Here is a 71,754-nt window from a genome sequence, read left to right on the forward strand (position 1 = left end):
AAAAGATTTTCATTGGTCCCGATGCACTAGGTATGACACCTAGATCGGATATGAATTCCTTCATCCAGACTCCTTCATTTGCTGCTTCCGAAGCAGCTATGTACTCCGCTTCACACGTAGATCCCGCCACGACACTTTGCTTAGAACTGCACCAACTGACAGCTCCACCGTTCAATGTAAATACGTATCCAATTTGCGATTTAGAATCGTCCGGATCAGTGTCAAAGCTTGCATCAACGTAACCACTTACGATGAGCTCTTTGTCACCTCCATAAACGAGAAACATATCCTTAGTCCTTTTCAGGTATTTCAGGATGTTCTTGACCGCTGTCCAGTGATCCACTCCTGGATTACTTTGGTACCTCCCTGCTAAACTTATAGCAAGGCACACATCAGGTCTGGTACACAGCATTGCATACATGATAGAGCCTATGGCTGAAGCATAGGGAACATCTTTCATCTTCTCTCTATCTTCTGCAGTGGTCGGGCATTGAGTCTTACTCAATCTCACACCTTGTAGTACAGGCAAGACCCCTTTCTTTGCTTGATCCATTTTGAACTTCTTCAAAACTTTGTCAAGGTATGTGCTTTGTGAAAGTCCAATTAAGCGTCTTGATCTATCTCTATAGATCTTAATGCCTAATATATATGCAGCTTCACCAAGGTCTTTCATTGAAAAACTCTTATTCAAGTATCCCTTTATGCTATCCAGAAATTCTATATCATTTCCAATCAGCAATATGTGATCCACATATAATATCAGAAATGCTACTGAGCTCCCACTCACTTTCTTGTAAATACAGGCTTCTCCAAAAGTCTATATAAAACCAAATGCTTTGATCACACTATCAAAGCGTTTATTCCAACTCCGAGAGGCTTGCACCAGTCCATAAATGGATCGCTGGAGCTTGCACACTTTGTTAGCACCCTTTGGATCGACAAAACCTTCTGGTTGCATCATATACAACTCTTCTTCCAGAAATCCATTCAGGAATGCAGTTTTGACATCCATTTGCCAAATTTCATAATCATAAAATACGGCAATTGCTAACATGATTCGGACAGACTTAAGCATCGCTACGGGTGAGAAGGTCTCATCGTAGTCAATCCCTTGAACTTGTCGAAAACCTTTTGCAACAAGTCGAGCTTTATAGACAGTAACATTACCGTCAGCGTCAGTCTTCTTCTTAAAGATCCATTTATTTTCAGTGGCTTGCCGACCATCGGGCAAGTCAACCAAAGTCCATACTTTGTTCTCATACATGGATCCCATCTCGGATTTCATGGCCTCAAGCCATTTTGCGGAATCTGGGCTCACCATCGCTTCTTCATAGTTCGTAGGTTCGTCATGGTCTAGTAACATAACCTCCAGAACAGGATTACCGTACCACTCTGGTGCGGATCTTAATCTGGTTGACCTACGAGGTTCAGTAATAACTTCTGAAGTTTCATGATCATTATCATTAACTTCCCCACTAATTGGTGTAGGTGTCGCAGAAACTGGTTTATGTGATGATCTACTTTCCAATAAGGGAGCAGGTACAGTTACCTCATCAAGTTCTACTTTCCTCCCACTCACTTCTTTTGAGAGAAACTCCTTCTCTAGAAAGGATCCATTCTTAGCAACGAATGTCTTGCCTTCGGATCTGTGATAGAAGGTGTACCCAACAGTCTCCTTTGGGTATCCTATGAAGACACATTTCTCTGATTTAGGTTCGAGCTTATCAGGTTGAAGTTTCTTCACATAAGCATCGCAACCCAAAACTTTAAGATATGACAACTTTGGTTTCTTGCCAAACCATAATTCATAAGGTGTCGTTTCAACGGATTTTGATGGTGCCCTATTTAGAGTGAATGCAACCGTCTCTAAAGCATAACCCCAAAACGATAGCGGTAAATCAGTAAGAGACATCATAGATTGCACCATATCTAGTAAAGTACGATTACGACGTTCGGACACACCATTACGCTGTGGTGTTCCGGGTGGCGTGAGTTGCGAAACTATTCCGCATTGTTTCAAATGAAGACCAAACTCATAACTCAAATATTCTCCTCCACGATCAGATCGTAGAAATTTTATTTTCTTGTTACGATGATTTTCAACTTCATTCTGAAATTCTTTGAACTTTTTAAATGTTTCAGACTTATGTTTCATTAAGTAGATATACCCATATATGCTCAAATCATCTGTAAAGGTGAGAAAATAACGATATCCGCCACGAGCCTCAATATTCATCGGACCACATACATCTGTATGTTTGATTTCCAATAAATCTGTTGCTCTCTCCATAGTTCCGGAGAACGGTGTTTTAGTCATCTGGCCCATGAGGCACGGTTCGCAAGTACCAAGTGATTCATAATCAAGTGATTCCAAAAGTCCATCAGTATGGAGTTTCTTCATGCGCTTTACACCAATATGACCTAAACGGCAGTGCCACAAATAAGTTGCACTGTCATTATCAACTCTGCATCTTTTGGCTTCGACATTATGAATATGTGTGTCACTACTATCGAGATTCATTAAAAATAGACCACTCTTCAAGGGTGCATGACCATAAAATATATTATTCATATAAATATAACAACCATTATTCTCTGATTTAAATGAATAACCGTCTCGCATTAAACAAGATCCAGATATAATGTTCATGCTCAACGCTGGCACCAAATAACAATTATTTAGGTCTAAAACTAATCCCGAAGGTAGATGTAGAGGTAGCGTGCCGACCGCGATCACATCGACTTTGGAACCATTTCCCACGCGCATCGTCACCTCGTCCTTAGCCAATCTTCGCTTAATCCGTAGCCCCTGTTTCGAATTGCAAATATTAGCAACAGAACCAGTATCAAATACCCAGGTGCTACTGCGAGCATTAGTAAGGTACACATCAATAACATGTATATCACATATACCTTTGTTAACCTTGCCATCCTTCTTATCCGCCCAATACTTGGGGCAGTTCCGCTTCCAGTGAACAGTCTGCTTGTAGTAGAAGCACTCAGTTTCAGGCTTAGGTCCAGACTTGGGTTTCTTCTCCTGAACAGCAACTTGCTTGCTGTTCTTCTTGAAGTTCCCCTTCTTCTTCCCTTTGCCCTTTTTCTTAAAACTAGTGGTCTTACTGACCATCAACACTTGATGCTCCTTTTTGATTTCTACCTCCGCTGCCTTTAGCATTGCGAAGAGCTCGGGAATTGTCTTATTCATCCCTTGCATGTTATAGTTCATCACGAATCTCTTGTAGCTTGGTGGCAGTGATTGAAGAATTTTGTCAATGACGCTATCATCCGGAAGATTAACTCCCAGTTGAATCAAGTGATTATTATACCCAGACATTTTGAGTATATGCTCACTGACAGAACTATTCTCTTCCATCTTGCAGCTGTAGAACTTATTGGAGACTTCATATCTCTCAATCCGGGCATTTTCTTGAAATATTAACTTCAACTCCTGGAACATCTCATATGCTCCATGACGTTCATAACGTCGTTGAAGACCCGGTTCTAAGCCGTAAAGCATGGCACACTGAACTATCGAGTAGTCATCAGCTTTGCTCTGCCAGACGTTCATAACTTCTGGTGTTGCTCTTGCAGGAGGCCTGGCACCTAGCGGTGCTTCCAGGACGTAATTCTTCTGTGCAGCAATGAGGATAATCCTCAAGTTATGGACCCAGTCCGTGTAATTGCTACCATCATCTTTCAACTTTGCTTTCTCAAGGAACGCATTAAAATTCAACGGAACAACAGCACGGGCCATTTATCTACAATTAACATAGACAAGCAAGATACTATCAGGTACTAAGTTCATGATAAATTTAAGTTCAATTAATCATATTACTTAAGAACTCCCACTTAGATAGACATCCCTCTAATCATCTAAGTGATTACGTGATCCAAATCAACTAAACCATGTCCGATCATCACGTGAGATGGAGTAGTTTCAATGGTGAACATCACTATGTTGATCATATCTACTATATGATTCACGCTCGACCTTTCGGTCTCCGTGTTCCGAGGCCATATCTGCATATGCTAGGCTCGTCAAGTTTAACCTGAGTATTCCGCGTGTGCAACTGTTTTGCACCCGTTGTATTTGAACGTAGAGCCTATCACACCCGATCATCACGTGGTGTCTCAGCACGAAGAACTTTCGCAACGGTGCATACTCAGGGAGAACACTTTTATCTTGAAATTTTAGTGAGAGATCATCTTATAATGCTACCGTCAATCAAAGCAAGATAAGATGCATAAAAGATTAACATCACATGCAATCAATATAAGTGATATGATATGGCCATCATCATCTTGTGCTTGTGATCTCCATCTCCGAAGCACCGTCATGATCACCATCGTCACCGGCGCGACACCTTGATCTCCATCGTAGTATCGTTGTCGTCTCGCCAACTTATTGCTTTTACGACTATCGCTACCGCTTAGTGATAAAGTAAAACAATTACATGATGATTGCATTGCATACAATAAAGCGACAACCATATGGCTCCTGCCAGTTGCCGATAACTCGGTTACAAAACATGATCATCTCATACAATAAAATATAGCATCATGTCTTGACCATATCACATCACAACATGCCCTGCAAAAACAAGTTAGACGTCCTCTACTTTGTTGTTGCAAGTTTTACGTGGCTGCTACGGGCTTAACAAGAACCGTTCTTACCTACGCATCAAAACCACAACGATAGTTTGTCAAGTTGGTGCTGTTTTAACCTTCGCAAGGACCGAGCGTAGCCACACTCGGTTCAACTAAAGTGAGAGAGACAGACACCCACCAGTCACCTTTAAGCAACGAGTGCTCGCAACGGTGAAACCAGTCTCGCGTAAGCGTACGCGTAATGTCGGTCCGGGCCGCTTCATCTCACAATACCGCCGAACCACAATATGACATGCTGGTAAGCAGTATGATTTATATCGCCCACAACTCACTTGTGTTCTACTCGTGCATAGCATCAACGCATAAAACCAGGCTTGGATGCCACTGTTGGGGAACGTAGTAATTTCAACAAATTTCCTACGCACACGCAAGATCATGGTGATGCATAGCAACGAGAGGGGAGAGTGTTGTCCACGTACCCTCGTAGACCGAAAGCGGAAGCGTTAACACAACGCGGTTGATGTAGTCGTACGTGTTCATGATCCGACCGATCAAGTACCAAACACACAGCACCTCCGAGTTCAGCACACTACGCGCCGCCCGATCCATCCGCCGCCGCGGGGTTTCTTCTCCGCCGCCGCGCCGCCGCGATGTCGTCCGCCGCCCTTTCGCTCTCCAACAGCGTCGGCACCATCACCTCGCCCGCGGCTGCCACCGTTCCCGCCGCCCTCGCCGTTCCGGCGATCTGCGTTAGCCTTGGCCGCCACAACTTCATGCTGTGGGGAGGCATCGCTGGCACCGTCTTAGCCGTCGCCAACCTCCATGGCTACCCAGACGGCACCACGGGGGCACCCGACAAGACCATCACCGTCGGGACTGGCGACGCCGCGACGACCGCCGCTAATCCGGCATACCATCATTGGTGGAATCAGGATCAGAAGGTCAAGGGCCTCCTTCTTACCTCCATGGAGGAGGACATCGCCTGTCAGCTCATCAGCTGCGAGACGGTGCAGGCAGTATGGACGGCCGTCGGTGCCATGTACGGCACCCAGAGTCGCGCCAACGTCCGTCACATCCGGCGTCAACTCCAGACGCTGCGGAAGGAGGAGATGTTCGCGGATGAGTACATGCACAAGATGAAGGCCCTCGCTGTTGGGGAACTTAGTAATTTCAAAAAATTTCCTACGCACACGCAAGATCATGGTGATGCATAGCAACGAGAGGGGAGAGTGTTGTCCACGTACCCTCGTAGACCGAAAGCGGAAGCGTTAACACGACGCGGTTGATGTAGTCATACGTCTTCACGATCCGACCGATCAAGTACCGAACGCACGGCACCTCCGAGTTCAGCACACGTTCAGCTCGATGACGTCCCTCGAACTCCGATCCAGCCGAGTGTTGAGGGAGAGTTTCGTCAGCACGACGGCGTGGTGACGATGATGATGTTCTACCAACGCAGGGCTTCACCTAAGCTCCGCTACGATATTATCGAGGTGTAATATGGTGGAGGGGGGCACCGCACACGGCTAAAATATCGTATATCAATTGTGTGTCGAGAGGTGCCCCCCTGCCCCCGTATATAAAGGTGCAAGGGGGAGGCCGCGCCGCCTAGGAGGTGTGGCGCGCCAGGAGGAGTCCTACTCCTACCGGGAGTAGGACTCCCCCCCTTTCCATGTTGGACTAGGAGTGGAAGAGGGGAAGAGGTGGAGGGGAGGAAGGAAGGGGGGGCGACGTCCCCCTCTCCTTGTCCTATTCGGACTGGGGGGAAGGGGGGCGCGGCCCTGCCCTAGCCTCCTCTCCCCTCTTCCACCTAGGCCCACTAAGGCCCATTAAGTTACCGGGGGGGTTCCGGTAACCTCCCGGTACTTCGGAAAAATCCCGATTTCACCCGGAACACTTCCGATGTCCAAACATAGGCTTCCAATATATCAATCTTTACGTCTCGACCATTTCGAGACTCCTCGTCATGTCCGTGATCACATCTGGGACTCTGAACAACCTTCGGTACATCAAAACATATAAACTCATAATATAATTGTCATCGTAACTTTAAGCGTGCGGACCCTACGGGTTCGAGAACTATGTAGACATGACCGAGACACCTCTCCGGTCAATAATCAATAGCGGAACCTGGATGCTCATATTGGTTCCCACATATTCTACGAAGATCTTTATCGGTCAGACCGCACAACAACATACGTTGTTCCCTTTGTCATCGGTATGTTACTTGCTCGAGATTCGATCGTCGGTATCTCGATACCTAGTTCAATCTCGTTACTGGCAAGTCTCTTTACTCGTTTCGTAATACATCATCCCGCAACTAACTCATTAGTTACAATGCTTGCAAGGCTTATAGTGATGTGCATTACCGAGTGGGCCCAGAGATACCTCTCCGACAATCGGAGTGACAAATCCTAATCTCGAAATACGCCAACCCAACAAGTACCTTTGGAGACACCTGTAGAGCACCTTTATAATCACCCAGTTACGTTGTGACATTTGGTAGCACACAAAGTGTTCCTCCGGTAAACGGGAGTTGCATAATCTCATAGTCATAGAACATGTATAAGTCATGAAGAAAGCAATATCAACATACTAAACGATCGAGTGCTAAGCTAACGGAATGGGTCAAGTCAATCACATCTTAGCACTCGATCGTTTAGTATGTTGATATTGCTTTCTTCATGACTTATACATGTTCCTATGACTATGAGATTATGCAACTCCCGAATACCAGAGGAACACTTTGTATGCCCGACCACTGCAGAAGATAGAGAGAAAATGAAAGTTGTTCCATATGCTTCAGCCATAGGCTTTATCATGTATGCAATGCTGTGTACCAGACCTGATGTGTGCCTTGTTATTAGTTTAGCAGGGAGGTACCAAAGTAATCTAGGAGTGGATCACTGGACAGTGGTCAAGAACATCCTGAAATACCTGAAAAGGACTAAGGACATGTTTCTCGTTTATGGAGGTGACAAAGAGCTCGTCGTAAATGGTTACGTCGATGCAAGCTTTGACACTGATCCGGATGACTCTAAGTCACAAACCGGATACGTATTTATATTGAACGATGGAGCTGTCAGTTGGTGCAGTTCTAAGCAAAGCGTCGTGGCGGGATCTAAGTGTGAAGCGGAGTACATAGCTGCTTCGGAAGCAGCAAATGAAGGAGACTGGATGAAGGAGTTCATATCCGATCTAGGTGTCATACCTAGTGCATCGGGTCCAATGAAAATCTTTTGTGACAATACTGGTGCAATTGCCTTGGCAAAGGAATCCAGATTTCGCAAGAGAACCAAGCACATCAAGAGACGCTTCAATTCCATCCATGATCAAGTCAAGCAGGGAGACATAGAGATTTGCAACATACGTACAGATCTGAATGTTGCAGACCCGTTGACTAAGCCTCTCTCACGAGCAAAACATGATCAGCACCAACACTACAAAAAAATACACTTCCGTGATGATACGTGTTTGTCATAGTAGGTCGCGTTTTTTGTCATGCATGTACATCCATGACAAATTTATGACAGAATCAAGATAGTCATACCTGTGCTGTCGTAGAAGTGTTTCATGACATTACCAAAATTATCATCACGGAAGTGTCCACTTCCATGACGATAAATCGCGCGTCACAGAAGTGCTTTCATCAAGGGTGACCGACACATGGCATCCACCGTAACGGAAAGCCGTTAAGCTATCGGGTCCGGTTTTGGATCCGATAACCCGTTAACAACCACGACCAATGGGGATTTTCCACGTGTAAAATCATCATTGGCTGGAGGAAACACGTGTCGGCTCACCTTTGGGACAGATGTCATCCACTCAGTGGACCCAAAGCGCCTATGATACGTCGACACGTGGCACGGCCCAACAGAGGCCCATTCCTGTGAAAAGGCCGGCCCGTTTGACTTGGTCAAAAGGTGGCGGGCCGGCCCACGACAAGCCTGTTAACGGCCTGTTCGCATATAGCCCATTTACAGCCCGCTAACCCAGGGCCCGTTTACGGCCTAACCGAATTAGGCCCAGTAGCGTCATCTGGGCCGTCCAATATAATTCCAGCCCGTTTTAACTTCCGGCCCATGTATGGCCCATGACGTCTTTCGGCCCATATGAGGCCCTTATTACTCTCGGCCCATTAACGGCCCGTGGTAAACTGGCCCGTAATGAATAGTGTATCACTTTATACCCATTAACGACCCGTGGTGAAACTGGCCCGTAATGAACAGTGTATCACTTTATACCCATTAACGGCCCATTATTCCGTTGGGCCGTTTCCAGCCCATGTTATCTTTTGGCCTTCTCAGGGCCCATTTATTCTTGGGCTCATTTCCAACATTCGGTTACTTACGGCCCATTACTGTCATTTTATGTTTGTCGGCCAAATTTAGCCCGTGCTTACAGTCGGCCCGTTTGTGGCCCGGGAGGGGACGGGAGGCGGCGGGGAGGCCCGGGCAGGAGGGAGGTGGCGGTGGCCTCCGGGCAGGAGGGAAGGGGAGGCGGCGGGGGCGCGGGTTGGGCGCGGGTCGGGCAGGTGCCCGGGCAGGAGGGAGGCGGGGAGAGGAGGTGGCCCGGGTGCGGTGATGATTTAACACAATCACCAGCAATTGTTTTTTTATCATTGAAATTCAGCTTTGATTACTCAATTTACAAAACTGGATTTTTTGTTATGTTTCAGCATTGAATACTGCCTCTCAAGAGCCACATGATGAGCATGGGCATCACTGTCACCATGATCATGACCACAAACATGGTTAGCATAGTATGATGAACAATGCATAAATGTGGTTACCATCAAATTATGAAGCATTGAAACTCATGTAAAATAGTTTCATGTCTCAATATAGAAGCACTTCTCTTTCTGTTATCACGTGGATACCCGGATGGTCATTGAAAAAGGAAAATATCTATCCATTCTCAAATACATTTTATTTTGTAACCTACTCTTCTTTGTGGCAGCATAAAGTTATACTTAATGACAACCTACTGTTTGTGAAAAATTGCTTATGCCCATGTAGATTATGTGTTACAATAATTACCTTGTACAAAGGGCGCCCATGGCATGATTTTGCCAAACACATGACTAAATCTTTCTGCATGGCTCTGGATTCATGAGTTCAGGGATCTCTATTGTTGATAGAGGGAGCCTGGAAACATAGGAAAAACTTCATAGTTACTTGGAATCAAAATCCTGAATTAAGAAATGTACTTTGCCAATCTGCTTGGAGCCTTGGATGCTGTTCAGAAAGGAGAGATGGGACAGTTTTGATGTTTCACTGAAATGCAGTACTTAATATGCTATATCTTAGTCATGGTAATGCTGTCATAATAAGAAGTGAACTCAATGTTTTTTCTTCTTGTAGACCATCATGAGCATGATCACACCCATGACCCTGGTGTTTCCTCTGTTAAGCATTGTTTGCGAAGGGGAGATGGATCTCTAAAAGTAAAAGGTCAGACTTAAAATTTTCTCGCATGCATTTATATATTTTCTAAAGATAGCTAAGATGAATTTCTAGGTTTTTTTATGGCCCTGCATATGATGGGGTTGTGTACATCGGGGTAAACATCTCACATTTGATTCTCCTAATGAACGTAGTGCTGACACTGACATATGCCAGATGAAGGGACTGCTCCCTATCAATGGAATGCCTAAACGCTTTGCCTTTCAGGTTTGTGCTACTCTAACCTATAATTTATACCGGTGAAAACAATGTCGTAATTTCTTTTAGTGACATGTTAAAAGGGATACAGTGGGTCCAAACAGTCATATAAATTTATTTGTTGGTAGGAAAGACATCTCTCGTCTATAAAGAAAGCAGCCTAGCTATCTTTCCTTTCATTTTCTTATTATTCGCAATTTCAATCTTGGGTCTCCATGCCCAAGCACAAGCTGTTACCTGAATAATCAATTTATTTTTACTTCTAATCTAGATCAAGGATTATGCTCTTGATTCCAGAGTGCCGCCGGACAATTGCTTGGCCTGTTTGAAGATTCGTTGTACATATAAGCTTATGCAAGTTTTTCTTTCAGATTTGCACAAATGGGAGAACAAAATTCTACGTGTTCTGCTGCCCTCTCGTTATGGACTGCTTCCATGTTATCCATCTACAAGGAGTGTGTATGGCACTTTACATGGATCTCCCAACAGATCGAATGTGCCGGGCTTCCAGGATTGCCTACTGAAGGAATAGGCCAGAGACACCAAGTTTCTCCGTTTCCTCGTTTCTTCTTTTTGGCGGCCGGGGTGGATCTCCAGCTCCATGATTTTGAGCTTTGCGGCTGCATCCAGAACTTGTTCTGCAAATGCTGAGGCTCAACTGTACTTGAACTGACATGAAGCGTGAAACGCGAGGTGTATGTATATCGACCTGACCGTTTCATTGTTTGAACCTGGCCGTCGAGCCGTCCACTGCTGTTCTCATACTATGAGTCAACAACTTGATCAACCTGGCATACAATACCGTCGCCCCATTGGCATTTGGCAAGCTCAAGCACCTTGAACAAATGGCAAGACCTTCACAGCTATTCACATGGCACGTAATAGTGGTGGCGGACTCTCAGAATACCGTAGCTGGGTGTAATTACCAAGCGCACATAATTAATGATAAACCCAAGGGATAAATCAGTTGCAAACCGCACGTACGTACGGACACGGTATATGATTCCATTGCATGGTCGGAGTCGGACACGGAGACCGAATCCCGTACGTGTGGTGATCGATGGTGTCCGTCACCGATTCGTATCGACTGAGTAGAGTACTCCGCGCAGATAACCTACCTACCTACCTAGCTGCAAAACAAGGCCAGACGTTCGCTGGAAGATCAGAAAGCTAGCTTGTGTTTTCTCCATCGTCCAGCCAAGAGGAGGCTATGAAGATCCGGCATGTGCTCACCCGATCCATCACCTCCCTCGGTAAGTACATATATATGCCTCTTTTTTCTGTGTTCTTCAGCGTTGATAATGTGTCTATCTGTTCTTCTCTTTTTGGAGAATTCTTAAATAAATTTGGAATGCAGTTATGGTCCTTGTGTTGTTGGTGTTGGTGCCCGAGGGAATGATGCTAGTGACGGGTGTCAAGTCACCGGCGATGGCGGTTTTGTCGGAAAGTATGGAGCCTGCAATTAAAAAGGTACGGGATACAATTTATTTAGTTTAAATGTGTGCTTCAGTTTGTCGCCCCCTTTGATTTCGACCGATATATTAATAGATGCATGCATGGGATATGTGCTTATTTTGCAGGGCGATATGGTGTTTGTGCACAACATGAGCAATGAACCTTTCCGCGAAGGAGAGGTCGTTCTTTTCAAAGTTGATGGCTTTGAACATCCAATTGTCCATCGTGTGATCAAGGTAACGGCAAGCCGGCCTCTAGTATCTCTTGCTACACACCAATCAAATCATTAAAAGTTCATATGTTATATTTTGTTTGCATTGAAAATGATCTTCTCAAATTATTCTAGGTTTACGAGCATCGAGATACTGGAGAAATCCGAATACTCACCAAAGGAGACAACGATTCAGTGGATGACCGATTTCTCTATGCGAGCGGGCAGCTTTGGCTTCAACCGCATGACATTATTGGACGGGTTGCAGGGTACGTGGCGGGTTGTCATCTCTTATCATGCGTCTACTATCGAATTTGGACGTGTATTAATATGGCTTTATAAATACCTTGCTCTACCGTTTCAATTCATTAATGTCTTTGCATGGTTAATTTTTGTGTTTTGTCCAATACTAACAGCTATCTGCCATATGCTGGATGGCCTAGTGTCTTCATCAGTGAAGCTTATAAGGTACGCAAGCACACATTATATTCTGGTTAATTTCTGTATATACATTGTTTATTTAATTAAATACTCACACAAGGTCTCTCTTTTTCTTCTTATGAAAGATGTTGCTGAATGGTGGAAGCACTACAACTCCAGAAGTACTATGGGTAACAATGTAACCGCGGCAGATTTATGTGGGTTGCCTCCATAGTGTCTTGTTCGAGGTTAAAGTATGCATCAAGCGAATGAAGAGTATGTAAAAGACACACCATTATCATAGTCTCCGCAACAGAGTTAATCGAGCTCCATCCGTCTTGTTGAAGTCATTTCTATAGCACGGGCGACATGATTCCTTTTTTGAGAACACACAAAAGTCTTACATTTATTTGCACGGTCGACATGACTCTAACACCTTCTTTGAAAGGTAGATTTTGGTGAAACATGTAGTTAGATGTATTCTTCTTCTTCTTCTTTGATAAAGAGTGGATTTATTGACTAAAAATGAAGTATCAGGTGGATACAAACACAATGAGCACACATTCAGCCTCTGCATTGGCAACGACGAGTTTGATTAGCCATTAAAGGGTCAGCACACGCTGGCAGAGAGCAGATGACAACTGCGGGACGTTGGATCTAAGGTACGAGTTGGAGGCGCCAAGGTGAGGCACACACGTCCTCACCTCCGCCGTCCGCCGTGGAGCTTAGCCCGGCAGCCTCCTTCGACAGCGGGAGGGAGGGAATAGCGGTGGTGAAGGCCTTTAGGGGCGGCGGCCTCTTCGCCTGTGACTTTGAGTGATCCGGGAGGTAGTTGGAGTCGCGTATCATGTGGCAAGATGCCGATTCGGTGTTCACATGTAGAGGAGAGAGAAGCAATTGTTTGCTATGTGCTATGGACTCGGTCTTATACGATTTTTTAGCTTAAGGCCCACTTCTTTTTAATGTATATAAAACTTGCTAAGGTTGATTTTAGAAGCCTTAAGACAAATCTTATGTCCACTTTAAAAATGTCTATATCAAATCAATATTGTGTACGAGAGGTAAGAATATATAATAGATCCGTGAGCTTATGGATGCCAAGGTGAATTTAATGAAATAGGAAAATCTCACTATTGAACAACCATCGATGGAAAAACAACATTTGGATCCAAATAGAGCTACAGAAATAATGATAACTTTAGAAGAAGAAAAGAATCGAAAAGTAAATATTTAGTGAGAAGGTTGCCATGCTTAAAATCGGAACGTCGGATTTATCATTCCCGTATTTATATGGTGAAACAAACTTGTTTACTCATCAGACCAGGTGACATCCTGCAAACCGATGCTCTGGTCGAGGCCTAGGGCGTCCCACACCACCGGCGAGGCGTCCACGACGTTGTAGGCGCATGGCTCCTCGTAGTTGTGCTCGGCGTCGCAACCGTGGACGGAGTCGCACTCGTCCACCACCTTGGCGTGCATGGAGCTGCCGCCCTTCGCCGTGATCTTGATGCTGCGGCCGCAGCGGGACATGCCGCTGAACCAGCCGGTGAAGAGCGCGACGGCCATCTCCGAGTCGTCGTGGTACGCGCCGTCGCACTCGGACGGGAGGCCACCGTCCTTGCCCTTGCCGAAGCCGTTGACCGTGAGGACGGCCCAGGTGGCGGAGGAGACGGGCGGCGTGCAGAGGAACTGCAAGTACTGCTTGTCGTCGACGCAGCAGTCCGGGCTGTTGCTCGTCTCGTAGTGCCCGGACCTGCCCGGGAGGTACCCGCTGGGCTAGCAGCCGACGACATCGTGCGACCGAACCAGGCATGACGCGGGGTGGGAGGCCGAGAGCGTGGCGAGGAGGACGATGGCTATGGCTATGGTGGGTCAAGCTCTCGCAGTCGCCATCTTATTGGCACCTAACTGAAAGAACGCTTGAGCAGATCAGCATATATGAGAGGGCCTGAAGGCCGCAACGCTGGAAGAGAGCCTGGAGAGCTCCGTGGGCATAAGCAGCGACTCGATCACAACGGAGGCATAAATCGATACACCGGAGGAAGAAGAAGAGCATGGGGAGCTTAGAAACCTCCGCTGACCGTCGACCCCAATCCCGCCAGCCAGGTGAAGGCACAAGTGACGTAGCGTTTCACAATCACAACAGCCCAAATGGCACTTCACACAAGGCGTGTGATAATTTCCTCCCTCTAGTCTATGGTACCAGTACTCAAATATGTAAAATAGGGTCTAGCATATTGTACATGTACATGTATTAGTATACGTATGTAATTGTATTATGATCATCTATATAAAGAGACGTAAGACTGGATGTTAGTCACCCACGCAAAACCCTAAACCTACCTCTTCAACTTGGTATCAGCCAGGTTGGGCCTCCGCCGCACGTCCCTCGCGCCGCTGCCCGGTCCCATCATCCGCGTCCCCGCCGCTGCTTGCTAGCTAGCTTCCGCATAGCCGCCGCTGCTTGCTAGCTAGCTACGCACATCCAGCTGCTTGCTAGCTAGCCATAGGGCCGCCGCGCGCACACTACGCGCCGCCCGATCCATCCGCCGCCGCGAGTTTCTGCTCTGCCGCCGCGCGCTGTCCTCCTCCGCGCCGCCGCGATGTCGTCCGCCGCCCTTTCGCTCTCCAACAGCGTCGGCACCATCACCTCGCCTGCGGCTGCCACCGTTCCCGCCGCCCTCGCCGTTCCGGCGATCTGCGTTCGCCTTGGCCGCCACAACTTCATGCTGTGGGGAGGCATCGCCGGCACCGTCTTAGCCGGCGCCAACCTCCATGGCTACCTAGACGGCACCACGGGGGCACCCGACAAGACCATCACCGTCGGGACTGGCGACGCCGCGACGACCGCCGCTAATCCGGCATACCATCATTGGTGGACTCAGGATCAGAAGGTCAAGGGCCTCCTTCTTACCTCCATGGAGGAGGACATCGCCTGTCAGCTCATCAGCTGCGAGACGGTGCAGGCAGTATGGACAGCCGTCGGTGCCATGTATGGCGCGCAGAGTCGCGCCAACGTCCGTCACATCCGGCGTCAACTCCAGACGCTGCGGAAGGAGGAGATGTTCGCGGCTGAGTACATGCACAAGATGAAGGCCCTCGTCGACACCATGGCTGCCGCCGGCTCTCCGATTCGTGATGACGAGCTCATTGATCACATCCTCACCGGACTCGGCTCCGCCTACAACTCCATCGCCGCCTCCCTGGGTGTGAGTAATGCACCAATGCCCTACTCCAGCTTCTACTCGCTCGTCTTGTCGTTCGAAGCATTGCAGGCTCAGCAGAGTGCGTCGGTGGGGTGGACTCCCTCCGCCAACGCCGTGGCTCGCTCGGGCCCCTACGGCCAGGGCGGGTGTGCTCCCTACTCGGAGCCCTACCCCTCCCAGGGTGGGGGTCGCTCGGCCGATGGCAACGGCCAACCCGGGCACGGCCGCCAAGGCGGCAACGGCGGCCCCAACGGTGGCCGCGACCGCAACCCCTCCTACGCTGGCAATGGTCGGCAAAGTGGTGGGGTAACGGCGGCAACAACGGAGGTGGTGGCCGTCGCAACAATCGGTGGCGCCCTCGGTGTCAAATTTGCAAAAACTGGGGGCATGAGGCCGATGAGTGTCGCAAGCGCTATGACCAGGACCACAACACTCGCTCCGCCAACTCGGCCTCCACCAACACCGTCGACTATCCTTGGGTACTGGACACGGGGGCTACAGATCACCTGGCGAGTGATCTGGAACGCCTTCAGGTTCACGAGCGCTATGGTGGCAAGGACCAGGTTCAGGTGGCCAATGGTGCAGGTTTGTCTATTTCACATATTGGTCATTCCCGTTTACCCGGTTCATCTCTTAAACTGCGCAACATCCTTCATGTTCCACACATCAGAGAGCATCTCCTTTCTGTCTACCATCTTGTTTGTGATAATGACGTGTTTGTTGTGAAGGAAATACGCCCTAGAGGCAATAATAAAGTTGTTATTTATATTTCCTTATATCATGAAAAATGTTTATTATTCATGCTAGAATTGTATTAACCGGAAACTTAGTACATGTGTGAATACATAGACAAACGGAGTGTCACTAGTATGCCTCTACTTAACTAGCTCGTTAATCAAAGATGGTTAAGTTTCCTACCAATGGTCATGAGTTGTCATTTGATGAACGGGATCACATCATTAGAGAATGATGTGATTGACTTGACCCATTCCGTTAGCTTAGCACTTGATCGTTTAGTATGTTGCTATTGCTTTCTTCATGACTTATACATGTTCCTATGACTATGAGATTATGCAACTCCCGAAAAGCAGAGGAACACTTTGTATGCCCGACCACTGCAGAAGATAGAGAGAAAATGAAACTTGTTCCCTATGCTTCAGCCATAGGCTTTATCATGTATGCAATGCTGTGTACCAGACCTGATATGTGCCTTGTTATTAGTTTAGCAGGGAGGTATCAAAGTAATCTAGAAGTGGATCACTGGACAGTGGTCAAGAACATCCTGAAATACCTGAAAAGGACTAAGGACATGTTTCTCGTTTATGGAGGTGACAAAGAGCTCATCGTAAATGGTTACGTCGATGCAAGCTTTGACACTGATCCGGATGACTCTAAGTTACAAATCGGATACGTATTTATATTGAACGATGGAGCTGTCAGTTGGTGCAGTTCTAAGCAAAGCGTCGTGGCGGGATCTACGTGTGAAGCGGAGTACATAGCTGCTTCGGAAGCAGCAAATGAAGGAGTCTGGATGAAGGAGTTCATATCCGATCTAGGTGTCATACCTAGTGCATCGGGTCCAATGAAAATCTTTTGTGACAATACTGGTGCAATTGCCTTGGCAAAGGAATCCAGATTTCGCAAGAGAACCAAGCACATCAAGAGACGCTTCAATTCCATGCGCGATCAAGTCAAGGAGGGAGACATAGAGATTTGCAAGATACGTACAGATCTGAATGTTGCAGACCCGTTGACTAAGCTTCTCTCACAAGCAAAACATGAACAGCACCAACACTACAAAAAAATACACTTCCGTGATGATACGTGTTTGTCATAGTAGGTCGCGTTTTTTTGTCATGCATGTACATCCATGACAAATTTATGACAGAATCAAGATAGTCATACCTGTGCTGTCGTAGAAGTGTTCCATGACATTACCAAAATTATCATCACGGAAGTGTCCACTTCCATGACGATAAATATCGCGTCACAGAAGTGCTTTCATCAAGGGTGACCGACACGTGGCATCCACTGTAACGGAACGCCGTTAAGCTATCGGGTCCGGTTTTGGATCCGATAACCCGTTAACAACCACGACCAATGGGGATTTTCCACGTGTAAAATCATCATTGGCTGGAGGAAACACGTGTCGGCTCACCTTTGGGACAGATGTCATCCATTCATTGGACCCAAAGCGCCTATGATACGTCGACACGTGGCACGGCCCAACAGAGGCCCATTCCTGTGAAAAGGCCGGCCCGTTTGACTTGGTCAAAAGGTGGCGGGCCAGCCCACGGCAAGCCTGTTAACGGCCTGTTCGCATATAGCCCATTTACAGCCCGCTAACCCAGGGCCCGTTTACGGCCTAACCGAATTAGGCCCAGTAGCGTCATCTGGGCCGTCCAATATAATTCCAGCCCGTTTTAACTTCCGGCCCATGTATGGCCCATGACGTCTTTCGGCCCATATGAGGCCCTTATTACTCTCGGCCCATTAACGGCCCGTGGTAAAAATGGCCCGTAATGAACAGTGTATCACTTTATACCCATTAACGGCCCGTGGTGAAACTGGCCCGTAATGAACAGTGTATCACTTTATACCCATTAACGGCCCATTATTCCGTTGGGCCGTTTCCAGCCCATGTTATCTTTTGGCCTTCTCAGGGCCCATTTATTCTTGGGCTCATTTCCAGCATTCGGTTACTTACGACCCATTACTGTCATTTTCTGTTTGTCGGCCAAATTCAGCTCGTGCTTACAGTCGGCCCGTTTGTGGCTTGGGAGGGGAGGGGAGGCGGCGGGGAGGCCCGGGCAGGAGGGGAGGGGAGGCGCTGGCCCGGGCAGGAGGGAGGCGGCGGAGGCCTCCTGGCAGGAGGGGAGGGGAGGCGGCGGGGGCGCGGGTTGGGCGCGGGTCGGGCAGGTGCCCGGGCAGGAGGGAGGCGGGGAGAGGAGGCGGCCCGGGTGCTGTGATGATTTAACACAATCACCAGCAATTGTTTTTTTATCATTGAAATACAGCTTTGATTACTCAATTTACAAAAATGGATTTTTGTTATGTTTCAGCATTGAATACTGCCTCTCAAGAGCCACATGATGAGCATGGGCATCACCGTCACCATGATCATGACCACAAACATGGTTAGCATAGTATGATGAACAATGCATAAATGTGGTTACCATCAAATTATGAAGCATTGAAACTCATGTAAAATAGTTTCATGTCTCAATATAGAAGCACTTCTCTTTCTATTATCACATGGACACCCGGATGGTCATTGAAAAAGGAAACTATCTATCCATTCTCAAATACATTTTATTTTGTACCCTACTCTTCTTTATGGCAGCATAAAGTTATACTTAATGACAACCTACTGTTTGTGAAAAATTGCTTATGCTCATGTAGATTATGTGTTACAATAATTACCTTGTACAAAGGGCGCCGATGGCATGATTTTGCCAAACACATGACTAAATCTTTCTGCATGGCTCTGGATTCATGAGTTCAGGGATCTCTATTGTTGATAGAGGGAGCCTGGAAACATAGGAAAAACTTCATAGTTACTTGGAATCAAAATCCTGAATTAAGAAATGTACTTTGCAAATCTGCTTGGAGCCTTGGATGCTGTTCAGAAAGGAGAGATGGGACAGTTTTGATGTTTCACTGAAATGCAGTACTTAATATGCCATATCTTAGTCATGGTAATGTTGGCATAATAAGAAGTGAACTCAATGTTTTTTCTTCTTGCAGACCATCATGAGCATGATCACACCCATGACCCTGGTGTTTCCTCTATTAAGCATTGTTTGCGAAGGGGAGATGGATCTCTAAAAGTAAAAGGTCAGACTTAAAATTGTCTCGCATGCATTTATATATTTTCTAAAGATAGCTAAGATGAATTTCTAGGTTTTTTTATGGCCCTGCATATGATGGGGTTGTGTACATCGGGGTAAACATCTCACAATTGATTCTCCTAATGAACGTAGTGCTGACACTGACATATGCCAGATGAAGGGACTGCTCTCTATCAGTGGAATGCCTAAACGCTTTGCCTTTCAGGTTTGTGCTACTCTAACCTATAATTTATACCGGTGAAAACAATGTCGTAATTTCTTTTAGTGACATGTTAAAAGGGATACAGTGGGTCCAAACAGTCATATAAATTTATTTGTTGGTAGGAAAGACATCTCTCGTCTATAAAGAAAGCAGCCTAGCTATCTTTCCTTTCATTTTCTTATTATTCGCCATTTCAATCTTGGGTCTCCATGCCCAAGCACAAGCTGTTACCTGAATAATCAATTTATTTTTACTTCTAATCTAGATCAAGGATTATGCTCTTGATTCTAGAGTGCCATCGGACAATTGCTTGGCCTGTTTGAAGATTCGTTGTACATATAAGCTTATGCAAGTTTTTCTTTCAGATTTGCACAAATGGGAGAACAAATTGCTACGTGTTCTGCTGCCCTCTCGTTATGGACTGCTTCCATGTTATCCATCTGCAAGGAGTGTGTATGACACTTTACATGGATCTCCCAACAGATCGAATGTGCCGGGCTTCCAGGATTGCCTACTGAAGGAATAGGCCAGAGACACCAAGTTTCTCCGTTTCTCCGTTTCTTCTTTTTGGCGGCCGGGGTGGATCTCCAGCTCCATGATCTTGAGCTTTGCGGCTGCATCCAGAACTTGTTCTGCAAATGCTGAGGCTCAACTGTGCTTGAACTGACATGAAGCGTGAAACGCGAGGTGTATGTATATCGACCTGACCGTTTCATTGTTGGAACCTGGCCGTCGTGCCGTCCACTGCTGTTCTCATACTATGAGTCAACAACTTGATCAACCTGGCATACAATACCGTCGCCCCATTGGCATTTGGCAAGCTCAAGCACCTTGAACAAATGGCAAGACCTTCACAGCTATTCGCATGGCACGTAATAGTGGTGGCGGACTCTCAGAATACCGTAGCTGGGTGTAATTACCAAGCGCACGTAATTAATGATAAACCCAAGGGATAAATCAGTTGCAAACCCCACGTACGTACGGACACGGTATATGATTCCATTGCACGGTCGGAGTCGGACACGGAGACCGAATCCCGTACGTGTGGTGATCGATGGTGTCCGTCACCGATTCGTATCGACTGAGTAGAGTACTCCGCGCAGCTTTGCCTATATATTCATAACCTACCTACCTACCTAGCTGCAAAACAAGGCCAGACGTTCGCTGGAAGATCAGAAAGCTAGCTTGTGTTTTCTCCATCGTCCAGCCGAGAGGAGGCTATGAAGATCCGGCATGTGCTCACCCAATCCATCACCTTCCTCGGTAAGTACATATATAGGCCTCTTTTTTCTGTGTTCTTCAACGTTGATAATGTGTCTATCTGTTCTTCTCTTTTTGGAGAATTCTTAACTAAATTTGGATTGCAGTTATGGTCCTTGTGTTGTTGGTGTTGGTGCCCGAGGGAATGATGCTAGTGACGGGTGTCAAGTCACCGGCGATGGCAGTTTTGTCGGAAAGTATGGAGCCTGCAATTAAAAAGGTACGTGATACAATTTATTTAGTTTAAATGTGTGCTTCAGTTTGTCGCCCCCTTTGATTTCGACCGATATATTGATAGATGCATGCATGGGATATGTGCTTATTTTGCAGGGCGATATGGTGTTTGTGCACAACATGAGCAATGAACCTTTCCGCGAAGGAGAGGTCGTTCTTTTCAAAGTTGATGGCTTTGAACATCCAATTGTCCATCGTGTGATCAAGGTAACGGCAAGCCCGGCCTCTAGTATCTCTTGCTACACACCAATCAAATCATTAAAAGTTCATATGTTATATTTTGTTTGCCTTGAAAATGATCTTCTCAAATTATTCTAGGTTTACGAGCATCGAGACACTGGAGAAATCCGAATACTCACCAAAGGAGACAACAATTCAGTGGATGACCGATTTCTCTATGCGAGCGGGCAGCTTTGGCTTCAACCGCATGACATTATTGGACGGGTTGCAGGGTACGTGGCGGGTTGTTATCTCTTATCATGCGTCTACTATCGAATTTGGACGTGTATTAATATCGCTTTATATATACCTTGCTCTACCGTTTCAATTCATTAATGTCTTTGCATGGTTAATTTTTGTGTTTTGTCCAATGCTAACAGCTATCTGCCATATGCTGGATGGCCTAGTGTCTTCATCAGTGAAGCTTATAAGGTACGCAAGCACACATTATATTCTGGTCAATTTCTGCATATACCATTGTTTATTTAATTAAATACTCACACAAGGTCTCTCTTTTTCTTCTTATGAAAGATGTTGCTGAATGGTGGAAGCACTACAACTCCAGAAGTGCTATGGGTGTAAAACGTAGGTTTTGAGGGAACTGGCTCAATCCTCAAAGGGGTGGCTTATCACATATATATAAGGATGACATACAAGTCCAATACCAATAAGGTATGGTGTACACAGTAGGGCTACAATACGAAGTCTAACACCCTCCCTCAATCTAAACTCACTCCTGAAGTATCTAGGAGGTTGAGATTGCGCCTATAGACCTCAAACATGAGGCTTGGTGAAGATGTCCGCAAGTTGATCTTTTGAAGAGATAAACCTGTCTTGTAGTAGCTTCTGTGCAACACGTTCCCTCACAAAATGATAGTCAATCTCAATGTGTTTAGTCCGTGCATGGAACACCGGGTTTGACGGCAGAAACGTAGCACCGATGTTGTCACACCAAAGGACCGAAGGATGTGGCTGAGCAACTCCTAGCTCTCGAAGTAGGGACTCAATCCATATATGTTCAGCAGTTGCATTGGCAACCGACTTGTACTCAGCTTCTGTGCTGCTGCGGGAAACAATGGCTTGCTTGCGTGCACTCCAGCCAATCAGATTAGGACCCAAGAACACAGCATGTCCCCCCATGGATCGCCTGTCATCTGGACACCCAGCCCAATCAGCATCAGAGAATGCAGAAAGAACTCCAGAGGAACCGGGGCGCAGGTGAAGACCAAAGGAGACAGTGAGACGCACGTAACGTAGTATGCGCTTCACAGCAGACTAGTGTACATCAGTGGGAGCATGAAGATACTGGCACACCCTGTTAACCGCAAAGGAGAGATCAGGATGCGTGATCGTCAGATACTGCAGGCCACCAACAATACTCCTGTACTCAGTAGCATCCTCAGGAGAGAGAAGAGCACCATCAGCAGCAGAAAGGGTGTCAATGGAGGACATGGGCGTAGGCGATGGCTTGCACTTGAGCATATCAGCACGACACAAGAGATCAAGAGAGTACTTCTTCTGGGTGAGAGCCAAACTGCCACGAGACTGATGAGCGACCTCAATACCCAGGAAGAAATGAAGCTGTCCCAAATCCTTAACTGTAAAATCACGACCAAGTGCAGTCACAAGAGCATCAGCAGCCGTCGGGGATGAGCTCACCAGAACAATATCATCCACATACACAAGGAGGTACATGGTCACACTCGGTCGCTGAAACAAGAACAGTGAAGTATCAGCCGTCGAAGGAATGAACCCATGAGTGCGTAGAGCTGAAGCCAGGCGAGCATGCCAGGCACGGGGAGCCTACTTCAGTCCATATATGGCCTTCGTCAGATGACAGAGATGATGAGGCTGAGTGTGATCAACAAATCCAGGTGGTTGCCGCATGTAAACCTCTTCTTCAAGCAATCCATGAAGAAAAGCGTTCTGCACATCAAGCTGGCGGAGAGACCATCCACGAGAAACTGCCAGAGACAGAAGAAGTCGAATAGTGGTAGGCTTGACAACTGGGCTGAATGTATCCTGATAGTCCAGGCCCTGACGCTGTTTAAAGCCCTTAGCCACGAGGCGTGCTTTGTAGCGCTCAATGGAACCATATGCATGTTTCTTCACCTTGAACACCCACTTTGAATCAATGATGTTGACGCGAGACGGAGGGGGAACAAGTGTCCAGGTCTTATTCTTTATAAGAGCATGATATTCTTGTTCCATAGCAGCCCTCCAGTGTGGAATACTCATAGCGGCTTGATAACTGCGTGGTTCGGCGGTTGGATCATCCACAGCATGAGCCAGGCAAGCAGCAAGATAGGTGACCGTGCCATCGGTGCGCTCCTTGGGACGAACAATGCCACTGCGGCTGCGAGTGCGTGGACGCCGCGGGGGAGCAAACACCGGGGCCGGCGGGATGTCCGGAGCAGGTGAGGCTGGTCTAGGGGACTCCGGCGAAGAAGAACCGGGTGACGTCGAGCCGGGCGACGGCGGACCAGGCGACAGCAGGCCAGGCGACGTAGGCCCCGACGGCGTGTGAGCTGCTGCAGACCCGGGCGAAGTAGGCACCAAGGACGCCCGCGCGGATGCGAGGGCGACGATGGAGGGGAGTCCGGGCGAGGAGGCGGCGACGGAGACTGCTCAGAGGAGGCCGTCGCAGGCTCTGGCCCGGTCGCAGTAGCCAGCATGGGCTCCGGCCCAGGCGCTGTTGGAGACGGGGTGCCCGGTGCGGGGTCGAGGGCGGGAGGCGGTGCATGCACCGGTCGATTGACGTGCACCACAGGCGACGTAGCGGGTCCGTCAGGGAGGAGTTCCAGGCGAGCTCCACGTCCAATTCCTGCACCATGATTAGGTAACAACATAGGCGAATATGCATCATCTTCAAATTGGCCAGGTATAAGAGGAGATGAATGCATAAAAGGTGTTGTGGTGGATGACTGAGGCATGGCAGAAAAGGGGAAGACGGTCTCATCAAAAACAACATCCCGAGATATGTAGACTCGATTGGTTGGGACATGGAGACACTTGTAGCCTTTATGGAGAGAACTATACCCTAAGAACACACACTTTTTGGAGCGAAACTCAAGTTTGCGATCATTATAAGGACGAAGATGAGGCCAGCAGGCACACCCGAACACCTTAAAAAAGGTATAGTCAGGAGTTTCACCTAAGAGAAGCTCAATCGGAGCTTTCATATTAAGAACACGCGTAGGTAATCTGTTAATGAGAAAACACGCGGTAGCAAAAGCATCACTCCAAAAACGAAAGGGTACAGAAGCATGAGCAAGAAGTGTGAGGCCCGTCTCAACTATATGGCGATGTTTGCGCTCAACAGCGCCATTCTGCTGATGTGTATGCGGGCATGATAAACGATGACAGATCCCAAGCTTATTAAAGAAGGTGTTGAGGTTGCGATATTCGCCCCCCAATCTGATTGAACATGGATAATTTTATGCTTGAGTAGACGTTCAACATGCAATTGAAACTGTATGAATATATCAAACACATCAGATTTGTGCTTAAGAAGATAAAGCCAAGTGAAGCGACTGTAGGCATCAACAAAACTGACATAATAGTTGTGACCATTAACAGATGTTTGTGCCGGACCCCACACATCAGAAAACACAATTTCAAGAGGGTTCTTTACTTCTCTGGTAGATGAAAGAAAAGGTAGCTGATGACTCTTGCCTTGCTGACAGGCATCACACACGGAAATATTTTTATTGCTAGAAACTAATGGCAGCTCATGACGGTGGATTATGTGGCGAACGATGGGTGTGGCGGGGTGACCAAAGCGAGAGTGCCACTGGGAAGGCGACACACGAACACCGCTGAAGACGCACGGGGCGGATGGATCCTCCAAACGGTACAAGCCTTGGCTCGACCGGCCACTAAGCAGAATGTCCCGGGTTGCTCGATCCTTAACAAATAGATTAAAAGGGTGAAATTCACATAGGACATGATTATCAAGGGTGAGCTTAGGGACAGATAAAAGATTACGAGTTACCGAGGGTACCCGTAAAACATTACGAAGATGGAGCTGCCTAGAGGGATGACTAGTTAAAAGAGATGCTTGGCCAATATGAGAGATGGGCATACCTACATCATTGGCGGTGTGAACCTGATCGTGCCCGTAGTAGGGCTGGTAGGTGGAGAGTTTGTTGAGCTCGTTCGTCATGTGATCCGTGGCGCCGGTGTCCATGTACCAGGCTAGATCAGCAGGGTAGGATGGTGTGTATCCCTGCTCGACGCGCGGGTCCTTGCCCTTGGCGGCGATGTGGGCAGACGGGGCGGCAGCGGGAGGACCAAAGTCTGCCATGGCAAACTGGCGCTCGTTGCCCTTGCCGTCGTTGCTGATGCCAAGGAAGCTCCTCTGAAAGCGGCGGTGACACTTGGAGGTGACATGGCGTTCACGACCACATAGCTGGCACACCACCCTAGTGTTAGGGCCCCCACCCAGGGTCGATGCAGGGGGCGGGGCTGCCTTGCCAGGTGACGGGGCAGGTGGGCGCTGGCCACGAGAGGCGTGAGTAGAGCTCGTGAGGAGGCATCGCTGGCTTGGCGTTCTGGACGGCCTCGGCGAGATTGTCGTAGTCGGCATCGAGGCCTTTGATGACGAAGCCGGCGAACTCCTTGTCGCTAAGCGGCCGACCAATAGAGGTGAGTGTGTCCGCCAGCACCTTCATCTTGTTGAAGTAGGTCATAGCGGAGGAGTCCGGCTTCTTGATGTCGGCGGGTTCGCTGCGAAGGGCCATCGAGCGGCAGGTAGAGACCTGGGCAAAGGCGTGTGCTCCAGGGTCATCCAGGCGTCCATGGAGGTGGCGGCGAAGAGACAAAGGCCAGCGACCCCGTCGCCGAGGGAACCCTGGATGGCAGAGAGGATCGCCTGGTCCTGCTGCACCCACATACGGTGTTCCAGGTTGATGGCCGGGCCGTGGACGGTAGGGATGACCTGCGGAGGACACGGTAGCGAACCATCAACAAACCTGAGGAGAGACCGGCTGCGTAGCAGCGGTAGGACCTTGGTGCGCCAGAACAAGTAGTTGTCCGGCGTGAGTCGGATGGCGATCAAGTTGTCGAAGTGGAACGGCCCGGTGGGCGTGATTGCGCCAGCAGCAGGGACGATTGGCGGCGGAGCCGCGACAGGATCCACGGCCGCGGGTGGTGCCGTGAGCGAGGCCGCGGGTGGCTCCGCGGGCAGCGTCTCCCACGAGGTCGCCGGGATGATGGCGAGTGTCGAGGAGGATCCAGAGGAGGCCATCGCGGGCGGCGGCGGCGCGACTGGTGCTGAGGCCGTCGCGGGCAGTGACGGTGGGATCGGCGCTGAAAACAGGGAGCCGACGGCGGTGGTGCCAAAGAACTGAGGCACTGACGGAGCCAGGGGCGAGGTGGGAGGTTGAGGAAGGCGGCAAGCGTCGCGGGGATAGACCCGGAGCTGGCGGCGCCCGAAGCGGAAGCGGTCATGGCGCCGGCGGCGGCAGCCCTAGGGTTTAGGGTTTTGGTGCGGCGGCGGCGGCGGGTGGGGTGGAGGTGGAGGACCTAGGTTAGACTCGATACCATGTAAAACGTAGGTTTTGGGGGAACTGGCTCAACCCTCAAAGGGGTGGCTTATCACATATATATAATGATGACATACAAGTCCAATACCAATAAGGCATGGTTTACACAGTAGGGCTACAATACAAAGTCTAACAATGGGTAGCAATATAGTCGCGGCAGATTTATGTGGGTTTCCTCCATAGTGTCTTGTTCGTGGTTAAAGTATGCATCAAGCGAACGAAGAGTATGTAAAAGACACATCATTATCATAGTCTCCGCAACAGAGTTAATCGAGCTCCATTTGTCGTGTTGAAGTTATTTCTATAGCATGGTCGACAGGATTCCTTTTTTCGAGAACACGCATAAGTCTTACGTTTATTTGCACGGTCGACATGACTCTAACACCTTCTTCGAAAGGTAGATTTGGGTGAAACATGTAGTTAGATGTATTCTTCTTCTTCTTTGATAAAGAGTGGATTTATTTACTAAAAATGAAGTATCAAGTGGATACAAACACAATGAGCACACATTCGGCCTCAGCATTGACAACGACGAGTTTGAGTAGCCATTAAAGGGTCAGCACACGCTGGCGGAGAGCAGATGACAACTGCGGGACGTTGGATCTAAGGTACGAGTTGGAGGCGCCAAGGTGAGGCACACACGTCCTCGCCTCTGCCGTCCGCCGTGGAGCTTAGCCCGGCAGCCTCCTTCGACGGCGGGAGGGAGGGAATAGCGGTGGTGAAGGCCTTTAGGGGCGGCGGCCTCTTCGCCTGTGACTGTGAGCGATCCGGGAGGCAGTTGGAGTCGCGTATCATGTGGCAAGATGCCAATTCGGTATTCACATGTAGAGGAGAGAGAAGCAATTGTTTGCTATGTGCTATGGACTTGGTCTTATACGATTTTTTAGCTTAAGGCCCACTTCTTTTTAATGTATATAAAACTTGCTAAGGTTGATTTTAGAAGCCTTAAGACAAATCTTATGTCCACTTTAAAAATGTCTATATCAAATCAATATTGTGTACGAGAGGTAAGCATATATAATAAATCCGTGAGCTTGTGAATGCCAAGGTGAATTTAATGAAATAGGAGAATCTCACTATTGAACAACCATCGATAGAAAAACAACATTTGGATCCAAATAGAGCTACAGAAATAATGATAACTTTAGAAGAAGAAAAGAATCGAAAAGTAAATATTTAGTGAGAAGGTTGCCATGCTTAAAATCCGAACGTCGGATTTATCATTTCCGTATTTATACGGTGAAACAAACTTGTTTACTCATCAGACCAGATGACATCCTGCAAACCGATGTTCTGGTCGAGGCCTAGGGCGTCCCACACCGCCGGCGAGGCGTCCACGACGTTGTAGGCGCACGGCTCCTCGTAGTTGTGCTCGGCGTCGCAACCATGGACGGAGTCACACTCGTCCACCACCTTGGCGTACACCGAGCTGCCACCCTTCGCAGTGATCTTGATGCTGCGGCCGCAGCGGGACATGCCGCTGAACCTGCCGGTGGAGAGCGCGACGACCATCTCCGAGTCGTCGTGGTACACGCCGTCGCACTCGGACGGGAGGCCGCCGTCCTTGCCCTTGCCGAAGCCGTTGACTGTGAGGACGGCCCAGGTGGCGGCGGAGACGGGCGGCGAGCAGAGGAACTGCAGGTACTACTTGCCGTCGACGCAACAGTCCGGGCTGTTGCTCGTCTCGCAGTCCCCGGACCTGCCCGGGAGGTAGCCGCTGGGCTGGCAGCCGGCGACGTCGTGCGGCCAAAGCAGGCATGACGCGGTGTGGGAGGCCGAGAGCGTGGCGAGGAGGACGATGGCCATGGCCATGGTGGGTCGAGCTCTCACAATCGCCATCTTATTGGCACCTAAAAGAACGCTTATGCGGAGAGCATATATGAGGGCCGCCGGAAAGCCATCACGCCGGAAGAGAGCCTAGAGAGGTCCGCGCGCATAAGCAGCAACTCGTTCACAACGGAGGCAGAAATCGATACGCCGGAGGAAGAAGAAGAACATGGGGAGCTTAGAAACCTCCGCTGACCGTCGACCCCAATCCCGCCAGCTAGGCAAGGGAAAGGGAAGTGCCGACCGTACGCGAAAGTCGTGTGATAGTAGCGTTTCACAACAGCCCAAATGGCACTTCACACCAAGTCGTGTGGTAATTTCGCCCCTCTATTGTACTGTACTCAGTAGCAGTAAAACAATTAGGCTCCAAATGGCACTCATTATCAGCCAAGTTGGTTCAACGGAATTAGAGTAGAGGAAAAGTTGGTATGCTGTCCCAGACCCGATGCATTGCACCTCCATTACAAAACCTTAATTCTACTTTTGATCTAGAGCTAGCTTGGTATACTTGTCCTTCATACGGTTCAGACCTACTAATGCATATTTTGCTGAGCACAAGACACAAATTCGTGATCGGATGAGGATTTTATTAATTAACTTAGGTAATGCCCCTGTTATGATTGGGAGTTTGTGTTGTGAGATTCAGAGCATGGAAATTATAGTAGAGAGAGCATATTGGCAGTTGATTGCGGAAGTGTGTTCGGAAGCACTGAGGTTTTCATGACTGCCACCTGAAGGTATTATTTGCATCACACTCACAATTTCTCTGCTGAAGAAATCAATCGGCATATCTGGAAAATTCTATTGGGAGGGTAAAAAATCTTTTGCCGTGGTGTTTGCACCGAGTTTGCAAGTGTACGAGCATAAGAACAAACAGACGCAGTTTACTAGAACATAATATATCAGTGGTGTTCCTTACTGGTCATGGCACCTACTGGATATGGCTAAAGATTTAAATTCAATGGGTATTGAATTATTTGGAATAATTATGCACTGGACGAATAATGTGGTTGAAGTACTGATGGACGGCTGGGCACAAAAGCATAATGTCATACTCCCTACATCCCAAAATAAATGTCTCAAGCTTAGTGGGACGGAGGAAGTATAAGTTTAGTTATATAAGTGTGCAATCCAAGTTGTGCCATATAATATACTACCTCCGCTCCATAATGTAGTGTCTATAGATTTTTGCAAAAATCAAACATTACAAACTTTGACCATATTTATAGAGAAAAATAGTTACATCTAGAATACCAAATGCACATCATTGGATACATCGTGAGTTATATTTTTAGAACATACATGTTTGATATTGTAGACGTAGACAATTTTCTCTATACATTTGGTCAAAGTTTGACTTTCGCAAAAATCTATAGACACTACATTGTGGAATGGAGGGAGTATCATATAATAGACTTTTTTTTCTTTTTGAAAATTTTAATTATCTAAATTAGGTATCAGGATAAAATCATACCGTGTGTAATTATTCAGTTCTACTTTTCACTCATGCTCCTCTTTCTCACACGAAGGGGAGGATGATAACTCGGTAAGTGCACGATGTTTTTTTGAGGGAGTAAATGCAGGATGCTGGTGACGAGTTCGACATTGATTTTGGCTTTTGTTGATCTTATCTTTGTTCGGAGTAAATTTCTCAATGATTTTCCTTTTGCAACTCACTACTAGAAAAAAGTCTAACAGTAGCGCGGGTTAAATGCTTAGCAGTAGCGTGGGTGGATGCGCTACTGATACGGCGCTACAGCTAATGCTTATCAATAACGCAGTTTGACCCGCGCTACTGCTATCTAGGGATAGCAGCAGCACTCGCCTCCAACACGCGCCGCTGATAATAGCTGTAGCGCCCTTGTACAAAGATCGCTACTGCTAAAGCCATACCCCACGCTACTGTTATTAGTTTCTGATTTTTTTTCCTGCTCCATATTTTGTGCTGCTGAATTTTGTTTAGGGCTTTATACAACAATCTCTAGCATATCATACACATACAAATGTAGTCATAACATATATACAAATAGTCTCATCAAATCATGTCATCATCATAATTATCGTCCAACACAAAGTGGTCTCTCGTCATCATCTCGAAAATAGCGATACAAGTCTCGAATACTTGCAACTACATCGTCATCCATCTAAACAATGATATACGCGAGAAGAGCTATCACTATGAGTGACAGCGGAACTATGCAGTACATGAGGCAGCGGTTATGAGTCCTCTCTCGCGCTAGCGTGAACCTCAAGTAACTAGCTTCTGCTTCTTGTCTGCTTTTGAAGCCTTTATGGCTGGCGCCCGAGACCCCCTCCACTTGCGCCTGACACTCAGGCCACTCGTCGTACACTCCCGGAACCTTCCCTTTGTACACGACATAGCACTGCTTCTTCGCCATCAAAAATCTAGGTACCTGTTAGAGATGCATCTTTATCAAGAGAATGTACAATCATATATGCAACAAAATATACTTGAGCAACACGAAAATGAAAGGGTTAGAAACTAGATGAAACATATAGTAAACATACAAATAATGAACACAATTTCATCGTATGCAAACTAATTAACTAGAGGTACGCAGATCATCGTACCCAAACTAACAAAGTAGCGTTACGCAAGTTCGGCAGGGACCGTGGACATCACAAAGTTTCATCGCTACAGAAAGTATACAAGTTCAAGTGACACATATCATCATCATCGGCATCGTAAATCACTAGAAGTTCCATCCTTCCGTATCATCGAGGATGGACCCTAGCTTCTTGAACGGCGTGAGGTCCTGACATTGCATGCCTATGCGAGTTCGGACGTCAGCTCGCGATATAGGGCCATGGTGGAACATCCCCTTCTCATCGACGACTTCTTTCATGATGATCGTCGCAATGTCCCTCTGGATGCGAAAGAAGTCATCTCTAAGTTTATAATCTGCTTCTCCATGAGATTCTACCCACTTGCGGATATGATCATCATTTCTACTTGTCATGCGAAGCTTTTGGTGATCCGTTGTGAACTCCATCATGAGATGAAGGAGGTAGAATCCATCGTTCTTGCTTGGTTTTGGGACATGGATGCAGCAGAAGTTAGTTTTATGCGAGAAACCCAACTTCTTGTTCTTTTGTTTCCTGATCTGCAGGTGGCCACCCCTAATGTTGAAGCCTTGGAGAGCATCATCTAGAATATTCATTACGTGGGTGTAGTCCTTCTTCTCGTAGTTTCTGGTAGGGTCGAAATACACGGCGTGGGAGACTCGCGGGTAAAGAACGATAAGGACGGCGCGCCCGTTGCTGCGAAAATAAAACACCTCAAATTATTCTCCATATGAGCGAGAAGGAATGATTGAAATGTACGAAAGGGTTGTCCGGCACTGACTTACTTTGGATGATAAGGCAGGAGGACAATATCCTGGTCGTTATTCTGTACCATGAAGTTTTGGAGGTACTCCCTAGTAGTTTGACGCTCAAAGTCGCTGAGACTCAAGAAGGACTTGTGCATGTAGTATGGATCCACCACACAGATTTGCGAGACTTCTTCTCTCTTCATGATGGAGCTCATATGTAGTGCAAAAAGGCGGACGATTGTAAAATTGAGCCGCCTTGGAAGAAATATCTCGAAGATATGGTCAAACCGCAGGAAGAACACAAGCTAGCACTTCCCCTTAGGCACACGAGTTGCGTATGTCGGATATCCTGGATCCTTCGAGGCTAGTAGGCTTTTCTCAATTGACAGAACATGGTCGTGCAGTCTCCTGAGATCCCCTGATAGTGCCTCCAGCAGTTTCGGCGGTAGCATCGGCTCGCTCGTGACATGGAAAATGGCCGCACCTTTGACGGGTACATGCTCTTCAAAATCCGCCGTGTGGCTGCTATGTGCTCTGGCTTGTTTGTAGGCAGCTGAGCCTATCTTCCCCGGTCTCTTCCTCTCCTTTTTCTTGGGCTGACCTTCCAGACCCTTCCTTAACCCCTGCCCCAGTGTTGTCGGGCTAAGCACTGTACGACCCCCGGCTAGTTGAGCCTGTGTTGAGGCGGCATCTTCAGGCGTCTCCTACGAGGATTGCATGAAGAGAGACTTCTTGCAATCCCTGCTAGGACATTCCTGCCCGGGCAGATCATCCATATCCTCATCAGCATGCTAATAGCCCGAGTCATCATATGGCTGACTCATCATATCTAAGTCACCATCATAGGCGCCTGTATTGAGGAAACTCATTCGGTCCTCCTCCATCTCATCATCCATTCTTTGTTCTACGGGGGTGATTACATCAGCCACTATTGGACCCCCTTCATCACGTCGTCCGCCGCTCTCACCCAGCAGTACAGGTGCTGGTAATTGCATAGGCGGGGTGGTGGTGTCCATACCTTCTTGTTGATGTGTGGTTATTAGTGTGCTCTCGGTCGGCTCCAGACGAAGAAGATTCTTCGGCCATAGAAGTACCCAACCCTTGCAGCTTCCAATCCGCGGCGGGGTGTCGTCGTCCTCTCCCCCTAGCCGTACTGAAGGAGGCAAATCCTCGTGCCCCGATTGCACACTCGACAAGGTAACCCTAAAGTGCCCACTGGGCATCGGCTGGCCGTGGAACATGAGTTCCAAGGGCTTCGTTATCACCCCCTTTCCCACGTTCACCTTCTGGCCTTTGATCAAGTAGAGTACGGTGCACGGGGTTTCGTTGGCCTGTAAACACATGTCTGCGGCATAAAACATCCGAAAGGCAACGAAAATGGAATATTCTAGATATATGTTGGTGCGACATGTAATTACCGTGAGGGCGTCGAGCTCAGCCAAAGACGAAGGCCCGCCTAGCACGCCAGAGACTGAGGACGGGCTGCTATGAGCGGGTGCGGGTGCGGGTGCGGGAGCAGGCCTGGTTGCATGAGCAGGTGATGGTGCGGTGGTGTTGTTCACCGAGTTGTTCTCGACGAAACCGGGCATGGGGAAATCATCTACTGTCTTGTCTAGATTTTCCTTCGTCCAGTTGATGATAGCCGGGATCAAGTTAGTAGCGAAATCATTTCTGCAGGCATGTATAGCTGCATAGTTCCCGAGCATACCAATGCAACATATGAATTTGATCCCATAATAGTTTCCCTTTTTGAGTCAAGCGATAATCCCTAAAGTATTCACGTTGATCCAACGTGTCTCCCATTATATAGTTGAATGGGGTTTTCTCAGGATTATCAAAGTAGTACATAATATTTTTCACATAATGAGCATCGAGGGTTTTAGGAGGTTCCCCATCTCCATGAGCAGCAAGTACACCTAATTTTTTTGGTATTTCGTGTTCCATATCCATAACTAAAGATAGAGAACAACTTAGAACAGAAAATAAAAACTACTAAGTGATAAAGCAAACAAGCACACACGAGAATATTCACCCCACGCTATAACTCCCCGGCAATGGCGCTAGAAAAAGGTCTTGATAATCCACAAGTATAGGGGATCAATTGTAGCCTCTTTCGATAAGTAAGAGTGTCGAACCCAACGAGGAGCTAAAGGTAGAACAAATATTCCCTCAAGTTCTATCGACCACCGATACAACTCTACGCACGCTTGACGTTCGCTTTACCTAGAACAAATATGAAACTAGAAGTACTTTGTAGGTGTTGTTGGATAGGTTTGCAAGATAATAAAGAGCACGTAAATATAAACTAGGGGCTGTTTAGGTAAAGAAGCAATAATGTTAGTATAGCGAGTGTGGAAAAGTGGTGGTAGGAGTTGTGAAATTGTCCCTAAGCAATTGACTACGTTACTAGACCGATAGCAAGTTTTATGTGGGAGAGGCCACTGCTAGCATGTCATCCCTGACTTGGAATTCTATGCACTTATGATTGGAACTATTAGCAAGCATCTGCAACTACTAACGTTCATTAAGGTAAAACCCAACCATAGCATTAAGATATATCGGTCCCCCTTCAATCCTGTATGCATCAATTTCTATGCTAGGTTGAAGCTTCTGTCACTCTTGCCCTCCAATACATAGTCCTATCAACATACAACTAACCCTATGGTGTGATCCACGCGTGCGCTCATATGATGGGAACCAAAGGACAGCAACATTACCACAAGCAAATTAAACCAATCATAGCAATTCACCCATTACCGATAGGACAACGAAAATCTACTCAGACATCATAGGATGGCAACACATCATTGGATAATAATATGAAGCATAAAGCACCATGTTCAAGTAGAGGGTACATCGGGTTGTGGGAGAGTGGAATGCTGTAGATAGATGGGGGAAGGTGATGAAGATGTTGGTGAAGATGATGGCGGTGTTGGTGAAGATTGCGGTGACGATGATGGCCCCGGCGGCGTTCCGGCGCCACCGGAAGCGAGGGGGGAGAGCCCCCCTCCTTCTCCTTCTTCCTTGGCCTTCTCCCTCTGGTCCTTGGTCTCCATGGCGTTGGAGGGGCGAGAGCCCCTCCGAGATTGGATCTGTCTCTCTGTCTCTCTCTGTTTCTGCGTTCCCAGATTCTGGCCTTTCACCGTTTCTTATATTCCCGGAGATGCGTAACTCCGATTGGACTGAATTTTGGACACGATCTCTATCCGGATATTAGCTTTCTTGCGGCGAAAGAAGGGCACCAACCGCCTTACAGGGTGGCCACTAGGGTCAGGGGCACCCCCTGCCTCGTGGCCCCCTCGGGCATCGTCTCGCGTTGATTCTTCTTCCCAAAAATCATAAATATTCCAAAAAAAATCTCCGCCAGTTTTTATCCCATTTGGACTCCGTTTGATATGGGTTTTCTGCGAAACAAAAAACATGCAACAAACAGGAACTGGCACTGGGCGCCGGATCAATATGTTAGTCCCAAAAATAGTATAAAAAGTTGCCAAAAGTATGTAAAAGTTGTAGAATATTGGCATGGAACAATCAAAAATTATAGATATGACGGAGACGTATCATGGTACGGCGCCAGAAACGGTGCGTGGACGGGAGAAAGTTGTAATAGATTGAAATAATAGATCGCAAATAAAATAAAGTGCAGCAAAGTCTTTTTGTATTTTTGGTTTAATAGATCTGAATAAAAGTGCAAATAAAATAGATCGCAAAGCAAATATATGAGAAAGAAGACCCCGGGGCCGTAGGTTTCACTAGTGGCTTCTCTCAAGAAAAATACCAAACGGTGGGTAAACAAATTACTGTTGGGCAATTGATAGAACCTCAAATAATTATGACGATATCCAGGCAATGATCATTACATAGGCATTACGTACAAGATTAGTAGACCGAATCCTGCCTGCATCTACTACTATTACTCCACACATCGACCGCTATCTAGCATGCATCTAGTGTATTAAGTTCGTGGAAAAACGGAGTAATGCAATAAGAATGATGACATGATGTAGAGAAGATCCGTTTATCTATGGCGGTAGATATAGATCTCGTCTTTTTATCCTTAGTAGCAATGATACATACGTGTCGATTCCCTTTCTGTCATCGGGATCAAGCACCATAAGATCGAACCCACTACCGGGCACCTTTTCCCATTGCAAGATAAATAGATCAAGTTGGCCAAACAAAACCCAAATATCAGAGAAGAAATACGAGGCTATAAGAGATCATGCATATAAGAGATCAAAGAAACTCAAATAACTTTCATGGATATAAAAAGATATGACTGATCATAAACTCAAAGTTCATCAGATCCCAACAAACACACTGCAAAAAGAGTTACATCATATGGATTTCTAAGAGACCACTGTATTGAGAATTCAGCGAGAGAGAGAAAGCCATCTAGCTACTAACAATGGACCCGAAGGTCTACAAAGAACTACTCACGCATCATCGGAGAGGCACCAATGGAGGTGGTGAACCCCATCCGAGATGGTGTCTAGATTGGATCTGGTGGTTCTGGACTCTGCGGCGGCTGGATGAATATTTCGTCGACACTTTTAGGGTTCTGGTATTTTGGGGTATTTATAGAGCAAAGAGGCGGTCCGGGGGGCACCCGAGGTGGGCACAACCCACCAGGGCGCGCCTGGGCCTCCTGGCGCGCCCTGGTGGGTTGTGCCCCCCTCGAGGCACCCCCAGGTGCAACCAGGGCCCATTGCCTTCCTTCTGGCCCATAAAAAATCATCGTAGAGTTTCGTGGCATTTGGACTTCGTCTGATATTGATTTCCCGCGATATAAAAAACATGAAAAAACAGCAACTGGCACTTGGCACTATGTCAATAGGTTAGTACCAAAAAATGACATAAAATGACTATAAAATGATTATAAAACATCCAAGATTGATATTAAAACAGCATGGAACAATAAAAAATTATAGATACGTTGGAGACGTATCAGAAACCACCTCAAAGCTATTCTTTCCGTTTGATCTATTCAAGAGTTCATACTAAAATAACACAAAGCTATTCTTTCCATTTGATCTATCCTAGTGTTCGTACTAAAATAACACCAAAGCAAATTCATATTCATAATACTCAATCCAACTCAAAGAACTTCAAAGAGTGCCCCAAGGTTTCTATTGGAGAAACAAAGATAAGAATGTGCATCAATCCCTATGCATAGATTACCCCAATGTCACCTCGGGAATCTGCGAGTTGAGTGCCAAAACATATATCAAGTGAATCAATACGATGCCCCATTGTCACCATGAGTAGTCAATTGTAAGACATATATCAAGTGTTCTCAAATCCATAAAAGTATTCAATCCGATAACAACGAAATCTCAAAGGGAAAAACTAATTCATCACAACAAGATAGAGAGGGGAAAACACCATATGATCCGATTAAATTAACAAAGCCCGCGATACATATTGAGACATCTCAAGAACACGAGAGAGAGTGAGATTAAACACATAACTACTGGTACAAACCCTCAGCCCCGAGGGTGGACTACTCCCTCCTCATCGTGGCGGCCACCGGGATGATGAAGATGACTACCGGTGATGATTCCCCCTCCGGCACGATGCTGAAACGGGGTCTAGATTGGTTTCCAGTGGCTACAGAGGCCTGTGGCGGCGGGACTTCTGATCTAGGTTAACCCCGAGGGTTTTCGGAATATTTGTGAATTTATAGGGTAAAGAGGGGGTACGGGAGGCCACCTAGGTGGGCACAACACACCTGGGAGCGCCTGTGTCACAGCCCTAGCTCAGCTTCTGTTGTCTTTGCTTGATCTTCATGTCATCATGTTTAAATTCAAACGAAATTTGAATTGAGGAATTTTCAAAGCCTCGAAAACCTTTTAAAAATGATCAACATTAAAATCTTCTCAAAGAAGCCCAAGAAAATGTTCCTGTTAAACCTTGAAAAATATTGGCAAGAATAAAATTCAAACCAATATTTTTGGAGGCTTTAAAATATTTATTTAGGACCTATGAATTAAATGAATAACATATTTGAGTTGGACTTATTTTTGTTATATAAAAGATAAAGTTCAAATAATTTTGGTAAGTTTGCATGTGGCCTTGGACAAGTTTCCTGAGCTCACATAAAAATTTACAGAAAGTTCTAAATGATTTGATGCTTCAAATCAAATCTAACAAATTACAGAAAATAGAAAACATAGAAGAAATGATATAGAGAGAGGAACCTCACCTGGGCTAACCTGGCGACCCAGCAGAGGCCCAGCCCATTGGCCTGTGCCAGTCACCACCTACCTCCCGCCAGGAGGACAGCGGGCGCGTGGCCGCCGCGGGCGAGCACGCGCCCCGCCACCTCCTGCTTCCCGCCGCTGCCCCGACGCGTCTGGACGACGCCACGCATCACCCCGGACCCCTCTGGCCTGTCCACTCCTCCTCTCCCCTCCTCTGTCTCTCCCGCACGCAACCACCCGAGCACCACCGTCGCCGTCGCTCTCGTAGCCATGACTATCGCCTCTCCCTCGCCCCCTGGAGCTGCCCAAGAGCTCCGCCTCGACCACCTCTTCCTCCTCGCCGAGCAACGCACCACGGGAGCCCCTGCAACGCCGCCATCGCCGTCGTCTTCAACCTCCAGTGCCCGAGATTGCCGGCAACGCCACGTCACCATCCGAACTTCCCCGAGCCCGCTGAGACGCGTGCTGCAACTGCCGTGAGCTCCTCCCCCGAACCCCCCTCTTCTCTGTCTCGTTTGCATGCCGTAGCACCATTCCCCACCATCACTGAAGCTCGCCGCCGTTGTGCGTTGTCGCCATCATGGCTAGAGCGGACGTAGCTTGAAGCCGAGCACACCATCGTGCTCAGCGCGTCCTCACGTGCCCGTAGCAACCACCGACCGTCCTGTCGCTCGCCACAACGTCGTGCCCGTGCGTGCTCGAACTCCGGACGCCGCTGTCGAGCTCGCCGGTGTCGTCTCCAGCGTCCCCGTGTCCAACCACTTGCACCACTGGATGCGGCAGCTCCCCAGCTACGCGTAGCACGTCTCCGCCGTCGATTTGGTCACCGGAGGACGAAATCCGAGGGCCTCCACCGCGTCTGGCCTCGCCGGCGTCGAGTTGCCGGCGGGTTTGACCCCACTGACCAGGGGTTTGACCTCCCCTGGGTCCGGACAAGTGGGCCCTGGCCCCTGCTAATTTTGATTAAGTGTTAGTTAAACTTAATTAGCCCTCCTGATACTCACATGTGGGCCCAGGGCCTTAACTAATCTAGATTAGGTTTAGATTAGTGCTAATTAACTTAGGTTCGTTAGTTAGACATTGACATATGGGTCCCACTGGTCAGGTTTGACCTGGACCGACCCGCTGACGTCAATCCGACGTCATGCTGACGTTGTAAATGTTTTCTAGGATTTTAAATAAATCAGAAATGATTTATTTATTTCAGAAAATGTCCTAAACTTCTAAAAATCATAGAAATTCAACAGTAGCTCAGAATGAATTAAATTATATATGAAAAATGATTAGAAAAATGACTGACGTCTGTGCTTGTGATCCATGAACTGAGTTTTGTGTTTGTGATCCATGAACAACTACATGGTGGGTTGTCTCATTGAAACCGTCCTCAGGAACTGAGTTCTGTGTTTGTGATCCATGAACAGCTACTACCACACATTGGGATCCTTAATTGACTCTCTCGACTTATTAACCGCCCATGTCCTCTGTCCAGGAGTTGCAAGTAGTTTATGGTGTTTGTAGTATGCTAGAGGCCGCGCGCAGCGCTGACCCGAGGGGTGGTCTGTGATGCGGTAGGCACGTGGCACGGTGTACCGAGTCACCCGTTTGGTGACCCGAGAACCCTGCACACATCGTTTGGGGCCGTAGTGGAAACCTCGGCCGGACTCCCTGCGGATGGAACCTGAATAGGAGATAAACCTGGACTAGGGACTTGTGTGGTTAGTCAGGTCGTGGCCGACACCCTCGCCAGGCTTCTGCTTGAAGGTTGCCGAGATACATGACGTGTACATGACGGTAAGTGGCGAGAGCATGTGTGAAGAAGTACACCCCTGCAGGGTTATAAATGATCTATTAGAATAGCCGCGTCCGCGGTAAAGGACCTCTGGTTGCCTACACAGTTCATAGACAAGTGAAAGTGGATAGTCTAAAATGCGCAAGATAATCATGAGTGCTATGGATGGCCTTCTCGTAGGGAGACGGGAGCGGATCCATAGTGGTGTATTGATTTGGTGAATATGTGGACTCATGTGCGCCACCTCAAAAGAGTTACTTGCAGTCGTAGTTCAGGATAGCCACCGAGTCAAAGATGGCTTGCTGCAGTTAAACCCTACTACCCCTTTGTTGATACTGATGCATATGTAGCTAGTTCTGATGTAAGTCTTGCTGGGTACATTTGTACTCACGTTTGCTTATTTTATGTTTTTGTAGAGAGACTTCAGTCTCACTAGTAGTTCCGCGTGGACTTCGACGTTTATCTTGTGACCTCAGCTACGATCTTGTGCCCTCAGCAGGGTCATGTAGATAGTCAGGCTTCTCAGCCTTTTCATTTGTAGTTGTCTGTACTCAGACAAGTTAAGCTTCCGCATGTGCTTATTGCTTGTATGACTTGAATGCTGGGTCATCAGAACCATGTTTGTAATATCTGGCTCCTCGGAGCCTAATGAATAAATACTTTGAGTCGTAGAGTTTTGTTGTGATGCCATGTTGTATTTACACATATCGAGCATATTGTGTGTATGTTATTGAAATGCTTGGTATGTGTGGGATCCGACAACCTAGTTGTTTATTCTTGGTAGCCTCTCTTACCGGGAAATGTCTCCTAGTGCCTCCACTGAGCCATGGTAGCTTGCTACTGCTCCAGAATACTTAGGCTGTCGGCATGTGTCCTTCTTCGTTCATGTGTCTGTCCCTTTGGGGAAATGTCACGCGTTGTTCCTTTAAGTCCTTGTAGCTTGCTATGACTTGGGTTCATACCTTGATGACCGACACGTTCGTTGCTGGGTCATGAATGCCTGTCCCTGTAAGTTAGTGCCACTTTCAATTCACGACTAGTCATGTCGGCTCGGGTTCTTTGTCATGTGGATGCTAGTGACACTATCATATACGTGAGCGAAAAGGCGCAAACGGTCCCGAGCCAGGTAAGGTGGCACCCGTGGGAATACCGTGCGTGAGGCCGCAAAGTGATATGATGTGTTACATGCTAGATCGGTGTGACTTAGGATCGGGGTCCTGACAGCTTTGGTATCAGAGCCTGACTGCCTGTAGGATTAACAAGCCAAACTGGTCGAAGTTGAGTCTAGAAATGCTTTAGTTCTATAAGGGAATTGATTGTGGATGGGAGCGTAAGGCTCTTTTTACTCCTTTACCTTATGCCCTTCTGATCCGAGTCATCTTATCTTTCCTACAGGGTTAAGGAACTAGGCTTTCTATTCTTTGTATCAGGATCATGTGTTACTAATCCATAGACTTATAGGATTGATGGATTCAAGTCTCAGTTTAATTTCTACTACTTCCGTATGTTCATAGCTGGCCTCTGAACCTTGATATTGTGATGTTGAGTGGTCATGCCACTATTTTGCAGGATGTCTCAAATCTTTTTGAGCATTTACAGCCGTTATGCTGTCCGAGTCATCCCAGGTTTCTAAATAGTCTGATGCATTTGCAACTCCCTTCTTTCCGTTCCCGATGTTCTTTTGGGCCAGATTATGCACACTAACCGGTGAGTTGAGGTACTCTATTGCCTCAACATACATGTTGGAGCTATTCTTATGACCCTAGGTGTCTTAGGGAGTCACCTAGTAATCTAGACATGTTTTGTGTTCCCAGTGTGATGATTCTGGCCGTCATTTTCGAAAGCATCTCGTAATGCCATTTAATTAGTAGGCATTCCTTTCCTGGGTTCTTGAACCCGAGATTCACTCTAAGCCTCATGTTGATAGTGTTTGCTAGTTCCTTTAGGATAGTACTAACCTTTACGATAGTCCTCGAGGTCTGTCGTATTTCCTTCTTCCAATACCATGAACCAGCCAAGGCAGACGTTCTCTGAACGGAAGGATCACAATAAGAGTGTCGATGAGTTCTCCATTCTACATTGTGACTCTGCCAGTCCTACTTTTCTGCATGGGTTATCCGGAAGAAATGTTGAACGTTGCTCGACATACTAATCCATGCATCCATAACTCAGAAAGTTATATGTTCCTTTGAGTTGTCCTTCTTCAGCCGTAGTCTGACCATCATCTATCAATTAATAGTCAAGAGTATGTGAGCATTCGTGTTCATCGATGACTTTTACTCTTGTGGTCCGTCAAGCCATTCTATTCCGGAATGACTAGGAGAAACAAACTCTAGTACCTCATCCATTTCTAGGATTGGGTCAAAGTAGTTGTGCTCTGCAGATCAAATTGCCAATCCAGCCTTTGATCTGTTCTACCTTGGGATATTACCATCTTTATGTCAAGAATGTCATGGGAATTGCATCATCTCCTATGAACTCTTGATACAGTGATACCTCTCGCCATCATCGTTCATTCCTTGGTCTCCGTGTTATTGTAACCGGAATACCGACAAGTGAATTGTGATGTGTGAAATCAGTACTCCTAGCAACCTTGTTGCTTGGTAGTTAATGGACAATAATTTCATTCTTAGTGTGTTGATTATTGAATCACCACTCTAAGATTGATCGTGCAACCTAGTCCTTATTTCTGGTGCACTCTTCGATCAATGAGTTTGGATTTTGCCAAACCCTCGCTCTTTTGATCATGTCATCTTGCCTTGAAAGGCAAGATTGTTCTCGAGCTTAGTAACATATCGGTGGTTCGCGATTTTCCGGATATCTTCACGGAACTATCACCAGGTTGTTCCCTGGCCGTTATGTTGAGCTCATGATCAAGTTGGTTTTCCTCTAAACCACCCCTTCTCCAAGAATCTGTGTTGGGTACTGTCGGTTCAATATCCGGTGTATCTCATAGTAGGGGTCCTAAGCTAGGCATCTGGGAGTGATGGTAACATGGACACGGGGTCTTACCCAGCTTCGGGCTCTCTTGATGAGATAATACTCTACATGCTGCTTTTGATTGTATTCATATGGGTGTAGTACAGAGTATATGTATCTACCACGAGATTGTAGTAATGAATATGAGATATCTATTGACTAGCCTGGCCTCGGTTTATATAAGACACCGGAGGCCTATGGTTTTAGGAGAGTCCTTGTCTTGGGCGCCAAGTCTTGTGGAGTCTTCCTTGTATGCGTCATGGGCTGTCCGAACTGGCCCATGAATGAGCCGCCATGGGGGTCCTCTGTCCGATCCAGCTGGTCGGGAGACGACGTGGTGAGTACCCCCTAGTCCAGGACACCATCAGTAGCCCCCTGAACCGGTCTTCAAGTTGGGGATGCTCCTCGATTCTTCCGAACTGTTCTTCATCTTCGGTCGTCGGTCTTGAAAACTGGTTCAACAAATCTTCTCATCTTCGATCTTGAGGATCACCGAAATGCATCCGAAGAGTTTACACGTCAGGTATCCGAGGAGTCCCTTTAAGTTTCCGGCCTTTATCAATGCCCTGTTATTTTTACGCCACACCACAGGTTTGAAGTTGTTCCTGGGCGGCAGTGTCCTCTTGCATCCGAGCTCCAACGCCGGACTACATTCAAGTTATCTTTTGCAGCCGAGCACCAACGCCGGACCGCTTCTGAGCTCCAACGCTGGAATGTATCCGAGCTCCAATGTCGAACTGTATCCGAAGAGTATTGTTATAGTCGAGCTCCAACGCCGAACTACATTCGAGCTCCAGCGCCGGGCTGTATCTGAGCTCCAACACCGGACTATGTCCGAGGTGTCATAGATCACCTTGGTTCAAAAAAGTGTAAGCCGAGCTTAATGCCGGAAATGCCCTCTAAGGAGCCAGCCACTTGCATCCGAGCTACATGCCGAACTGCTTCCGAGGTGGCTCAGCACCTCGGTCATGGGCTGATTGTTTGCGGATTTTAGTTCCGATGCGTATAAATTTATTTGCTGACGAGATGTATTGCCAGTAGCCCTCAAGGTGTCTATCGGCCTAAAATCCGAGATGCACCTGAAGGAAAACATAAAACTGCTGATCCTGGTAGCCCCTGAGACCCAGGTCGTGAAATCGGCCTGAGGATCAACTCCTAGCTCGGCAGCATACATAGGAATAGAAACGCAGTGTAATATATTAGAGGTAATAGTGATTGGCGGATGGGCCCCTGAGAGAGGGTTGTGAGAAGTCGCCGTGATATATCAGCTTGATGCCGGATAAGTCCCATATGGTACTTATTGTCGTCTGAAGACGCGCTTGTCCATAGTTCGGTTATGCCGAACACTAAGCACTTTGAATTTTCTGCATTGAATAGGCAATGCAGTAGCCCCCGAGATACTGGTCGGGTGGCAACACCAGATTAAGGGATCGATGTGCCCCTTTAATATTTATAAATAATGAGCGCAAAGCCCAGTAGCCCCCGAGCCTTAATGTGGGCACGGGTGGCCGAAATAAGGATCGATATCCGTTTGACAGAAAATTTTGTTGTGTTTAACACAAACTTCTCGGAAAAAGAATAAAGATCTCTTAAAAGAGTTTAGAGCTGGTCAAAATCTGAGCTCGCCAAGGTAGGCCCCAAGGGGTTGAAAAGATGGATTGCAGTAAATGGATTTTACTCGCAATTTTTATGTGTAATGATTCTATGTATCCAAGTACTTTTCATCATTAATGCTCAAATCCGCATTGTACAAAACTTTGTTGACCGACCATCGGCTTCAACCTCCTCGGCCAGTAGCTGGGGAGTGTTTGTCCTACTTTATAAAGCCGTTATAAGGGCAAAGTTTTACGGCAAACAAGGCAATCCGGTCATATGGTTTTATAAACAAAGGTACACGGAGAGATATGTTATATTACGTTTTAACGTAAGAAACATCTTCCAAAGAAAATAGTCCCGCTATCGGTTCCTTTCTTTGGGTCGTCATGCTTATCATGATCATGAAAACTCACCTCCGATCAATGTGGGAGGAAAATATTGAGGATTTAGTTCGGCGAAAGTTCCCGAACTCTATGGTATTAATGAACCAACATTTTTACTTCCGTCGTTGCCGACCAATGTGATCCTTTAAGATTGCTAGCTTTCGGCTTCACCCAGTATGAGGTACTAAATCCGATGACCTGGTGGTAACAATCACAGAGGTGCTCCCTTTACCGCCTAGCCGAACAATCGGGAATGTAGGGGTAAGCACAGGAGCCAGGCAACCCAGCTTGGCCAAAATCGCAAGTCAAATTGATGCATATGTATGGCTTAATAATGATGATTACGGAAGGCAACCGTTGTATATTAAATACAAACGCCGATGATATGTTTATTTTGACTCCGTTGCGGCCGTTTATCAGTTGAAAGTGGCCCATCGTCGGCTTCCGCCCCATTGTACATGCTACGCAGGGTGTTTTCGCAATAACAAAACAACCCTTAGCCGACGTCTCGGTGCCCGAAGGCGGTTGTGTTAGCGGAAACGAGGCAATCAGATATGCGGGCTTTATAACTTTCACTTAGTCATAGGAGCTTTAAACTGGAGAAGCTAGCTACGAGCCCTCGATTAGTGTTCGGCGACAGCCGAGGTCAAGCCGTAAACACTTCGGCCAATGTTATGAATGGCCTGTCATTTAACATAGTCATCGGATCGCTGACCAGTTTACGCTTATTGTGACAGTCAGTTTTCGGCTTTCTCCACTGAGGTGCTTAACCATGCGAGCTGGAAGCATGATCGCAATGGTTCTCCCTTTGCACACTGATGTCTACTACGCAACCTTCTTCTTGTAGACGTTGTTGGGCCTCCAAGTGCAGAGGTTTGTAGGACAGTAGCAAATTTCCCTCAAGTGGATGACCTAAGGTTTATCAATCCGTGGGAGGCGTAGGATGAAGATGGTCTCTCTCAAACAACCCTGCAACCAAATAACAAAGAGTCTCTTGTGTCCCCAACACACCCAATACAATAGTAAATTGTATAGGTGCACTAGTTTGGCGAAGAGGTGGTGATACAAGTGCAATATGATGGTAGATATAGGTTTTTGTAATCTGAAAATATAAAAACAGCAAGGTAGCAAGCGATAAAAGTGAGTGTAAACGGTATTGCAATGCTAGGAAACAAGGCCTAGGGTTCATACTTTCACTAGTGCAAGTTCTCTCAACAATAATAACATAATTGGATCATATAACTATCCCTCAACATGCAACAAAGAGTCACTCCAAAGACACTAATAGCGGAGAACATTCAAAGAGATTATGGTAGGGTACGAAACCACCTCAAAGTTATTCTTTCTGCTCGATCTATTCAAGAGTCCGTAGTAAAATAACACGAAGCTATTCTTTCCGTTCGATCTATCATAGAGTTCGTACTAGAATAACACCTTAAGACACAAATCAACCAAAATACTAATGTCACCTAGATACTCCAATGTCACCTCAAGTATCCGTGGGTATGATTATACAATATGCATCACACAATCTCAGATTCATCTATTCAACCAACACAAAGTACTTCAAAGAGTGCCCCAAAGTTTCTACCGGAGAGTCAAGACGAAAACGTGTGCCAACCCCTATGCATAGGTTCATGGGCGGAACCCGCAAGTTGATCACCAAAACATACATCAAGTGGATCACGTGATATCCCATTGTCACCACAGATAAGCACGACAAGACATACATCAAGTGTTCTCAAATCCTTAAAGACTCAATCCGATAAGATAACTTCAAAGGGAAAACTCAATCCATTACAAGAGAGCAGAGGGGGAGAAACATCATAAGATCCAACTATAATAGCAAAGCTCGCGATACATCAAGATCGTGCCAAATCAAGAACACGAGAGAGAGAGATCAAACACATAGCTACTGGTACATACCCTCAGCCCCGAGGGTGAACTACTCCCTCCTCGTCATGGAGAGCGCCGGGATGATGAAGATGGCCACCGGTGAGGATCCCCCCTCCGGCAGGGTGCCGGAACAGGGTCCCGATTGGTTTTTGGTGGCTATAGAGGCTTGCGGCGGCGGAACTCCCGATCTATTCGGTTTTCTGGAGGTTTCAGTATTTATAGGATTTTTTGGCATAGGTCTCACGTCAGGGGGGTCTCTGAGTTGTCCATGAGGCAGGGGCCCATGCCCAGGGGGGTGGGCGCGCCCCCACCCTCGTGGGCAGCCCGGGACTCTCCTGGCCCAACACTTTTACTCCGGGGGCTTCTTTTGGTCCAGTAAAAATCATCAAAAATTGGCACGTCAATTGGACTTCGTTTGGTATTCCTTTTCTGTAGAACTGAAAAACAAGGAAAAAACAGAAACTGGCACTGGCCTCTAGGTTAATAGGTTAGTCCCAAAAATCATATAAAATAGCATATAAATGCATATAAAACATCCTAGAAGGATAATATAATAGCATGAATACTTCATTAATTATAGATACGTTGGAGATGTATCACAAACCTAGCCGAACAAAGCGGAACATAGGAGGCAAGCAAAGGAGCTGGGCAACCCAACTATTGACCGAAGACACAATTCGAAACCGATGCATATATAGCAATATCCGAGAATGTTTTCGCCGAATCTCTAAAGGTGTCCGACGTTGCACTGCGAGACTTATGCGGTAAACACACAAATAGTTTTAAAAGTGCCATAGGCTTGGAAAACCCAACAATTTAGTAAACTTGACATCCGAATTAGATCAAGTGTTTGGTGCCAATCCAAAATTGGTCAAAAAGGGGTGCTTCTGTCGTGCATTAATACGACACATCTGATCTCAAGACCTCAAGCGGGTCAGACCTCCTATACCGAAGGCGGAGTACTGCTCGTTAGGCCAGTTTAGCGAACTAAACTCGAACGACTTTGAGAGAGAGACTAGGCTCCCCGGCTATTGACCACACACTTGCGTCGAAAAAAGGAGTGATAGAAAAAGATTTTGCAATGACCAAGAAGAAAACATTTATTATAAAACGGCTCATACTAATTTAAGAGCCCTCGAGTGACTTGGGCAAAACAATTTTATGTATAATGATTGTATGTACGGAAGTACTTATATCATATCTGTGTTCACCTGAACTTTAAACGTGTCTTAACCGACCATCGGCTTCTCCCTCTTCGGTCAAGGACCGAAAAGTGTTATGTACTCCACCTGTCGAGAATATCGACAGTGTTTCCGATAACCAGGCAATCAGGCCATAAGGCTGTAACAGACAAAGCGCGCTCAGGGAACTTATGCTATATTACTGACGAAGTGTAAGAAGCATCTTCGAAGAAAATAGTACCTCCACCGGTACCTTTCTTCGGTTGCTCATTGTTTTTGACTATATACTGCAAGGCAATAGCCTCACAGTTCTTTATTAAAACAACAAACCAGAGAGTTTACAAAGTTACAAATTAAAGTCAAGGAAAGAGAGGAGAGATTACTTACAAAGAGAGGTTAAGGTAAGGCAGCTATCCAAGAAGTTAGGCTATTCCTATGTTTACATTTGATTCTATGAGCTAAAAGAGAAATGTCATGAATAAAATTTCTCCTCCAAGATCTGAAAGAAGGCAACTCATTCCTGAAAATCTTCCCATTTCTTTGGATCCAAATATTCCAAGTAGCAGTGAAGACTACCTATGAAAAAATGGGAAACCAAAATCCTTCCAAGCAGTTGAAGCCATCTCATAAGTAGTCTGGTTAGGTTGAATAATCCATGAAATGCACAGATAATTCCAGACCCGTTGACTGAAGTTGCAAGCGAAGAAAAGGTGTGCTCGGTCCTCATGAGAGGCAGAGTGACACAGCACACAAGTGTCAACCAGAATAATCCAATGCCGCCGCTGCATCATGTCCCTAGTGTTGAGACGATCCATCAAGAGGAGCCAGCCAAACACCTTAAAGTTGAGGGTGCAAGAACATTTCCAGATCCACTTGAAAATGGGATCAACCACGATGTCTGAAAAGCAAGACATGTAATAAATCTTTGACTGGTAATCTCCAGACTTGGATGGCCATTTCCAAACATCCTTTTCCCCCTCCTATAGATTAACCAAAGGCAGCAAAGCCTGAAGCTGATTAAATTCCTCGAAGGCCTCAGCAGACAGCGGCAAGTGAAAATTGTCGGTTGGGTCCGAAAGTTCCATCATATCCTTAATGGTGAGTGTGTCATCAATCACAAAAGAGTGAAGCCTCGGAAACCGGTGCTGCATGAGAACAACATTATTACCAAGCTGCCATCGATCCAGCCAGAAAACCACCGTATCCCCCGCACGCACGTGTGGGACAGCCAACTTGCAAAACCTATCATACAGCTTCAACACACCCCTCCACCAGAACGAACCGCGGCTTTGAGTGACTTGAGGTGGCGCTGTGGCATAATATGTGTCCCAAATGAGAGAGACCCAGGGCACATCCATCTTGTTAAAGAACTTGAAAAGATGCTTGATCAACAAGGCATCATTTTGTAAACTTAGGTCAAGAACACCAAGGCCTCCCAAGTTCTTAGGCCGACAGACCAGGTCCCAAGCCGCCAAAGATTGCCATGTTGTATCCGTGTTCCCTCTCCACAAGCACTGTCGCATGATTCGTTCAATCTGCTTCAAAATGCCCTATGGCAGCGAAAGAGTGCACAAGAAATATATTGGCATAGAACTAAGAACATATTGCAAGAGTTGTAGACGGCTCCCTTGATTCAACAGGCAAGAAGACGCAGATAGTCGTTGATGAGGACATAGACCTGGGGTAGGGTAATAGGCCTGACCTATACGTCCTACCTAAGGTCCTTGTCCTAGAAGCAAAGAGGTTCAAGAGTAAAAAGAGGGGACCCAACAAAGGTGTCGAGTGCAATCCACTCGACCTACCATTCACTCGGAGACCCCCCCCTTTATTAGGTCACTCAACCACTAAACCACTCGACGTGTAGAAGACCTAAAGCCACTCCGCGCAGCAACGGTCGGGCATTTACTCTTAGACTTAATATTCATTTATAGCACTTTACTACGGACGTTACCTGTAACGCTCCTTCTTTATGAACACTGAACCCTGTGTAACGGAGGGGAGCTGGGGTCCTGGCGCACTCTATATAAGCCAGCCCCCTCCTCTAGGACAAGGGTTCGCACCCCCTGTAACACACACGCATATAATCGAGTCGACCGCCTCCGGGCTCCGAGATGTAGGGCTGCTACTTCTTCCGAGAAGGGCCTGAACTCGTAAAAATCGTGCGTACAGCTTCTCCATAGCTAGGATCTTGCCTCTACATCCCTACCCCCCATTCTACTGTCAGACGGCGCCCACCGTGGGGCCGGTGTCTTAGCGACATGTTGGAGAAGTTGCCATTTTTCCGATCCCCATCAGCATGGTTTCCGGTGGAGGATCGGCCGAGGGCCGCGAGATCCGTCTCGGCACGCTCGTGTTCGTCGGCGACGACTCCGCTTGGCTCCAAGAGGCTCCACTCGACGTCGAGGCGCTCCCCGTCCGCGGGGCAATGCACTTCCGTGCGTGCGTCCTCCTGCGGCAGCCGTCGACTCAGTATCGGTCGGCTCCTGTGGCGTCTTCACTCCCTGCTGCCCGCCGACGCAAGCGTTCCGGTCGGTCAAGGCTCCAGCGGTGGGTGAGGCACGCGGTGGCTCGCCAGTCGGCCACCCCCCAAGTTGCGGCAATCGAGCCCGACGAAACTCTCTACGGCCTGTTCGACTGGCTCCGTTGAGACTGCATCCGAGTGCGACAGCAGTGACCTCACGGCGGAAGTCCTGATGGTCAACGGACCGCGCAGTCCTCCTGGCTCCCCCCTCGACGACGGTGGCGATGGCGGAGGCGATCCGTCGCGTGTCCACGAGGAGTACCGCCCCGAGCCCCTCTCTTCGCCGCAGAGGGAAGAGCTTCGCGGCCGTAACATGGATGCACTTCACACTCCTATCGTTGGAGAAACCCCTGAGGCCCGGGCCTTGGAGGAGGCGCGCCTGGCCAATTTGGCTGAGCGCACTCGACTGGAGAACCTCCAGCACACACTCGACGTGCGCGCTCGGCAGCGAGTTCCTGAGTCCAGTCGACGACAACTTTTTCCGCCTCCAACCCAGGTATATCGAACTCCGATCCAGAATCTCACAGCTGCTGCCCGAATAGCAGAGTCGATTCAGCCTTCCCAGTCGGAGGCTGGTAGAGGTTTGATGCAGATCCGGGCTTTGCTCCGGGCGGTGGGGGAGCAGAACATAGCAGTGTCACAATCTCGGAATAGGATTCATAGTAGATCTGTAATGGCAGACACAATTCAGTCGGCTCATAGCCTAGGATCGCCTCCAAGGCGTGAGGGACGTGGAGATCGACAGGATCAGTACAGAAACCGTGAGCAGTATGATCGTCATCGAGTACCCACGCCTCCCCCAAGGAGTGGGTCATACGCGCCTCGGCAACACGATGACAGACGCCCTCACAGTGGTGGGCGAAGAATTCCAGTCGACCCCCGGGAGCCGGGCTTTGACGCGAGATCCATTCTCGTTCAAGGTCTGGTTGACAGGAACAGGGCACACAGAGTGGCCACGATAGAGATTATCCGACCAGCAATAGGGCCATCAGAGCAGCAGTGATTCCTCCCAACTTCAGGTTGGCGACTGGAGTCAGCAAATTCACGGGTGAGTCCAAGCCTGACACTTGGCTTGAGGACTACCGAGTAGCTGTGCAAATTGGTGGTGGCAATGATGAAGTGGCCATGAAGCACCTTCCTCTGATGTTGGAGGGCTCAGCCAGAGCGTGGTTGAATCAGTTAGCACCTGGCAGTATTTATAGCTGGGAAGAGCTTGCCCGAGTGTTTGTCAGAACATTTGAAGGTACATGCAAACGGCCAGCAGGGCTAACAGATCTACAATCTTGTGTGCAGAAGTCAAATGAAACTTTGAGGGATTATATCCAGAGATGGATCACGTTGCACCACACGGTGGAGAATGTGTCTGATCACCAAGCAGTTTGTGCCTTCCAGGAAGGTGTCAAGTATCGAGAATTGAACCTGAAGTTCGGTCAGACCGAAGATATGTCTCTGAGTCGAATGATGGAAATTGCCACCAAGTATGCTAATGGTGAGGAGGAGGATCGGCTCCGGAGTGGAAAGCACAAAACAGTCGCCCACGAAACTAGGGGAGGGAACTCCAGTCGGAAGCAGAAGCGCAAAGCCGAGCCAGCTGCTCCTAGAGAAGCCTTAGCCGTGACTCAAGGAAAGTTCAAGGGGAAGCCCAAAGGGCCATGGAACCCCAAGAAAGTGAAAGATCAAGATGGAAATGATGTGTTGTATTTACCATGCCACATTCACACCAAAAAAGATGAGGAGGGTAATCTCATTTACCCGAAACATACCACTCGACAGTGTCGACTCCTAATCCAGTAGTTCCGAGAGAAACAGCCCAAAGAGAAGGAGAAAGAATCGGACAAAGTTGAGGATAAAGAAGAGGACGATGATGGTTACCCCCATGTCAATTCCACTCTGATGATTTTTGCTGATGTTGAGAGCAAAAGTCGACTGAAAGTCATCAACAGAGAAGTAAACATGGTCGCTCCGGCGATGCCCAGTTATTTGAAGTGGTCTCAGACTGCCATTACATTCGACCAGTCTGATCACCCAACACACATAGCCACCCCTAGGAGGCAAGCGTTGGTGGTCGACCCAGTCATCAAAGGCACTCGGTTGACTAAGGTTCTGATGGATGGTGGCAGTGGCCTGAATATACTGTATGCGGAGACCTTGAAAGGAATGGGCATTCCGATGTCCAGACTCAGTGAAAGCAATATGAGTTTCCATGGAGTTATTCCTGGCAAGAAGGCCCAGTCACTCGGCCAGATCGCCCTCGATGTGGTTTTTGGTGACTCCAAGAATTACCGCAAAGAAAAGTTGACGTTTGAAGTCGTGGATTTCCAGAGTGCTTATCATGCTATTCTGGGCAGGCCGGCTTATGCACGTTTTATGGCTCGACCATGTTACGTGTACCTCAAATTGAAGATGCCTGGTCCTAAAGGAGTGATCACTATCACTTGCAATCGGAAGAAGGCAGAAGAGTGTTTCCAGAAGGGCTCAAAGATCACCGATGCGCAAATGGCAGTAGTGGAATTGCAGGAGTATCAAAAAAATGCAGATCCGAGTGATTTGTTGCGAGCTAAGAAGCCTGCCACGGATTCAGCATTTCAGTCGTCTGGTGAAACGAAGCCGATTCATATTCACCCGACCGATCCCAATGCTGCTCCGGCTCACATTTCGACAACACTCGACTCCAAATAGGAAGAAGCGCTCATCCAGTTCCTCCGTGAGAACTGGGACATCTTTGCATGGAAACCTTCTGACATGCCGGGTGTTCCCAGGGGGCTGGCTGAGCACCATTTGCGAGTCGACCCAAAAGTGAAACCAGTCAAAGAACATCTTCGACGGTCCGCCGTACAGAAGAGAAAAGCAATCGGTGAAGAAGTGGCTCGGCTCCTAGCAGCTGAGTTTATCCGAGAGATTTACCACTCCGAGTGGCTAGCCAATGTTGTCATGGTCCCCAAGAAGGACGACTCACTTCGCATGTGCATTGCACTACAAAAAAAAGACACATCCGTGACATTTTGGGCCGAACGAATATTTTTTTTCTATCATACATATGACACTTCTATGACGATAATTGTGACAAAACCCGGTATCATCATAGATGTGGTGGGCTCCTACTTCTATGACAAAAAATCATGACAGAAAATGGGCTTTTCGTCCTGGGCGGGCCGGAGACGCAGCTGCATGACATTCTTTGGGCCGTCCATGACGGAAAAAACCGTGGTAGAAGCGAGGGGGGGGGGAATTTTGGGGAGTTCCCGGTTACGGTGGGAGGTCGGGGGCCGAGCGATGCGTGTTTCTCTCGTACACGTACGCGCGTGTGTGCGAGGCGTTGGCTCTAACTGAACCCTAGCGAGGCGTTGGGCTCTAACTAAACCCGAGCGATTGCACTGCAGGCTACGCGTTACTGAACCCAAGCGATCGATCGATGGCTGTTAACTGAACCCGATTGAGCGATTCCTTCGCTACTGCTGCTAACTGAAGCCGATTGATTGGATGAACAGTGAGCGTTGCGGGGGGGGATTGGATGAACAGTGAGCGGTGGCGTTGCCTCTGGATGAACATGACCCCGTGGAGTTGTGGAGGGCTGGATGAACAGTAGACGGTGGAGGGGTGCCCGTGGAGGGGTGGTTGAACAGGACCCCATGGTGTGGAGGGCTGGATGAACAGTAGACGGTGGAGGGGTGCCCGTGGAGGGGTGGTTGAACAGTAGCCGGTGGAGTAGCGCGCGGTGGAGGCTGGATGAACAGGAGCCCGTGGAGGCTGGAGGAGGTCGACGGTAGCCCGTGGAGGTTGGAGGAGGTCGACGGTGGAGATGAACAGTATCCCGTGGAGTCCTGTTTTGCGGTACGCCACACCCCTCCCGATGAACAGGACCCCCGTTTCGACCGTAGGAGATCCGTTTCGTCCGTTTTGCGGTACGTCACACCCCTCCCGATCAACAGGACCCCCGTTTCGACCGTAGGAGGTCCGTTTCATCCGTTTTGCTATACGCCACACCCCTCCCGATCAACAGGACCCCCGTTTCGACCGTAGGAGGTCCGTTTCGTCCGTTTTGCGGTACGCCACACCCCTCCCGATCATAGGACCCCCGTTTCGACCGTAGGAGTTCCGTTTCCTCCGTTTTGCGGTACGCCACACCCCTCCCGATCAACAGGACCCCGTTCCGAACGTAGGAGGTCCGTTTCCTTCGTTCTGCGGTACGCCAGGCCTCGTTTCCATCGCATGTTCCGTCCAAGCCCTCCCGATGAACACGACCACGCATTTCGTTCCGACCCAGCCGGTTGGCTCCCACGCGTTCCGTTGCCTCCCGATGAACACGACGCATTCCGTTGCCTCCCGATGAACACGACGCATTCCGTTGCCTCCCCATGAACACGACGCATTCCGTTGCCTCCCCATGAACACGACGCATTCCGTTGCCTCCCCATGAACACGACAACGACGCTGTTTCTCCGTTCTGACCGAGCCATGTACACGAGCCCTGGCCGTACGTATGCGCGAGTAGGCGTTCGAGACCCTGCCCGTATGTACACATACGTGGCCGTATTTTCTTTCTTGCACCCTGGCCGCTGTACGTACGTGTACATGCTACGTGCGCGCCTGTACTACGACACGTGCGCGCCTCTACTACGACACGTGCGCGCCTCTACATCGACCAGTATGTACGTACATGTTCGCGACCAGAATGACAACGCTACGTACGCTTCGACCAGGTGGGTCCCGACTGTCAGGCACTTCCTTGCCTGTGAAGATGTAGCTGGTGGGTCCCAGCAGTCAGGGGGGCGAATCGTTTTTTTTTTGCCCGGACGCACTTCCTTGCGTGCGAAGGTGTAGCTGCTGGGTCCCAGTAGTTAGGGGGGCGAATCATTTTTTTTTTGCCCGGACGCACTTCCTTGCGTGCGAAGGTGTAGCTGGTGGGTCCCAGCAGTCGGGGGGCGAATCGTTTTTTTTCGGACGCACTTCCTTGCATGCGAAGATGTAGCTGGTGGGTCCCAGCAGTCAGGGGGCGAATCATTTTTTTTCTGACGCACTTCCTTGCGTGCGAAGATGTAGCTCATGGGTCCCAGCAGTCGGGGGCGAATCATTTTTTTTGCAAAATACGGTGGCCCGTCCGGTGGGTCCCCGCTGTCAGGTGGAGGAATAATTATTTTGCGCGTAATAAGGAGGCACTTCCTTGCGGCTGCCGTGGACCCAGCTGTCAGCCCCTCCACGTACAGTCCACGTCCGATGGAAGTCGTTCCTTGACCTTGTTGACCACGCCGTGCCGAGAGCACCAGGGCGGTGGACGACGACCAGGCCTAGGATGGGGACGACGCGGAGCCGGGGAAGACGCGGCAGTGGATGCACACGCGGAGAGGAGTACGAGGGTTCACTGGTTCGGCTGCGCTGCCGTCACCGCAGAATAACAGGGGGTGTGGGTGAGTGGAGGGATGGCCTGGCCAGCGGTGGGAGTAGTTGGGGGTGGTGAGGCCTCCGCGGCAGCACAGCCGGCCACGGGAGGCAGGAGCAGGCGGCACGACCGGCGCTGCTTTGGGCGGCTGGAGCAAGAAGACCAGAGGTTGAAGAAGCACGACGGCCGTTGGATGGACATCGTACGGTCACTGCAGCTAGAATCGTTTATATTGACTAAGTTGACAAAGCCCTTGGTACGTCAACTTAGTAGGCCCACAGGTCAGCTTCCGAAATGGTGCGCCCCAGATGTCAGGGGGAGGAATCATTTTTTGGGCGGGTGAAGCTAGAATATCCGAGATTGAAGAAGAAGCACGGCATCCGTTGGATGGACATCCAACGGCCACTGCTGCTAGAACCGTGTGTTGACTATAAGTTGACAAAGCCTTGCATACGCGTCAACTCTGTTTTTTTAGGGGATGCGTCAACTTAGTAAGGCCAGAAGTGTGTGGCAGAGAACTTATAGCCCATTTGAGATTTGTAAGAATGTGTAGCCCATTTTTGAATTCTAATGGAATTTACTACAGCCCATTTACAGTTTGTTAAAAGTACAACCCATTTCAACCAACCGTTCAAAACAGAATTCAATAAAATTTCCCACATTTTGATGGGATCCGAAATATTTTTATCCCGAAATTTGTAGTCAGATTAAATACAATTTCAATATAAATTTATATTACGTGAAAATCCAAGGATACATTGCGCTCGCAACAATTAATGAAATTAAAATTTTCAATATCCAAGAATAATATTTTATAAAGTAATCACGTGTTTGGTGCAGTACAAGCCATATCAGCTGAGCCCCAAGATCACAAGATTTCTGCAGTATAAGCCATATCAGTTGACCGAGATAAAAAGACATCACAGTGATAGCTACTCTAAGACTACCGCCGAATCAAACATTCAACGGCAGTCTCGGGGACTACACCTAGTGGGTGCACTTAGCATGCCCCCACTGGTTTGAATAAACACTCGACATGGTCTGCCCAGCGTGAGAGTTAAAAAAAGCAGTTCTCAGACCATAGTCGACTGCCCGCAGTCAACCACGGTCTCGGGGACTACACCCAGTGGGTGCACTTAGTGTGCCCCCACTGGTTCTGGTTTCATTCGACCTGGTCCGTCCAGACCGAGTGAAAAAATTCAGACTCTCAAACCACAGTCGACTGCCCGCAGTCAACTATGGTCTCGGGGACTACACCCAGTGGGTGCACTAAGAGTGCTCCCACTAGTTCAAAGATTCAATTCAAGACGACTCAAATTGACTTGTGCAACTTCAAAACAGTCACACCAGCGGGTGATCGGATGAGAAATATGATCAATCAGAAATCAACTAACCTGGACATTGGTCTGCAGAGCAGCTCCGGCGTTGAAGGCCACCTGACTGGCCTCATGCACCACTTTCATTTGCCCCATCACAAGGTTCAACTGAAGAAGAGCTTCCTTGGCGGCAGTCGGTGGGTCGTCCGGGGTTTGATACGCAGTGAAAAGCGATGATGGCAGAGCAGTCGGAGCAGCCGCTGGGTCTGATGCGTGGAGTTGTATTGGTGCAACAGAAGTCTGAGCAGCTGATCCTGATGGGCAATCAGTCGACAGCGGTATAGCGAAAGTGACGTTGGTACGTGCCGGATCTGTCGATCGCTCGACTGCCGTCCCAGGCATCTCAGTCGACTGAGGAACCTGGGCCTCAGGCGCTTTCCCGCTCAGTTCCTTGTCCCTCCTCCTCCTTCCCCTCAGTCGTACTTCTTCTTCATCGTCCGGGAGCACAACAACTTCCCGTGGTGCTGCAACAAACAGAGAAAGTCAAAGAGATAGCTGACAAACAATTCAGTCGTCCAAATAAATTCGAGTCGGGCAGACTTACTGGCTTTGGAGGTAGCTGCATCGTCAGTTTCCTCGTCGTCTGGGGTCTTGTCGATATCCATATCAATCGCAGCCGAGGCCGGGCTGTAAAGGTTCATCATCCACTCGGTCAGTACAAGAGAATCGGTCAAAACAAGAAAATACGGGGAGAACATTTACCCAGAAGCAACAGGTACGTCCATCTTGATTCTAGGCAAGGTCTTCCGAGCCTTCGAAGGATTGATCTTGGGCTGCTTGGTGACCTTCTCAGCCAATTCTGGAGTCGAAGACCGAGCGCGCTTTTGAGATGGTGCGCTCAAGGCCACAGCCTTGCCGCGCCTGCCCGCGGGATCATGGTGCTGCTTGGATCGACGTTCGGAACGAGGTGGTGAGTCGGCTACCTCCTCGTCGTCCGGCTCATCGCTTTCATCTTCATCATCGTCGGCTTGTGACTCCCACTCACTGCTCTCCTCCGCGTTGTCCTCGCCCTCATGGTCCTGCTCCAGAGCTTGTTCGCCATTGGGCATTGAGTACATCTTTGTGTAAATCTACAAAACAAAGAGCCGAGTGGAAATCAGTCGGATCAACAAACAGTCAGAAAACACATCCAAATTCAATCAGTTGTAGTGGCCAAACCTTGTCTGGCTGGTTGCTGTCGCTGAAAGGGTTGACTCTCCTGGCACCCCTAGGGTTGTCCTTGTTCCCGGTGATGCCCCTCAGCCACTGGGCCACTGTTTTGGCCGCCACCTCCTCCGGATGAACCCGAGCGGTATCACCAGCCCCGGAGTACATCCACATGGTGTGGTCACGATCTTGGAGTGGTTGAATGCACCGACTGAGGAACACCTCCAGCAGATCCATGCCGGTGACACCTTGGTTTATCAGTTGAACTACTCTCTCGACCAGCATGCCCGTCTCCGCCTTCTCCGCGGCGGTCACTTTTAACGAAGATGGAATCTGAACATGATCAAAAGAGAAAGGGGGAAGTCCAGTCGACTGGCCTGGGGTCACGATATCCTGGCAATAGAACCAGGTCGACTGCCAGCCCCTGACCGACTTAGGAAGAGTCATCGAAGGGAAGGAACTCCTCTTCCTCTTCCTCTTCTGAATACCCAGACCCCCACACATCTGGATAACATGGGTTTTCTCGTCGTTCGAGTTCGCTTTCTTCACTGTTTGGGAGCGGATGGTGAAAATGTGCTTGAAAAGACCCCAGTGCGGTCGACACCCCAGGAAATTCTCGCACATGGACACGAATGGGGCAAGGTATGTGATGGTGTTGGGAGTGAAATGATGGAGTTGAGCCCCGAAGAAATTCAAGAAACCTCGAAAGAAGGGGTGTGGAGGAAGCGAGAAGCCGCGGTCGACATGAGTGGCGAGCAGAACACACTCACCCGGTCGCGGCTGTGGCTCCGTTTCCCCCTCCGGCAGCCGCGCAGACTCATGGACGATCAGCCCTAACTCGGCCATATCGTCCAAGTCTTCCTGCCGAAGTGAGGATCAGATCCAATCTCCCTAGATCCAACTCGATGGCAGCCCCGAGCGCGATGAAGATCCCCGATTCGTGTTCTTGCTTTTCGCCGCCCCCGTCACCTTCTTCGCGCGTTCCAGCACCGCCGTTTTCTCCTTCCCCATGGCGGCGGCATCGAGAGTGGAGAAGCTGAACGAGGTAAAGGAGCAAGAGGAAGAAGAAGGAGAATGGGCATGCACAGTGCGGACGCCTCGGCCTCGCCGCTTTTAAAGGCCTACTTCCGAGTGGCTGGCGCGTCGGCCCGGACGATCCTGTCAAATCCCTTAACAGTCGCACACGGGATACGTGGCGAAAAAGGTGGCATGGAAATCGAAATGTCCTATTTATCTACTCCGCTTACCACGGCGCGCTCCGCCTGGCGCGCTTCCACCAAAATTTCGAATCCCGTGAAATCCGGGATCCTCTACAACCGATCACGCCAAAGATTCCATGTCAAGGATAACACTCGACGGATGACGTTATAAAAACCAGTCGGCCATTTCTGAATCGATCAAGGCGACTGAAACGAAGCCGAAGTTCCAACAACTGGCATCCATTTGGAGATGAAAGCGGGAGTTAAAGAAAGGTCAACTTCAACCTTCTTTTCACTCGGACCTCAATCCATTCGGGGGCTAATGATGAGGACATAGACCTGGGGTAGGGTAATAGGCCTGAACTATACGTCCTACCTAAGGTCCTTGTCCTAGAAGCAAAGAGGTTCAAGAGTAAATAGAGGGGACCCAACAAAGGTGTCGACTGCAATCCACTCGACCTACCATTCACTCGGAGACCCCCCCTTTATTAGGTCACTCGACCACTAAACCACTCGACGTGCAGAAGACCTAAAGCCACTCCGCGCAGCAATGGTCGGGCATTTACTCTTAGACTTAATATTCATTTATAGCACTTTACTACGGACGTTACCTGTAACGCTCCTTCTTTATGAACATTGAACCCTGTGTAACAGAGGGGAGCTGGGGTCCTGGCGCACTCTATATAAGCCACCCCCTCCTCTGGGACAAGGGTTCGTACCCCCTGTAACACACACGCATATAATCCAGTCGACCGCCTCCGGGCTCCGAGACGTAGGGCTGTTACTTCTTCCCAGAAGGGCCTGAACTCGTAAAACTCGTGCGTACAGCTTCTCCATAGCTAGGATCTTGCCTCTACATCCCTACCCCCCATTCTACTGTCAGACTTAGAACCACGACAGTAGTCTCTCAATATGATCCACCAAAGGCATCAGATCATATATTGTTGGCCGAGAGGTACCCATGGGCAATCCAAGGTAAGTGAACGACATGGAACCAACATCACACCCAAGCAAACTAGCAACACGCTTGCCCTCATCATCGCTCATATTGATTGGTATCAGAGAGGACTTACTGAAATTGACCCTCAGTCGAGTTGATTTAGCAAAGACCTCAAGCATTTCCTTGAAAGCAATGAGCTGGCTGTCAATAGCAGGAAGAACAATGAGTGTATCGTCCGCGTACTGAACAATCGGATAATCCATCGAAGATGTTGGGATAGGTAAGGTGAGAATGTTCCTTGAGCACATTTCATTTACCACCGATTGAAGTAAGTCAATAGCAATCACAAAGAGCAAAGGCGATAATGGATCTCCTTGCCGAACACCCGATCTACGGACGAAATGATTACCACACACTCCATTTAAGAGGACCGAAGAGGAGCCCGTGGACAAAATGCTCTCAATCCAACTTGTCCAACGATCGTCTAAACCCTTACATTTCAAGACCCTGAGAATTAGCTCATACTCGATGGTGTCAAACGCCTTCGTGAAAGCAAGCTTTAGAAGAATGATAGGCCTCTTGGAAGCTTTGCATTGGTGAATGTATTCAAAACACCAAGCCACGCAGTCTTGAATGGATTGACACCGAAGAAAGCTGTATTGGTTGCGGTGAATACATTTCAAAATCACACCCTGGAGACGATTAGCCAAAAGTTTAGTTAAAAACTTCAAGCAAGTATTTTTCAATGATATGGGCCGGAAATCACCAACATATTCAGGGCTCAACTTCTTGGGTATGAGGGTGATAAGAGATGTATTGAGACACTCCAAATTGCACTTCCCATCATAAAATTCTTGGACAAGCTTCATAAAATCCTCCTTCAAAATAGACCAACACTTCTTTAGAAATAGGCTAGTAAACCCATCCGGTCCTGGAGCACGATCAGTAGGCATGTTCTTAATTACCGCATCCACCTCGGAGTCCGAGAACGGTAAAGATAACTCCTCTAGACCATCAACCCGAGTAATTAATGTGTCCAGATCAAAACCCATTTGAATGCCTTTTGATTGGCCCATTCTTTATTGAAGTCAGTCCAAAACATCCCAGCCAACTGCTGATGATCGGTGATCACGTCACCATCAACTGACTTGATCGAGGAAATGGTGTTCCTCCGATAACTTTCCGTTGCCATAGCATGGAATTTTTTTGAATTTTCCTCTCCAACTTTGATGTTTCTAATCGTGCAACGTTGTTTCCAATAGATAAACTGCCAATGTAAGATATCCTCAAGATGCAATTTAACAATTCTGCGACTTGTCTATGAGACTTGTGCAATAGATTTTTTGTACTCATGAGTTCCGTTGTGTGCCGACCATAATTGAAAACAATAAGAGTGCTAGCTTTCGGCTTCACCCTGTCTGAGGTCCGAGCTCGGATGACCCGATCGTGACAATCGCAAAGGTGCTCCCTTTACTCCCTAGCCGAACAATCGGGAACGTAGGGGTAAACACAGGAGCAAGGCAACCCAGCTTGCGGAATACTTAAGTCAACATGGTGCATATTGTGGCGTAATACACGAACAAGGAACGAAGCCATACAAGTATAATCATATGCAAGAGGAAAGGCTTCATAAAGAAGCCCCCAAGCAGACGGAGTATTTGAATTTGTGTGTCACAAACAAAGTTTTGACAAGGAAGTTTTTACAAACAACTTTTTGCCAAAAAAAGTATAATGCTTGGTCGAACTGAACAAAATTTAAAATTGAAAATTCTGAGCATAAAAGCGACTTAGCTGGTTAATGTGCTCGGTGTCGATGCACGGCCCGAGCATACAGTGGGACAAGGTCCCAGCCCCCAAGCCGGTCCCGAGGTGGCGGAGCGAAGAGCTCGGCACTCCTAAGTGGCGACATAGCACGGCCAATGCAGGCCGCAATGTGACGCCGAAGTCCCCGGCGTGGGTTAATGAAGTGATGACGAAGCCCTCGGTCCAGCCGAGGTGACGTGGTACGTCGGTACGCAGAGGTGACAGCGCTGCCCAATCCGGATCCTTTATCTGTGCACAGAAAATAGTGCAAGCCGGAGATAATAGGAATAATAATAAATTTAAAAAAATGTTGCATAATTAATAATTTATGCAAAGTGAGTAATAAAAGACATATGGCATGTGTGCCAAACACTCGATGAGGTAGAGCTCTCTGAACGATGCCGAAGTCCTCGAGGCAACCGAACACATCGGTATGGCAACACGACCAACAAGGTGATCACGCGAGCCGATTTACGCCGATTGGGACGACGACGTCGGCTTGTCGAAGAACCACGTGACGTAGTCGAAGTCCACTACCGAACCACCATGTGACCGTCGTTAATGCGGCCACCATTTGATAGACCTACGTACAGATGATGGAACAAACCAGAGTAATAATTCCTTAGGAAAAATAAACCCAAACAAGCAAAAATTACTCGGATCAATAGCACCTGGTTTATTTGTTGTAGCAATCTGAAGAAAGGTGACTCCCAAAATTGGGACTCGATCCGCACACCCATTGCCTGATGGGCGATAAAGCGACGGCATGGCGATGCTGGCAAAGGTTGGCTTGCCGAGCCAAAGCCCTCGGTCCAGCTAACGTGACGAAGCTGGTCGGCTGGTGACGCCGAAGTCACCGGAGTATGTTGATGAAGCAATAGCCAAGTCCCCGGTCCAGCCGAGGTGACGGAGCAGGTCGGTGAGGAGATGTTGCAGCTGCCATGTCAGCCAAGGTGTTGAAGCAGGTCGGCGTGATGGACATCGGCTGGAAGAAGCAACAGTGCGGCCATGCTGACGCAGGTCGTGACTTGTGACGCGGTCAATGCCGGCTTGATGAAGTGACCATGCGGCGATGCCGGTGTGCCCACTCTGTGTAATCTGTGCGGCAGCGATGTTGGTGATGATTTATCCTTCGCGATGCCGAACTCTTGTTTGGCTTACCGAGATGATGATCGAAGAAGTTGAGCTCGGCTCAACAAAGCGGCGACGTCTCTAGCGCAGGTCGGCAGCCGTGGAGCAATATTGCCGGACTGGTTTGACACCAGCGTGATGGTGAAGATTACCTCGGAGGAGGCTTAAAATTTTATGGCTACATGTTTAAAAACAACGCACAATACCCTAGAAAAAAAGTCCTTCAAAAAGGTTGTCCAATATTCCGTTCATGAAGAAACATGAACTCGGGCCGGATTCGTATTCGCGCATAAACAGATCCGAAAATTGGTCTACTCATCGGAAGGTTCCCGGAGTTTGAACCGTCGGATCGAGCTGAAATTTGGAGGGGTGGTAGATATGGGAATTCCGCAGCAGATGAACGTTTGGATCTTCCAAAGGACCTCCGAGCTGGGCTCTGGAGACCACGCCCTAAACTCGTCCAGATTCCCATCCAGATTTGACAGGGCTCCGGTATATCGTAGATTGCCAGAAATTCCTCCATCGAAACTCGACAAAATTTGGCATGGTTGTTGTACACTTAATTCTGCACAATTCCACCAAAGGAATCGTCAAAGCGATGCTCGAGGAGATGGTGGCAGTAGATACAAGTTTGCTGTTTGGAAATAACAGCACGGTCGCCCGAGGGCAATGTTGACGTTGAGCCCCCGAGCTCCATGGATGATTCTTCCATGATCATGATAGAGATCGGAGTTGATGTTGACGAAGGCCCTCGTCCGAACATGATGATCGGAGGTAGGGCACAGTCCTTGGTTAAGCCAAGGTGGCCAGTCGAGCCGGCGACAAAAGATGCCGATATCGACCATAAAGCTCGGCTCTAATGCGTAGATCGCGCCGGAGACGATCCGAATTTCCATCGCCCTGTGGCGACCGCCAGCAGGCTCTCAATGAAAGCACCAATGTCGGTTCAATATCCGGCGTATCTCGTAGTAGGGGTCCTAAGCTAGGCGTCTGGGAGCGATGGTAACATGGACACGGGGTTTTACCCAGCTTCGGGCTCTCTTGATGAGATAATACCCTACATGCTACTTTTGATTGTATTCATATGGGTGTAGTACAGAGTATATGTATCTACCATGAGATTGTGGTAATGAATATCAGATATCTATTGACTAGCCTGGCCTCGGTTTATATAAGACACCGGAGGCCTAGGGTTTTAGGGGAGTCCTTGTCTTGGGCGCCAAGTCTTGTGGAGTTTTCCTTGTATGCGGCAGGGGCTGTCCGAACTGGCCCATGACTGAGCCGCCATGGGGGTCCTCGGCCCGATCCAGCTGGTCGGGAGACGACGTGATGAGTACCCCCTAGTCCAGGACACCATCAGGTACCCCTGAGCTAGTTGGTTAAGCTAAACAACAACTTGGAGAGTTGGAAGATGGAAGCTTGTCCGACTTAGTTCATCATAAAGGGATATCTTTTGTGTGTGTGTGCGTTGAAGAAAGATGATATTTACATCGATTGATCCTCGTGATCGGTTGTTGGATCTGTTGTCTTGTCCAAACTTTGATTTGAGTGAGGGCTATCCTCAAATCAAATCAGAACCAACGATGTTCGTAATGTTGTCTTACTTGTGGTTGGTCCCTTGAGCATACACCATTGCATCTTTTGGTCTGACCAATACTATCACATTGTTCCCATAATGGTGGAATTCCAGTGATATGGAAATTCTGATGAGTTGCTGTTGATCCCATCAGCAGCATCTTGTCTCCTCCATGATTCATGTTGAACATCAAGCTAGTGTTGGAAACTTTTGTAAGCATTATCTTCGTGTCCCGTTCATGAAGCCTATGTTTGGATAAAAGAAGTGACTTTCTCTAATATACGTGCATTTGGTGCAAGTTGCCGTCGTGGATTTGAGAAAGTTTGTTTTGCTTCCTCTGGAATCATCCCAAGTCAGTCATGCATGTGCGAAGTATTCTGTGGTTTGGTAGATTAATTACCTCCATTCCATATGTATTCCCTAGCACACCAAGCCACTGGCTGATTTGTTCAGGGAGAAGAAGTTTCTTCATAAGAGCTAATCATATGACTTGTGCAAGGACTTCGATATCCTTGATGATGGTTCCCAACTAGGACTCGGTAGTGTTTCATTGTAAGACTACTATGTGGTCATGCTTGTCTGGGACAGCATGTTCACATGTGTTTAGCAGAACCAGCTCATGTTTTGGAGCTTACTACCATAGTCCATTTCCCGAGAATCTCGCAACGTCATCTCGTCGATTTGTGTTGCTACCTTTCTTTTTCCAGACATGCTGTCCGAAATATTCCGTTACCAACCAGATCTGAATCTCAGGCAGATATGATGGTTGGATCATTCCCAGCATTTGCATTTTGTTCCCAGCTTGCACCACCATTGTGCCAATTTCCCATGGGCTGCCCTCTCAGTAATTGTTGTTCTAGATCATCTTCAAAAGTGGTCCTACCATGGGTCCCATCCAGCTCCGACGATAAGCAAAAAACATCCATTGCGTTGTCTTCAACAAGGTATCCACATCATCCATTCTAGTCTGAGTATGTCATTCTCTCAGATTCCTTCAAACGATCATTTGTGAATTGCCCTAGCCTAGCATAAAGAGTCTCAACGATCCATGTATCAAAAGTAATTCTTTTTGCCACTTAAGGGAATAATTCTACTAGCCACCTCCCCCAAGGTGTCCCGTTATGGAATCATGGCAATTATCACCTCGCTACGTCGAGACCATACACCATCTTACCCAAGCGTGGAGTTGTTGCCCACCAAATTGAACCTTCGTCATCTGTTTGTTTCCATCCCTCTCGATATGTGTTGTGTATCAGCTCAAGATATGTTCCTACGTCTCATTCCGTGAGTTGATCGTCAATTGCTTGATCTTTGAGGAGATCGATTCTTCTAGAGTTACCCTTCTTTCTCGTTATCATGTTGAATGGAATTCTCAGAGCAAGACGTCAAGACAAAGATGATGAATGGATCAATATCTTCGAGAAGGGCAATTGGATCATGAAGATCGTGTTAGCTTTGTGTCCCTCTGTCTTCTTACCTCACGTCTTGAATCTCGGGACGAGATTCTTGTTTAGTGGTGGTGAGTCCTAGCTCAGCCCCTGTTGTCTTTGCTTGATCTTCATGTCATCATGTTTAAATTCAAATGAAATTTGAATTGAGGAATTTTCAAAGCCTCAGAAACCTTATAAAAATGATCAACATTAAAATCTTCTCAAAGAAGACCCAGAAAATGTTCTTGTTAAACCTTGAAAAATATTGGCAATAATAAAATTCAAACCAATATTTTGGAGGCTTTAAAATATTTATTTTGGGCCTTTGAATTAAATCAATAACATATTTGAGTTGGACTTATTTCTGTTATATAAGAGATAAAGTTCAAATAATTTTTGTAACTTTGCATGTGGCCTTGGACAAGTTTCTTGAGCTCACATAAAAATTTACAGAAAGTTCTAAATGATTTGATGCTTCAAATCAAATCTAACAAATTACAGAAAATAGAAAACATAAAAGAAATGATAGAGAGAGAGGAACCTCACCTGGGCTTACCTGGCGGCCCAGCAGAGGCCCAGCCCACTGGCCTCTGCCAGTCACCACCTACCTCCAGCCAGGAGGACAGCGCACGCGTGGCCGCCGCGTGCGAGCACGTGCCCCGCCACCTCCTGCTTCCCGCCGCTGCCCGACGCGTCTGGACGACGCCACGCATCACCCCGGACCCCTCTAGCCTGTCCACTCCTCCTCTCCCCTCCTCTGTCTCTCCCACATGGAACCACCCGAGCGCCACCGTCGCCGTCGCCTAGTGTAGCCATGGCTATCGCCTCTCCCTCGCCCCCTGGAGCTGCCCAAGAGCTCCGCCTCGACCACCTCTTCCTCCTCGCCGAGGAACGCACCACGGGAGCCCCTGCAACGCCGCCATCACCGTCGTCTTCAACCTCCAGCGCCTGAGATCGCCGGCAACACCATGTCACCGTCTAGCCTTCCCCGAGCCCGCTGAGACACGTGCTTCAACCGATGTGAGCTCCTCCCCCGAACCCCCCTCCTCTCCATCTCGTTTGCATGCCGTAGCACCATTCCCCACCATCACCGAAGCTCGCCGCCGTTGCGCTTTGTCGCCACCGTGGCTAGAGCAGACGTAGCTTGAAGCCGAGCACACCACCGTGCTCAGCGCGTCCTCACGTGCCCTAGCAACCACTGCCCATCCTTTCGCTCGCCACAACGCCGTGCCCGTGCGTGCCCGAACTCCGGCCGCCGCTGTCGACCTTGCCGGCGTCGTTTCCGGCATCCCCGTCTCTAACCACTTGCACCACTGGACGCGGCAGCTCCCCAGCTACGCGTAGCACGTCTCCGCCGTCGATTTGGTCACCGGAGGACCAAATCCGAGGGCCTCCGCCGTGTCTGGCCTCGCCGGCGTCGAGCCCCGGCGGGTTTGACCCCGCTGACCAGGGGTTTGACCTCCCCTGGGTCCGGACAAGTGGGCCCTGGCCCCTGCTAATTTTGGTTAAGTGTTAGTTAAACTTAATTAGCCCTGCTGATACTGACATGTGGGCCCAAGGCCTTAGCTAATCTAGATTAGGATTAGATTAGTGCTAATTAACTTAGGTTCGTTAGTTAGACACTGACATATGGGTCCCACTGGTCAGGTTTGACCTGGAAGGACCCGTTGACCCACTGACGTGACTCCGACGTCATGCTGACGCTATAAATGTTTTCTGGGATTTTAAATAAATCAGAAATGATTTATTTATTTCAGAAAATGTCCTAAACTTCTAAAAATCATAGTAATTCAACCATAGCTCAGAATGAAATAAATTATATATGAAAAATGATCAGAAAAATACAAAGAATCTGTTTATGGCATTTCCATGCATGTTTGAGCAACTTATGCCTACTGAGCAGGTCAAATCAATTAAATGGCATTAATTTCACATATGGAGTTTGAATTTGAATCTTGGATTCAAACCAACATCATTTAAATTGTTGCTAGTTGCATGAGCTCAAACCACAGCATATTACCATGTCATGATCATGCATCATATTGTTGCATTGCATTGATTGTGTTCTTTCTGTGTTTGCCGGTATTTGTCCCCTCTCAGTGGACGTAGTTTTGATGATGAGTTCGATGACACCGATGAAGAGCTATACTATCTTCAGAAGTGCCAGGCAAGCAAAACCCCCTTGTTCATTCCGATACAATCCCACTCTCTCGCTCCTGCTATCTTTTATTGCATTAGGACAACAACGATTCATCTGTTACATGCTGCGGTAGTTGAACCCCTTTTCCTCTGCATGACCTGTCATTGCCACAGTAAATAGATGAAACCCACTAGCATGAGTAGGAGTTATTTGAGCCCTGATGTGCCTACTCATTCATGCTTGTTGTCATGGCTGCTACTACTTAGAGTTGAGTCAGGTCTGATTCATCAGGGATGAATTGGAATGGTGATGAACATGTCCTACTGTGTGTGAGCTAAGTGTGTGAACACGATTTGGTAAAGGTAGCGACGAGAGTCCATGTAGGAGTATATGGTGGGTTGTCTCATTGAAACCGTCCTCAGGAACTGAGTTCTGTGTTTGTGATCCATGAACAGCTACTACCACACGTTGGGATCCTTAATTGACTCTCTCGACTTATTAACCGCCCCTGTCTTCTATCCAGGAGTTGCAAGTAGTTTCTGGTGTTTGTAGTATGCTGGAGGCCGTGCGTAGCGCTGATCCGAGGGGTGGGCTGTGATGCGGTAGGCACGTGGCATGGTGTACCGAGTCGCCCGTTTGGTGACCCTAGGAACCCTGCACACATCGTTCGGGGCCGTAGTGGAAACCTTGGCCGGACTCCCTACGGATGGAACCTGAATAGGCGATAAACCTGGACTAGGGACTTGTGTGGTTAGTCAGGTCATGGCCGACACCCTCGCCAGGCATCTGCTTGAAGGTTGCCGAGATACATGACGTGTACATGGCGGTAAGTGGCGACAGCGTGTGTGAAGAAGTACACCCCTGCTGGGTTATAAATGATCTATTCGAATAGCCACGTCCGCGGTAAAGGACCTCTAGGTTGCCTATACAGTTCATAGACAAGTGAAAGTGGATACTCTAAAATGCGCAAGATAAGTGTGAGTGCTATGGATGACCTTCTCGTAGGAAGACGGGAGCGGGTCCATAGTGGTGTATTGATTTGGTGAATATGTGGACTCGTGTGCGCCACCTCAAAAGAGTTATTTGTAGTCGTAGTTCAGGATAGTCACCGAGTCAAAGCTGGCTTGCTGCAGTTAAACGCCACCACCCCTTTGTTGATACTGATGCATATGTAGCTAGTTCTGATGTAAGTCTTGCTGGGTACATTTGTACTCATGTTTGCTTAATTTATGTTTTTGCAGAGAGACTTCAGTCTCACTAGTAGTTCCGCGTGGACTTCGACGTTTATCTTGTTACCTCAGCTATGATCTTGTGCCCTCGGCAGGGTCTTGTAGATAGGCACGCTTCTCATTCTTTTTCCTTTGTAGTTGTCTGTACTCAGACAAGTTAAGCTTCCGCATGTGCTTATTGCTTGTATGACTTGAATGCTGGGTCATTAGACCCATGTTTGTAATATCTGGCTCCTCGGAGCCTAATGAACAAATACATTGAGTCATAGAGTCTTGTTGTGATGCCATGTTGTATTTGCACATATCGAGCATATTGTGTGTATGTTATTGAAATACTTGGTATGTGTGGGATCCGACAACCTAGTTGTTTATTCTTGGTAGCCTCTCTTACTGGGAAATGTCTCCTAGTGCTTCCACTGAGCCATGGTAGCTTGCTACTGCTCCGGAACACTTAGGCTGTCCGGCATGTATCCTTCTTCGTTCCTGTGTCTGTCCCTTCGGGGAAATGTCACGCGTTGTTCCTTTAAGTCCTTGTAGCTTGCTACGACTTGGGTTCAGACGTTGATGACCAACACGTTCGTTGCTGGGTCATGAATGCCTGTCCCTGTAAGTTAGTGCCACTTTGGATTCACGACTAGTCATGTCGGCCTGGGTTCTTTGTCATGTGGATTGTCGGGACCCCGATTCCAAGTCACACCGATCTAGCCTGTAACACCTCATATCACTTTGCGGCCTCACGCACGGTACTCCCACGGGTGTCGCCTTACCATGGCCCGGGACCGTTTGCGCCTTTTGGCTCACGTATATGACAGTGTCGCTAGCATCCATATGACAGAGAACCCGGGCCGACATGGCTAGTCGTGAACCCAAAGCGGCACTAACGTATGGGGACAGGCATACATGAATCAACATCGAACGTATCGGTCAGCAGCGTGTGAATCCGGGCTGTAGCACTGGGCTAACAGGACTCCGGGAACCCGGGCTGTAGCGGGCTAGGCAGGACTCCGGATGTCACCGTGTGACATTTCCCCGAAGGGACAGACACAGGAACGATATGACTCACATGCCGGCCAGTCAAGTGTCCAGAGCAGCAGTGCTGGGCTAGCAGGACTCCGGTGAACCGGGCTGTAGCGGACTACTATGGCTCAAGGAGGCACTAGACTACATTTCCCCATAAGAGAGGCTGCTAAGGATAGACAACTAGATTGTCGGATCCCACACATACCAAGCATTTCAATCATACACACAATATGCTCGATATGTGCAAATACAACATGGCATCACAACAAGACTCTACGACTCAGAGTATTTATTCATTAGGCTCCAAAGAGCCAGATATTACAAACATGGGTCTCATGACCCAACATTCAGAGCATACAAGTCAAACACATGCGGAAGCTTAACATGTCTGAGTACAGACATCTACAAAAGAAAAAGGCTGCGAAGCCTGACTATTTACTAGATCCTGCCGAGGGCACAAGATCGTAGCTGAGGTATCAAGCTAAACGTCGAAGTCCACACGGAACTACTAGCGAGACTGACGTCTCTCTGCAAAACATAAAATAAGCAAACATGAGTACAAATGTACCCAGCAAGACTTACATCAGAGCTATCTACATATGCATCGGTATCAACAAAGGGGGTGGTGGAGTTTAACTGCAGCAAGCCAGCTTTGACTCGGTGGCTATCCTAACTACGACTGCAAGTAACTCTTTTGAGGTGGCGCACACGAGTCCACATATTCACCATATCAATACTCCACTATGGATCCGCTCCCGTCTCCCTACGAGAACGCCATCCATAGCACTCACGCTTATCTTGC

At 48.1% G+C, this 71,754-nt stretch overlaps 3 protein-coding genes and 1 pseudogene across 4 annotated transcripts; 2 read left to right on the forward strand and 2 right to left on the reverse strand.

Annotated features, from left to right (window-relative positions):
• The first annotated feature begins 11,409 nt into the window (after positions 1 to 11,409).
• On the forward strand, positions 11,410 to 13,158 carry LOC123141895 (signal peptidase complex catalytic subunit SEC11C). 2 transcript variants are annotated; one of them, XM_044560964.1, is made up of 6 exons: positions 11,410 to 11,524; positions 11,629 to 11,741; positions 11,852 to 11,962; positions 12,073 to 12,206; positions 12,354 to 12,405; positions 12,479 to 13,158. In XM_044560964.1, the coding sequence occupies exons 1-6, from the start codon at positions 11,482 to 11,484 to the stop codon at positions 12,590 to 12,592; spliced, it is 567 nt and encodes a 188-aa protein (XP_044416899.1). In that variant the 5' UTR covers positions 11,410 to 11,481; the 3' UTR covers positions 12,593 to 13,158. The 2 variants fall into 2 exon arrangements, with proteins under 2 accessions (XP_044416899.1, XP_044416898.1); XM_044560963.1 differs by having other exon boundaries at positions 12,504 to 13,158.
• Positions 13,159 to 13,665: 507 nt separating this feature from the next.
• LOC123142669 (putative ripening-related protein 5) lies at positions 13,666 to 14,768 on the reverse strand. Its single transcript, XM_044561476.1, has 2 exons — positions 14,701 to 14,768; positions 13,666 to 14,110 (listed from the first exon to the last, which is right to left on the reverse strand). The coding sequence occupies exons 1-2, from the start codon at positions 14,766 to 14,768 to the stop codon at positions 13,666 to 13,668; spliced, it is 513 nt and encodes a 170-aa protein (XP_044417411.1).
• A 6,000-nt stretch (positions 14,769 to 20,768) lies between these two features.
• Positions 20,769 to 24,200, forward strand: LOC123141896 (signal peptidase complex catalytic subunit SEC11C). Its single transcript, XM_044560965.1, has 6 exons — positions 20,769 to 20,879; positions 20,984 to 21,096; positions 21,207 to 21,317; positions 21,429 to 21,562; positions 21,710 to 21,761; positions 21,861 to 24,200. Exons 1-6 carry the CDS (start codon positions 20,837 to 20,839, stop codon positions 21,909 to 21,911), a joined length of 504 nt encoding a protein of 167 aa, XP_044416900.1. The 5' UTR covers positions 20,769 to 20,836; the 3' UTR covers positions 21,912 to 24,200.
• Positions 24,201 to 28,129: 3,929 nt separating this feature from the next.
• On the reverse strand, positions 28,130 to 28,687 carry LOC123142670 (putative ripening-related protein 5; annotated as a pseudogene).
• Positions 28,688 to 71,754: the final 43,067 nt, after the last annotated feature.

This window comes from Triticum aestivum, chromosome 6D (assembly GCF_018294505.1).
Source record: "Triticum aestivum cultivar Chinese Spring chromosome 6D, IWGSC CS RefSeq v2.1, whole genome shotgun sequence".
Classification (NCBI taxonomy): Eukaryota; Viridiplantae; Streptophyta; class Magnoliopsida; order Poales; family Poaceae; genus Triticum; species Triticum aestivum.

What these genes read in the sequence shown, in the direction of transcription:
- LOC123141895 (XM_044560964.1), top strand. Translation starts at nt 11,482, where the DNA reads ATGAAGATCCGGCATGTGCTCACCCGATCCATCACCTCCCTCG. An exon ending in TGGAGCCTGCAATTAAAAAG is followed by an intron (nt 11,742 to 11,851) that starts GTACGGGATACA and finishes CTTATTTTGCAG; the next exon opens with GGCGATATGGTGTTTGTGCA. An exon ending in TTGTCCATCGTGTGATCAAG is followed by an intron (nt 11,963 to 12,072) that starts GTAACGGCAAGC and finishes AAATTATTCTAG; the next exon opens with GTTTACGAGCATCGAGATAC.
- LOC123142669 (XM_044561476.1), bottom strand. Translation starts at nt 14,768, where the DNA reads ATGGGACCGGGCAGCGGCGCGAGGGACGTGCGGCGGAGGCCCAACCTG. An exon ending in GCTGATACCAAGTTGAAGAG is followed by an intron (nt 14,111 to 14,700) that starts GTAGGTTTAGGG and finishes CCTCCCGGGCAG; the next exon opens with GTCCGGGCACTACGAGACGA.
- LOC123141896 (XM_044560965.1), top strand. Translation starts at nt 20,837, where the DNA reads ATGAAGATCCGGCATGTGCTCACCCAATCCATCACCTTCCTCG. An exon ending in TGGAGCCTGCAATTAAAAAG is followed by an intron (nt 21,097 to 21,206) that starts GTACGTGATACA and finishes CTTATTTTGCAG; the next exon opens with GGCGATATGGTGTTTGTGCA. An exon ending in ATTATTGGACGGGTTGCAGG is followed by an intron (nt 21,563 to 21,709) that starts GTACGTGGCGGG and finishes CAATGCTAACAG; the next exon opens with CTATCTGCCATATGCTGGAT.